Consider the following 72,089-nt stretch of genomic DNA (forward strand, 5'->3'; position numbering starts at 1 on the left):
GCACAACACTTAATGATAGTCACAGGGTACAAATAAGCAATCAAATCTAGGAAACTATCAATATAAATCGTAAGGATACAAGCAACAAAGTTACAGTCATACAGTCATAAGTGGGAGGAGATGGATGATAGGAATAATGAGAAGATTAATAGTAGTAAAAAGGCAGACTTAGTAAATAGTTTGACAGTATTGAGGGAATTATTATCAATAGAATGCACTACATATCTTAAATACATTAATATCTTGAGTATCTGTACTCAGATATCTATTTTACAACTCATATTTTTTTTTACTCTTGCTACTACAAATAATGCAAACTTATTATGCAAGCTTTAATTAGTTCAGGTTCATTCAGGTCTGTACCTAAAGAACCGTATGTCATAATAAATATATCATGTTTAAAATAACTACAAAAAATATTAACAGTTGTTTTTTAAAGAAAATATTTGTAGAATTATGAGGGTTGGAAAAACCTTGAAGATAACCTAGCATAACTTCCATAATTAAGCTAAATTAAAATGTGGTTTAGATAGAATGTTGAAGTAAACTAATATTACATATTGACTTAAGCTATCCCAGCTTTTTTTAAGCTATGGTAGCATGGAAAGGGTCACACATTAATAGTTCTTCATTATAGAAAGATTGTGGTTATTTCATCAATGAAATGAAATGCGCTTTTATATGAGGATGATCTCCAAGGCCACTGAGCCCACAATGCTTTGTGCTTAGGGGGGGAAAAAAGCTAATGTCAGGCGCTGTCTTATTCCCTCGGGAGAAGATTGGTCACATTTAGAGTGGAGTTAGATAGAACCTCATATGCTTCTTTATATTTAAATAGAAAATTGGAAAGTAATGTCAGGGGGCAGGATGATAATAACCAGGTTTGCAGCAGAAATGAAGAGGATTTAATTTTCTTTCTTTGTTGCAATTCAGCTTTCCCATGCAGTTAATTTTTAGAGAGAAGCTTTTCTCCTAATGCAAATACTCGCTTCGAGGAAAAATGAGTTGAATTGCTGCAGCCAAACCTGCTGGAGACATGTTAGGGTTCAGAACCTCTATTCCATAGCTAACACTGGCTGCATTTTTGAAAACATGTCATTTGGTGGGTCTGCCAGCATTTGCATGTGGCATAGGGCCTGGATATTTGAGGGACTGCTTGTCTCCAATCATTTTTATCTATCAAGTGTATTGCAGTCAGTGGGTAATGATCCAGGTCCCTTTATTAAATGTTGCCATCTTGCTACTCCAAGGAAACGTGTCTTCTCTGTTTGGCCCCCTGGGACAGTATCTCCCAGAGATGTGGAGAGCCTGCTCTCTCCTAGACTTCCAGAAAGCTCTAGAAGCCTGGCTTTGGTTCCATGGACCCCTGTTTGGTTTGATTATTGTTGCTATTGGTTTGGTTGTTTTATCCTGGACTTTCTTGTAGTTTTATGTTTGATCTATTTTCATATATTTTCCAGTTTTTCACCCTGTCCAGTGTCAATTGGAACTGGGAAGGAAGGAAGGAAGGAAGGAAAATGAATGAATGAATGAATGAATGGATTAGGATTAGGATTACTTTATTTATATGCCGCCCTTTTCCCTGGGGGGACTCAGGGCGGCTCACAATCCAAGGGGGAGGGGAGTACAAGACAAAAATACACACATAAAACAGTACATCGTTAAAAAAAACGCAACAGTCATACTATTCGGGTGGGGTTGAGATCTTAGCCCCAGGCTTGTCGGGACAGCCAGGAATGAATGAATGAATGAATGCATCTGGTGCACTAGCCATAGCTAAGCAAAGATTTTCTGGCTATGTCTTCTACCTACTTTTCTAGCAAGACTACACCAGCGCAAATTCAGATCCTAGCTCCTTCAGCTCTTGCTGGAGAAGGGTGATCCAGTCAGGAGCTAGAGATGTTTTTGCAAGGATTATTTCTCTGGGGATGATTCTTTGCTGGATCTCTTCACTGATTGGAGAGGCTTTTATTTTTGATTCCAAAATAAAGAGATCCAGCAAAGAATCTTCCCCAGAGAGAAATCTTCCAGATGCCCCAAACTCTATGGCCTCTGCAAGATACACAAAGGAACACTACTCGGACCTATAGTCAGCTCCATAGGCTCACCTCTACAGAATCTTGCCAAATTCCTCGCCAAACAACTCCAATCCTACACAGAATCCATCACCTCACACCTACATAAAAGAAGCCTTGACAGCTATCCAGAACAAACACAACCCACCCTAAACACATCCTGGACCTGATCAACCACTGCTTAACCAACATATACTTCATCCATAATGAACAAAGATACAAACAGATAGAAGGAGTACCCATGGAATCACCCATCTCACCCATCATCGCAAACATATACGTGGAACATTTTGAAACTAGCACCTTAGATAAATCTGAACACAAACCCAAACTCTGACTTAGATATGTTGGTGACACTTTCGTGATTTGGCTACACGGGAGACAAAAACTGGACAACTTCCTCACACATCTCAACAGCCTACACTCCAAAATACAAACACACACCAACCGCTACTTAAACACACAATGCCATCACCACCCTGCACAGATCAACTCTGTAGCTAAGACCCTCATCTCCAGAACCAAACGCCTAGCTGACAAATACCACCTGCAAACTGAATTACACACTCTCATGAAGGTATTAATCCCCAAAGGATTCCAAAGAAAAGCAATTACCAACCTAATCCAAAGGGAGACTCCCCGCAAAAACCGAGGCACAGAACAGGACAACGGCATCTCCCTCCTCCCTTACATCAAAGGGTCCACAGACAAAATCACCTAAATTCTCCACAAACACAATATCAAGACAGCCTTCAACATTGACCAAAAAATAGAAATCCCAAAGACAAAATCCAGCTATAAAAAATCATGATACAACCACACAACCAATCATTCCACTTACTGAAACAGAGCCAGCACCCCACACACCCCCACCAAGATTTATAGAAAGACGGCAGCTCTGACCACGCTTTAAGACCAAAACCCAACCTGAAGATGGCAAGTGTGTGGCAACACATATATATATATATATGGCAACACATATATATGTTGTATTTGTGCTGATATATATATATATATATATATATATATATATATATATATATATATATATATATATATATATATATATATACACATATATATATATATACATACATACATACATACATACATACATACATACATACATACATACATACATACATACATACATACATACATACATATATATATATATATATATATATATATATATATATATATATATATCTCACACAAAAGTAAATACCTGGCCTTGCTGTTTTCTCTAGCAGCTTAAATTAAGTGTACAGTACTTTGGATCCTGAGGGCAAGGTCTGTTCAGCTAGCTAAAGAGTTTTAGGTCCTCATTTATCTTCCCACAATGGTTGTAAGAAAATGGGATAGCAGAAAGGAAGGACACTCAGAAATGCAGACTGGCGGGGGGCGGGGGAATTATCTACTAGGAAATTACTTAGAAAATAATATAGCAACCGAGCTGGAAGGACACTTAAGAGTAAGGCAGTAGAAACAATCTGGTGTAAATAACCAATTTGTCTTTTCTAAAACTCCTTTCTGGTTTTTAGATTGTACCAAATGCTACTTGAAAGAACAATAACTCTTGCTACCAACTGCCAGTTCCAAATCTAAAGTAAATTCTTGCATATTTTCCCACAACTCCTTGTTTAGTTTTCCATTATTAGTGCTTTTACTGCCTATTTAAAATCTGATGGATAGGCTGAAAATATAAACGGGATTTATTTCAGTGTGCTAGCAATGTGTTTCTTTGCTCAAAATGAGATTGGTGACTTTGGGGAAACATTGATCCAGGCATATAGCAAAATTGTAATAGAACATTAATGGATCCTATTTTGCTGCTTCTTATGACAGAATATTAGATACATGCACTCATACCATAATGTTCCTTTGTTTATTATACAGTAGTGCTATTCCACATTTTCATTATTCCAAATTATAATTGATTTGTTTTGTTCTCCTATCACCCTACTCACCCATCCCTGTTCCATGGCAATTAGTCCATTAATATGGCTGCACCTTCAGCTAAAAGCTTTTTAATTTATCCACATTGATGAAGGTGTTTTTAATTTGAACCCTCTTTGAAAGAGTGTTTCTGAATGAGGTAGAAGTCTTATTAATTATGTTTACAAGACCCATCCCTGCATGAAGGGCATGTGTCTGTTGCTCTATTTACATGTATAGTACGATAGAAATGAATGCCAAAAGAGAACTTTTCCTTGGCTTTGGGGAAATTAGGTTTTGCTAAGCTAGATATTGACTTAATATATATGCACCCCAGGTCATATACTCTTATTACAGCTCAATTCCATGGTGTTACACACAAATATCCAATGCGCTGGACATAGTTGCTGAAGCTACATGCAAACACACATTCATCATTTATGTACCACATTATTTTTTTAAAAAATATATCCAAAACCTGGTATTTTTTTTATTACTCAATTGGCTAACGCACAAGTCTAGAAACCAGAAGACTTTGAGTTCCAGTCCTATTTAGGCTTCAAAGATGGCTGAGTGACTATGGGCCATTCACTCACTCTGAACTCACAACATGATAAGGTTTGGACCGGTTTGTCTGAACCAATAGCTCTGATGATCAGCTGGGAATGAACTGGTTTATTCTGACAATCAGGTGGGCCCATCCACCCGCCCCTGTGCTTTACTGACCTATATCTTCTCAGCTGATTCACATGGCAGAGCAGATTGTCATGCTTCAGCTGTGTTACTCCCCGGCAGTAACACATAAGGTAAGTTTTCTTAAAACTGTGCTCACACCCACAAATTCCTCTCAAACAATACTTCTATGAAAGGATCAGACTTTTTAAAACCTTTACAGACCAAATGGAGGATCCCTCCCCCCCCCCCAAAAAAAAAAAACCTAAGTACAAATGATCCATTTTTTGAAGGGATTCTTTGGAGAGAAGGCTGATTATGGAATGAAAGGGTGCTTAGTCTTCGCACCTCAGCAGTGATTTTCCCAAAATGTCCCCATTCAGTAGACAAGTTTTTAAAAGCATTCACTGATGATACTAGATGCTTTTCTTTCCATATCAAGACTGCGAGAAGCTTTCTTTTCAATCAGTTACTACATGCAGTTGAGAGTGTTATTTGTTCCTGCTTCTGAGATCTAGATAGGTCAAAGCTCAGGTCTGGAGAAGAAGGTGAGTAGGACCAGGGTTTTTTTCCCATTACTATTTTAGAGTATATAAGATCTGCTAGCATGGCTCTTCATATGCTCATTTGCATCCAAATGAATGAGTAAATAAAGCTACAAATTTCGATATTCACTAATTTAGCAGCAAAGTCACACAACAGCTCCAACTCCGTCTTTAAAGACCAGAAACAAATCATCTTCATTATCTTCAGACCTAACCATTTCAGTCACAAAATGAAATTCTTTGACAAACTATTCTCCCCATCCTCAGTATGATTTCCCCAAGCCCCTTTAGGTTATATATTACCTCACTTTGTCTTTGTACTATGGAACAATTCCCTCAGTGAATGAAGCATACAATCTGTGTAATCTTACTCTTTGATTGTTCAAAGCTGTTCTCAACTCATAGAAGATTTGATTAAAGATACTAGTGAAATTTGCTCATACCAGTCTCAAAAAAAAAAAGAAAGAAAGAAAGAAAAGAAAGTTAAGGGGAATGATTGGCAAGTCTTTCTCAAAATGAAAGCTCCCTAAATTTTATATGGTTCTTATCCTCTCCATCTCAGCTATCATATTTTTCCAAGAAGAATTAACAACCATGCCCACATTTGCTTTCTCATATCTATAAATTATCCCCCCAGTCCACTACCATACTATGTAGCAATGCTGATTGCCTATTTGCTGCCCACTTGGAAAAGTATCAGATGTCAACTCCCAATGTTGTCATAGTGAGAGAAGGGTGGGGGAGTGCATTCCACACATACTGTCGGCTGAAGTCAGATCTCAGATTACTGCAGCAGGCTTGGGAGTGGTGCACCTCATTGGGGAATGTGATTTATGACACAGACTGTGTGGAGGGAAGGAACAGAGTTAAAGTTCAGCTATAACTCAAACAAAGCTTAGACCTGACTGCAAAAAGATCTTGCCTATGATGCTCTTAATAAATGACTAGTTTTGAATTGAAACTTGACTCGATACTCATGAATCAATTAGGGCATTTTTAGGAAACCTGACATCTTAGACAGGCTGAAAGCCTGAGAACTGTGTCACATGGCAAAGATATTTCAGACTTCACCAAAATTTTGGTTTTCACTTCTTTTCTACTCCTGAACATGGTGTCTACTCCACAGCACTTGTAGAGTTTTCAATACATAGAGGAGGTTTCAGTTTGGATACCTTCAGGGTATGCTGCAAGATAGCTTAATCTTGAAAATTTTAAGTACATTTCTAGCGGGATCCATGTTCTCCTCATCCAGAATTGTCCATAGTGGTATCATATCTGCCCAGCTTTGGTAACAAGGTTGTAAATCAACTTCATTTCTCTCTACAAAGGAGAGAGGGGGAAATGACATTGCCTTGTGAAACAACTCCAAAGAGGTGCTTTGGTTACAGCTTGATCAAAGCAAAGCATGACTTTAGAACTGTGCACATAGACCTAAATGTCATATAAATACAGCAAGTGTCCAGCAAAACTGACTGCTCTAAGGAATGTACATAGCCAAATAAACTACAATGTTTTTCCAAGAAAAAATATCTATGTTGCTTCTTCATGTTATTTGCTTCAGTGGAATAAAGCACGCAAGGTGACTTAGCTGTCACTGTACTTTGTGATGAACTAGATAAATGAATCACTGACCCATTACCTGAGACTGAACCCTCAGGATACAACCAAAATGATATTGCAACTCCCAAGAGGAATGGAGGGTTGGAGAGAGGGAGGGAACGAAGGAAGAGGAGGAACAAATTTGCAGAAATTGGATGCTTTGTGTGGTGGGTATGATGTAAACATAAATGAATTCCTTTATCAAGCAAGAAGAAAACTTTGTTACAATGTAGTTATTTGTTTCAATGTGAGGACCAGCAGGAATTTCAATAGGAATTTTGGAATAGGCTCAGCAACAAAGCATTTTGAATTTTTAGATTCCAGAATCATAATATAATAGAAATGGAAGGGATCTCAGGGATCACTTAAACTAACCCTCTATAATATACAGGAAAACCAATTTAAGTATATATGAGAAGTGACTGTTCTTAAAAAAAAAACCAGAGATGGAGAACTCATAGCGTCCATAGATAGACCGTTCCATTTCTATATCAATCATACCTATAAATGGCAATGTTTCAGATTAACCTACTTTGCAAATTATTATAGCAGATTCATTTGTGATAGTGTCAGGCTTGTCCTGACTTGATCCCTTAGCAAAGAAAGACCCTCAATTCCGTTTGTAGGGAAAGGTATACTTTTATTAAAAGCCAAATGGATCACAGTATAGCAAACCAAGACCTAAAGATTGGTGTGGAAATTTTTCCCAGTTAACTTTCCCTGTCCAGCTCCTTCCTGGTTTCTCCCCCTTGATAGTCTCTATTATGCAACTATATTTGAATAGATTGTTTTGGTAATAGTCTCTTCACAGTGGGCTGACTGGTTAGACATTGCATTACATTCCTAGGTCTTTGACCTTGAGATGGTGTTCTTGGAAGGCACAATGAATAGTTACTTCCCCCCTTGTATTTGAATCCCTTCCCCCATAGTCTATGGAAGACTGGCAACTAACAAATGTGAAGCTCAGCTTATGATGGTAGTTTTAACAGTTAGATCATTGAATGGGCACGCAACATTGTAGATATAGAAACTATTTTACCGCCTTTCAGTCATATTTTGAGCAAGATGATCAGTAAGAGCAGTAGGATATATATATATATATATATGTATGTATGTATGTATGTATGTATGTATGTATGTATGTATGTATGTATTTATTTATTTATTTATTTATTTATTTATTTATTTATTTATTTAGTGTCACAACCCCTGGTATGCCCAAATATGGGAGGAAGCTTACTACTTCCTATCTTCTGTCTATTGGCTCATCACAAGAGAACATCCAGACAGAAACCCAATATTTTTACTGTTGCCTTTGTTACATTTGTGTTGTATTTGTGCTGATAAATAAATAAAGGGAGACTAGTATAGATCTATTTCAAGCTATTTAGCTCTCATCAGCTAGCCATACCCTTACACAGGTTCTAATCCCAGTAAGGGTATGGCTAGCTGATGAGAGCTAAATAGCTTGAAATAGATCTATACTAGTCTCCCTTTATTTATTTATCAGCACAAATACAACACACACACACACACACACAGAGAGACAGACACATAGATCAGTAATCTAGTCCTGTTAGAAATCAAACAAGGACAATATATTTGATCATAGCCATCAAGACTTGTTGAAATAGCTTCAGAGAAAGAGAAATCATCACCTCTCCAGGTAGCATGATGAATGTTGCTACTCTTTAAAAGTTTCCAGAATGACTTTTCCAGAATCTATAATTTCCACCTCTGAGTTCCACATCTGTGTTTTCCAGAGTAATGAAAAATAAACATGTTCTATTTTCTACATATTAAATTAAAATGACATACATATGAAAGCCTGGTGGAAGTAAAATTGGGCATTTTGCTGATGCTAGAACTTCAGGTGGAACTGCTACTAGCCAAGATAAATTCCAAGTGTCTATTTTACACAAAAATGTAGGATGAAGCAAGAAGGTGATATATTAATACTTTAGAAGTTGTCAGAGATATGCCTCCACCTCATCCTCCCCCCTTCTCATTATCATGGAATCATCAGGAATTATCATATAACAACTGGAACTGCCAATTTAGGGGAACATCAGGAAAACAAGAATGGATTCTTTAAAAAGCTAAGCGAGTGGAAGAAGGAACATCTCAGTCACCTCTTAACATTTCAGATGTAGGTCAGTGACTTTCTCAACCTGATCCAAACAAGTAAAAATTTAGTTCAATAAAAATCAAACTGTAGAGAAATCAGTCCTTCAAATAGGAGAGTACAGAAAGCAAGTAACTTATTCAAGCATTGAATTCCTATATTACAGTCCTTCATAAGTTATTTTGTTTAAAAAATACAAGTTTCCTGTTTTCTTCTTATGCACTGCACTCAGAATTGTATGGCTGACTAATGTTATATAAATATTTCAGTCAAGCAATCAAATCTCATTATCATATATCTTCCCCATCTCACTATCTTTAGATTAATCATACCTAGGCCCTTTACTGGGGCTAGTTTCATCACCCCTGACTTCTCTGGAAAACAAACTAATTTGTCAATGTCCACTGTAAAATGAAATCAGCCATCACTGAGACTATTCCCAGAGATACATTCTAATCTGTACAGAATACAATGGAATTATTATTTATGGTGATATTGAGATTTCTGGTTTTGCTATGGCACCCTTAGGTATCAGAATGGCCGACTGTTCATAGATAGAATTCATGTTTCATATGAAAAATGTTCCAGTATAATTGACTATTTCTACAGTATCGTTTCCACACTACCAATTGATGCTGTTAATGATATTACGTCTGTCTACCTTAGTGAAATATTGCTTCAGTAATAGCTGCATAAGGTTATAAAGTGCTAATTGAGAAATGTTGGGATTAGAAAATTCTTTGGTCAGAAGCTTTAGAGACTTACTGTCAGATCCTGACTCAGAGGAATCTAGCTTTTTTAGTTCCCATACATTCATTTGTTCAACATATTGATGCTCCTCTATTCAATATGATATATTTCTAAGTCATCTTATGGACTTTCAATAAGAGCAGCAAAGTATCTGAGAAAATAAGTTTTGTTTGTTTGCTTTATTTTTTGCAAAACCATTTTGCTTCTAGGAGTATTCCTCTAATCTGTTTTCACACACACCTTTATATTTTTTTACCAGCTTATGGTATTTTATTTGTGTGTGTGTGTGTGTGTGTGTGTGTATGTATGTGTATGTGTATGTGTATGTGTATGTGTATGTATATGTATATGTATGTATGTATGTATGTATATGTGTGTGTGTGTGTGTGTGTGTTGCATTTGTGTTGCCTAACAAAGGCAACAGTAAAAATAATGGCTTTCTATCGTGATGGTCTCTTGTGACGAGCCGATAGACAGAGAAAGTAAGCAGTCTGCTTCCTCCCATAGTTGGGCATACATAAATACATACATACACATACATACATACATACACATACATACATACATACATACATACATACATACATGTTTGTTTTCGTAGATTTTCACAGGTGTAGGCATGCTGGTCTTGTTGTATTTGGGTCTTTTCCCATGTAAGATTGAGATTGTCTTGACAACATTTCAGTGAGGTCTCAGTCACCATCTTCAGGCTAGGTTTTGGGCTTAAAGTGTGATTGGAGCTGCCATCTTTCTATAAATCTTGGTGGGGGGGTATGGAGTGCTGGCTTTGTTTTACAAACGTATTAATCTCCAATGGATTCCAAAGAAAAACAATTACCAATCTAATCCAAAGGGAGACTCTCCCCAAAATCCAAGACACAGAACAGGACGACGCCATCGCCCTCCTCCCTTACATCAAAGACACCACAGATAAAATCAGCAAAATTCTTCACAAACACAATATCAACACAGCCTTCAAAACTGACCAAAAAATAGCTAACACCTTAAGAAACCCCAAAGACAAAATCTAGCTAGAAAACCAAGGAGTCTACGAAATACCATGCAAAATCTGCCCTGCAACCTACATAGGACAAATGAACAGGAGAATAAATGCACGCATCGCAGAACACAAGAACGCAGTAAGAAAAAAAGAAAGAAAGAACTTCCTCAATTTTCCAGCACCTTAAAGCTACAGGACATGAAATTAATTTTGAAGGAACCAGGTTAATCTCCAAAACTGAACACTTCAACAAGAGAATAATTATGGAAGCTATCGAAATAGAGAAACACCCCCACAACATGAATAAACATGACAATACCTCCCGCCTACCAGACATTTGGAAAACAGCCGTAGTCAATAAACGAGCACCACCCACCACCCAGGCCATTACAACACGAAACAACATTGTACACACAGCCAGCACCAATCAACACCAATCTCCCAATCATGATACAAGCACACAACCAATCACTCCACTTACTGAAACAAAGCCAGCACTCCATACCTCACCACCAAGATTTATAGAAAGATGGCAGCTTTGACCATGCTTTAAGCCCAAAACCCAGCCTGAAGATGGTGAGTAAGACCTCGCTGAAACATTGCCAAGGTAATCTCAATCTTACACAGGAAAAGACCTCAATACAACAAGACTATATATATATATATATATATATATATATATATATATATATATATATATATATATATATATATATATATATATATATATATATATATATATATATATATATATATATATATATATATATATATATATATATATTGAATAAAGTTGGAACAAAATTAAGCACTGTGGATGTAGATAGTGACTTTCTAAATTGAATAGCAAAAATACCTTAGTGCTTTCTTTCCCCATTGCCCCTTTCCAAGGCACATAGCACATTGAAGTTATCAGACCATATCAAGCTTTAGGGACATTAAATGTCAAGAGAGCAGACATACTATAGAAAGCTGATGGGAGCTCTGGGAACCTTTAGTATCAAATGTTCTCGTCTATAATAATGGGCGGCAACATCAATCTTGGGAATGCTGCTACAAATGTCAGAGAAAGCCTTACACTGGATACTGATTAAAGTTGCAGATAAAAGTGAAGGCCCAAATCAAAGCCTTAGCATTCGTTCCCCAAGAAATCTCACTGCAACAATTGCAATTTCTTCGTTATCAAAAAATACAATCAGGAACACAGAACTCATAAAGTTTCACATGTTGGCATTATCAAGACGCTTATGTTGGGGTGGGAAAAGTTATTTTTCGTCCCTGAAAAATACAATTGAATCTTATTTTAAAGAAAAGAGATTGGGGGAAGAGGGCAAAAGGAGAAGGGGAGGGGGAAGAGAAAGGAGAAGAAATAATTTCTTCAACCAATTGACAAGCTTGAAAAAATTATTTTAATTTCTGTGTAAATGTTACATTTGGGACTTTGTTTGAGAGTCTATTCAGTGAGGCCTGAATTTCAAGCAATTTATAAAGGAATATGCCCTTCTCATCTCATTTAACTGCTCATGGATTAAGAATATCTCCAAAAAATTAAATGTGTTATGAAGAAAAACTTTTAAAAATGTAAATAATAAGAAAGCCTTAAATCATATCATAAAATTCTAGGATGCTTCACTCAGTGACCCTAAAATATTCCATGCTCTGAAGTCACACAAATAGAGAGTGAGAAGGGCTACTCACAATAATTTTCACTCAGCCTCCAGTGCCTGTTCTTCAGTGTTCCCAAATCTAGAAGGAAATTTGCTACAATGGGATAAGGGAATATCCACATGGAATCAATCCTGGGCACCATCAAGAAGAGACAAAAATGGGAGTGGTGCTTAAATATAAGCTAAGTCATATTTATCCAGATATGTTCCCATATATGACTGGAAACGCAGTGTGCTAGGGAAATTTAGCACTTTCCTTTTTATGATCTTGTGGAAAATCACTCCTTTGAAGATGCTATCTGAACAAGGAGGATATTTCCTATTGACATTTGGCTGGATCTAGTTTAATACTTTTTATGTTTGTTTGTTTATTTATATCCTGCCTTTAATATATTTACAGACAATTCAAGGTGGATAATGTATCCAACACATCTTCCTCATCCTATTTTCCCCACAACAACTCCATGAGGTGTGTTGGCCTCAGAGAGTGACTGTCATCCAGCTGGCTTTCATAGCTAAGACAGGACTTGAACTCACAGTCTCTTGCTTTCTAGCCTGGTGCCTTAAATGCTAGACCAAGCTGACTCTTTGTAAAGTTCTTTGTCTATATGCCCAACTTTTCCATTATGAAGTAAATAGAACAAAATTCAAAATAATGACACATTACTTCTCCCAAAATGGCACTCAGTATAACAGAAACCTTCCTTTAAAAATGGCTGATAAGTGTACATCAGGAAAGCCTTTTTTTCTATAATGTCTAATTCATGAAAAAAGGAAGTTTGTGTGACCCTCCAGTCAAAACATAAATACATGAATCATTTCTCATTGTATATGGGGTATTATTGGAAATAATATTTATTAACCATATTTGTAAAACCTCTCATAATTTTTAAACAGTTCTTGTAGAATTATTAACCCATAAAAATAAATATTTTTGCTTAAAACTGAAGCTTGTTTGCTCCTTGCTCCTCCTAACCGCATGATTAATGGAAGGTATTTTCCCCTCACTTAAAAGTCTAGTCGTGATATCTCTATTGAAAAAGCCCTCCTTTGACCTGAATGATTTCTGTAATTATAGGCCAATTTCCAATATAATATTCTTGTATAAGACAAATGAAAATGGTAGCTTTCCAACGCCAGATGCATCTGGATAAAATTGATTATATGAACTGAGTTCACTTGGGAATTCATTTAGAATACAGTACTGAGATGGATGAACAATATTGAGATGGACTTGTGAATGTGACACTTTTATTTCTCCTTCTCAGAAGCTTTTAATACCATTGGCTATGTTTTGTTCAGTCTGGCAGAATTGACTATTAAGGATTCTGTCTTGTGCTTATTTGGTACCTTTATCTTCCTTTTTTTAAAACCGCTCCCAAAAGCTAAGTTCAATTAATGATACCAATGTTTTATACCCATGGTATGGAGATACTACCATCTTCCTTTAATACAGTGTTTCCCAAAAAATAAGACAGGGTCTTATTTTCTTTTGCCCCTCCCCCAAAAAAGCACTTGGTTTTATTTTTGGGGAGGTCTTATTATTTTTGAAGTACAGGAGGTGGAGAGTGTGGTCACCTCATGGCTACTCCTGTGTTGTAATATTTTCAGGGAGGGCTTATTTTTAGGGAGGGCTTATTTTAGCTCATGCACTCAAAAGCCTGATTGGCCTTATTATCTGGGGAGGTCTTATTTTGGGGAAAACAGGGTAGTTCATTCAGAATTTTGAGAAAGGACATCATTAGTATATAATATGAGCATTCTCACTTCAACCTTTGAAGGCTGAGACTGCTATTTTGAATTAATCTGAGAAATGAACAAAAGCCTGTCCAAGGGAGACAGCATGTGTGTTCATAGACAATTTTTAAAAAAATGTTGTCCCACCTTTAATATTTTTTCAAACAACTCAAGGTGGTAAATATCTAATACTATTTCCTCTTCTCCACAATAATATCCCTGTCAAGTGAGTTGGGCTGAATGAGAATGACAGAACAAAAGTCACTCAACCAGCTTTCAATTTGATCCAGTGATTGAGTTGAGTTGAGTTGAGTTGAGTAATTTATTTACATGCCGCCCTTTTCCCTGGGGGGACTCAGGGCGGCTTACAACTCGAAAAGGGGGGGAAACAAACAATTAACACATAAGACAGTACATCATTAAAAGCACAACATTCATACTATTCGGGTGGGTTACAGTCTTTAACCCCAGGCCTGACGGGATAGCCAGATTTTAAGGGCTGTGCGGAAGGTCTGGAGGGTGGTGATTGCAAATCTTTCCATCCAATTTGGTTCATTTGTAAAGTGTTAATGTATGCACATTCATGCACATACACACCTACCCCTGTTAAGACAGATATAGCAAATTCTTGAATCATATCTGAATTTACGTACATAGTGACTCACCCTTGGATAAGGCCACCATGTTAACAGACAATCCTCCAGAACTCCTGAAAAATTCATTACCTCTATCACTTCTTGGCATCTTGGGCCTGAAGGGTGTATTTGGATGTGTCCATTTGCCTGAGATCCCAAGAGGAAAATTATGTGAATAACCATACAGAAAATCAACTTTAGGAGAGACCATTCTAAACACCAGCAGTAAATGATTTCACTATCTCCTTGGCTATTCAATAATGGCAGACCTAGGCTTCCCACCACATGAGATGTAATGGCCAAAAACAATTTCCATCACTCAATTTTTTTTGTTCAAAGGGGCCTTCCTTAGAGTAATATATCTCATTACTTCCTTCTAAGCATTGTTATTTTTAGGGAGGGCTTATTTTAGTTCATGCACTCAAAAGCCCGATTGGCCTTATTATCTGGGGAGGTGCCTCAAGAGACAGAGAGAGAAATGAGAGCAAATGGTTTTTGTGCTGAAAACCCAACTTCAATTAAAATATAATACTCACAGATGTGATGGGACTTCCCCATTACAAGACCTACTGACCATAAGAAGCCCTTATAAGTAGAAGAACACTGACATCCCCTAAATTCTGCTGAAGATGTTACCTAGCCTACTATTGAAATGTTGAGAAACCAACCCACAATCTCAGAGAAAGAACCTCCACTCTCAGAATATTCACTCCTTTGGTTTTCATTCCATTCTATCCATATCAAGAATGTAAAAGGTGAGTGCTATTTTTATTATGCTTTCTTCTTTTCCAGATTTGATTAATTTTAGCTGAGAAAGACCCTGGTGCCTAAAAGGCATGTTACTTTTGGTTGTTTGTCTTAGCAAACGAACAACTTTTGTGCTCTAGTACTCATAGGAATATTGATGTAAACAAATGAACATCTTTGCCACATTTTCTGATTAATGTCAACCATCAGGTGTTGTGAATAAAATCTCATTAGTGTTTGATTTCTTTCAAAGAATCATTCATTACCATGCAAATAGAATAGGAATCCTGTTTCTAGTCTGGCTAATTGCCACCAAATATAAAATAGTAAGAATTGAATGTTTTGTGCTACAAGTACTCCATGCAGATTTATCAAAGAGATTTTAATGCAATTGAATAAAGTATTTCTTAGATTTTAAAGAAAATATCAGCTATAATAAGCATGGACTTATTAATTTTTACTTTATGTTTTATTTTTTTCTATAATTGTATTAAGTTTTCTAATTCCCTATTTTTCTGTGCCAAGTATTGATCCAACATTTAAAGTTTGAGCTACACTCAAATGTAAGCAAAAATATTCTAGCAGCAATATGAGGGATGCATTATTCAAGAGAATTATCTGAGATTCATAGGCATCCAGGGGGGAGCAAAGAAGGCAAATGTTAAAATCAGTATTGTTCATTGGGATGTTACATTCCTGATGCTGGTGCTTTCATTGCATCATCATGACATTAATTTCATAATTTTGATGAAATCATCTGATTCTGTTGACCTGTTACATGTATCATAATCCCTTTGCAGTGTTTTTTAAGTGCACCTGGAACATGTTTTATTGATCTGACCAGTGAAACTGTAGTCTAAAATGTCATTTGTTCTGAATTCTGAAAAAGTTCCATCCATTACTAATTAACCTGTAGCCATCTCTTTTCATAAACCAATAAACTTCAATCTCAATGTTCTAATATGGATAAATCAACCACCTTTTGTTTCTCCCTGTTTCTCAGTTTTCAGGTATAAATGTGATATTCTAATTTTGTATTAAATTTCAGTGCAGTTGAGTTTATTTTTTTTGTGTGTATTTTTGTAAGCAATATTACTTGATATATTATTGTATGAGAGAGAAATACACACACATATGAAATACACCCACAAAAACACACACACACACAAAAACATACAAACACACACACACACACACACACGTATGTATATATTACAGAAAACTTTGAAGTTTGCTCTCCACAGAGGGGAACAACTATTCTTCTATCAATTCCCCACTATGGTGCCTTCAGAAAATCAAAGACCTAATAATAGAAAAAGATGAGATTATTGTTTCATTTGATGTCATAGCACCCTTCACAGATCCAGAATTAGCAAAAACATTACTAAACTATACACATGACCTAACCAAACACTAAGATTGAAGTACCCCAAATCATGGGCCTCCTCAACCATTGACATTTTCAGTTTGACAGGCAAATATATCAACAAATCAGAGGAACACCCCAGGTATTTCCACTTTCAGGAATTATAGGACTGTAAGGCAATGCCTAGAAATTGCAGCACTCCCACACATGCAACCCAAGCTATATATCTGGTGTGTAGTTGATGCCTTTGTCATAATAAAAAAGTGAACAACTAGAAAAGACACCAGAAACAATCAGCAACATCTTCAATGGAATAAAAATTACCAGAACACATTATCCTTCCTGGCTATCCTCATCAGCAGAGGTAATGGTGGCAAATTAGAAACAAATCTACCTCATGACTACCCACACTAACCAAGTGTTCCACTACTAAAGTAATAACACAACTTCCAACAAGAGATAGTAAGAATAATAGTAACAATAGTAAGAATACTATTCAGAAAAGCACAAACACACTGCATCAAAAGATCAAGAAAAGGAAATGAACCATCTATACAACTTTTTCCTACAAAGTGAATAAGTCTCTGACCACTGAAGGCACTACAGCACAATCAATACATGCTATGAAAAATATAAGACTGCCATACATCAAAAATATCTAGCCACATGGCAACTACCTAGCACACAAACCAACTAAAGGCATCAAAAACATCTTAAGTTAAACAAAAGACCTATTAGTTCTATAAGTGGGATAAGGGGGCAGGAGTAATCTATGGCATACAGTGTAAGGACTGTAAGACAAACAGGTGGAAGACTAGCAGATCAGATTCATGAACACCAACTAGTAGTTAGAATAAATTTAACTAACTCCTTAATTGCACAACACATGGACAGATTTAACCATAGGTTCCAAGTGGGAAACTCTGAGCATACTAGAAAAAGCTAAGTCTAAAAATGCTACACAATTCTTGGAAGGCTGGCACTCATACAGAATTCTTGGAAGCCTGGCCGTTCACAGACCCATAGAGATAAACAACTTCAATATACCATTCAAAAGAGACAAACAACAAGTCAAAAAGAGGACAAAAAGAGCAAAATATAGTACCTTCTCACCAGGCATCAACACTGAGATAAGTAGAGATTAAAACTAATAGCAGACCAATAATCAAGCAAGAAACAATACCCAGATCAAACAATTACAAACACAGAAAAATAATCAACAACAGCCTAATCAAAGAACTATCAAGATCACTTCCAACAAGATTCACAGGATAAGCCACTTGTATATAAACAGAGTGCAAACCCCACTGTTTTCTAGCACTGATAATTTCACGTAGTTTGGTCATGAAATGTCTGCAAGAAAACAATCAGAGAACACCAAGAACACTATGTCCTAAAGATGCCTTTTCAAGAGGCAGCTTGACTTTCTGCTTTTTCTTTCTTTCATCCAGCTTCTTGGATGTGAATCAAAATCTCTTCAAAGAAAAAGCAGAAAGTCCAGCTGCCTTGAAAAAGCACTTTTGGGACAACCATGACCTGGGTGATTGAGAATCTCCATAGACAAGAACTCTATGGTTCAGTATGATCTACAAATATTGCCTTCTATTGGCACTTCGGAGTGTTTTGAAGTGGCAGGTCATTCCTCTAACTAGGTCCATCCCTACTGGGTAGACAATGTAGCAGAGCAACCTTCACACAGGTTGTGTGAAGGAGAGTCTATTAGTAATATCCCAACATATGTGATCATGGTTTATTAAATGATTAGATGTCCAACTTGGCAAAAGAGATTTTCTGCAGAACTATCATGTGACAGTCACTATCTAAAACTATTATTTGTGTAAAAAACTGCCCATTTCAAGTCAAAATAAAAATAAGTATTTGATATTGAACTATCATGTGACAGTCACTATCTAAAACTATTATTTGTGTAAAAAACTGCCCATTTCAAGTCAAAATAAAAATAAGTATTTGATTCTTGATTTTTTTACATCCTCAGATTCTGAATGCAAGATTCTGAAGGTTTCTCAAGCTTTTCTATATCCTGAATTTTGCTTTTATTTAAATTATGGCAATTGATTTTAAACAATATTATAAATATATATTCTTTTTTAAGATAATGTGGTTCATTTGTGGGGCCTATAGTGCATATTTGCTCATTGGTAATAATTACATTATTTCAAAAGGAACAACATACAAAGCAAGAATAGTCCAACACTGATGTAACATATATATTTATTTGTAATATTCAAAGAGAAAGAAAGGATAGGAAAGATGAAGGGAAAGAAGTACAAGTGGGAGAGTGGAAGAGGATATATCTGTGTGTGTGTGTGTGTGTGTGAGAGAGAGAGAGAGAGAGAGAGAGAGGGAGGGAGAGAGAGAGAGGGAGAGAGAGAGAGAAAGAGAAGGAGGGAGGGAGGGAGGGAGAGAGAGAATGGTAGCATGTATAGATTTTATGATTATTAGAATTTCAGCTCCAAATGCATAAACTATATTTGATTTTTTTTACATTATCAACACCACTGGGAGGCCTTCAGTAATAATCTCTCCAGCTAGCAGAACTTGTTTTTCTTCTGCTATCGTCAACCAGTGCAGCTGTCATCCATAATCTTTCTGATAATATGAGCTGCTGCAATACCCCAGGACTCGATTGTTTTGTGCAAAGTTTGTTGAAATCTGGCCAGAAGAACCAGTCAACAGATCTGGATTCTCAAGTGACATTGCAGCTTTAATTAACTTAAGACTGAACAATTTCACTGGCATTTTCCTATTTAGATAAGGTGGTAAGAACGTTATTTGGTGGGGGCAAAATTAGAACCACCATTCAGAGAAATAATCAAACAAACAAATACAACTGCTGTCCCCAACTGTATTCATACAATCCCCCAAATCAAATATTCTGTGCCTGCTTCTCATCATGAGTTCACCCCAGGGATCCTTTTTCCCAAGCCATTTTCCAGAATTATATTTGCATTAAAAACATCTTCTGGGATAAGAAATGATAAATTGAAATGCTAAGCAGGGTATCATAAAATAAAAGAATACATAAGCAAATAAATGAAGCAGAATCGGTTGAAGAAAGCAGTTGGATATAAGGAGAAAATACATCCAATAAGAACAAAGTCCTAGTCATCTCTGAATAAATTTCTAGACAGGATCATAAGATTAACCACTTTTATTTGGATAGAAGCCTAATAGAATGAAGTAGGATATTCCAATACATTCATAGGACTGGGATATTAAACATTTAAATTAATATCTTACGTTTGGTCTTTAGAAAGTCTTTTCTGTTGGGGACAGCATTATATTACAAATTCAGCCAATTTGAAACACAACCTACAACTTTTGGTGTTATTGCAGTGTGTTTTATCTACTAAACATTTTTTAAAAAAATCCTTGTCATTGATTTAATTTGAAAAATCAATCAATTAATTCTACTAAATTTGGGCACTCAAATTAAATTGTCAGATTTGATTGATTCAGTTCAGGTTGATGAATAAATTCAGAATAATCTGTGCTATATACTATAAGACAGAAGGTTTATTCCTGTGTAGCACAGCAGGATTCTAGTCACTCAAATCATTTCAGAGTTATCCAAATCTGTTTCACAGGTCAACTTTCCAATTAGATTCAGAAAGATGATTTGATTCAATGTTTTGATTGACTAGCTATTAAATCTCTGAATTGAATTTTTGTGCAGTCCTAATATCTATCATCCATTATATATGGCATGCAGCTCATCATGAATTCAAGTAATCCATTCAGATGGTCTGGCTTTCAGATTTGACTCGGTCATGTATCGTCACTGAAACTTCACAAAAGTTCATAGTTGCTCCTTTTTAGGTGGAATGGTGGATTAATTTGGGACCATGTCTTACATTCAATTTTCCTATTTTTAACTTGAGTCATGAACATCTTGTGACAATTTCTGACTAAGTGTGGAAGATGATACACAATATAAATCTAGTTCAGATCTTCATATCTTAATACAAAACTCTTCATCTTTCCTAATTGTCTGAGATATGCTTTATCCAGAACAATAGAGAAGAGGTAATAAATAAACACGTTTTAAACATCAAATATTACATCTACAATAAATCAGATATTTTTTACAAGACAGTTGCACCATTAGATAGATTAACCTCAGGCATGCTGGTTGTTATGAAAAGATTTGGTTCTTATGACATTTAATTTTTTGGTATTAAAAAGGATACTGAAATTTTCTGCTCTACAGGCTAAAATAATTTGAACTCAGGCAGCAAACTGTCTTGACCCAGTATCCTATCTAACCCATAATGGTATAATAATAAGATTTTTTTTTGTTGAGACCATAAAGTGACAGTAGATTTTATAACTGAACAACTGAACAAAACATTTTCAGATTCACTATTTAGTTTCTTAAGCAAATCAAAGCAATTGTCATGTTTCTAGGTGAACAGATTTACCAATTATTCCAAAACAACCTTCTTTCTTTTTCAAAAAAGGTCATGTTTCAACTTAGAAGAGAAACCCAAATCTTTCAACTTTCTTGTGGAAGGTGGGGGAATTTGTCATGCATTATTTTAGTTTGCATAAGCAATGAATCATTTGATTTGAGCAATTCTATATCCTGAGGGATTTCTTTTTAAAACCATTTTCCTAGCTACCTTCATAGAAAATCTACAGAGAGGTGAACTGGAAAAATAAACTATAAACTAGGGCTCCAAGAGAGATGAACTATAAGTAGGAAACATGAAAGTAACATTAAAAAAAAAATAGTATTTTCACGATGATGAGAAGATGGCACAAACACCTCCAGGCTATCAGCATTCTTACAGCCAACTCCCTGGGTTGAAGATAAATTTGAGATCAAACTAGCATTTGGGAGGGAAAAGAAGCAGGAACACTAGTATAAATTAATAATGAGAAAATACTGCAGATACTTAAAATATATAATATCAAAAGTTTTCTTCAATATCATACAGGCGTTATTATTTCCTTACAAAAAAGATTCTGTGCCTGCTTCTCATCATGAGTTCACCCCAGGGATCCTGGGGTGGTTCAGCAATGCACTAATGTTCTGTTTTTCTCCTAGCTTTTAATTGTATTCATTGGCTGATCCCTATCATCCCAGACAAAGGGATGTGGTGACTCAGTGGGTAAGACACTAGCTTGTCAATCAGAAAGATCGGCAATTTGGTGGTTTGAATCCCTACCCACATGTAACAGAGTGAGCTTCTGTTACTTGTCCCAGCTTCTGCCAACCTAGCAGTTCAAAAGCACATAAAAATGCAAGTAGAAAAATAGGGACCACATTTGTGGAAGGTAACAGCATTCTGTGTGCCTTCAGCATTTAGACATGCCAGTCACATGACCACAGAGACATCTTTGGACAGCGCTGACTCTTCAGCTTTGAAACAGAGATGAGCACCGCCCCCTAGAGTCAGGAATGACTAGCACATATGTGCGAGGGGAACCTTTACCTTTATCAACGCAGAACCAAATCTGGTTTGGCGACATAAAAGCTAGTTGTGTAACTTCACTTAAGAACTTTTATTGGATTGAATATCATACTTTCTGCATCTTATCAGGCAGATATATCTATGACAAAACAAAAGTATCCTGAATCTTGACTTTCTTCTATATGACAATCTTTTAGCTATAATCTTTTCCCCATGCTGTACAACTTGGTATTTGCTTTCATTTTTAGACTCTTCCTTCAAGTGTCTGCATTATTTTACATGTGGCTGATGTTGATTCAAAGGATGCCTTCTCAGTGGATAGTGATACTTAGTGGATAGAGATCCTTTTCTAGAGAGTATTGCCTTTCCTGAAACTATTATTCATTAAATAAAAAATGACAAACAATATTTATCAGGACTTTTAGGCATGATATTTTAATCCATGATTATTTTAAGTAGCAATTTTTATTTTTTCTCCCTCATTTATTAGGCTTTTAAAAAAATATGTGCACCATTCTTTTAAAAAATAATGAGACATAAATATATCTAAAACAAATGAAGAAATGAACCCTGCACTATCATAATAACAGTGTGCATATTATATAAAAACTCCTTAAATAGGAGTCTTCCTTAAAATAGTTTAAAATAGGAGTATTCATAATTCCTAGTTACTCTTGTGAATAAATGGGAATATGAGGCTTGCAACCAGTTTGGAAAGATTGGATCATGCAAAGCCAGCTTCAAGTCATGAAGTGTAATAGAATAGCAAAATCATAGAAATGCAGAATTTTACACAAAGCTTCTGTGTAGTTTAGGTAAAGGTGTCTCCTGTATAGTTGTGAACAATTCAAGACAATGATATTCATCTCTGTTTTTTTAGCTGAGGGAGCCAGTGTTGTCTAAAGAATATCTGTGGTCATATAGCAAGCCTGACTATATGGCAAAGTGCACAAGTGCTGTTACTTTCCCACCAAAGTAGTACCTATTTATCTACTTGCAATTGCATGCTTTCAAACTACTAAGTGGACAGGACCTGGGCAAGTAAGAGGAACTCACCCCGCATGCAGTATATGGGTCTCAAATTGTCAACCTTCTGGTCAACAAGTCCAGCATCTTAACTGCTGGGCCACTGTACCAATGGTGGGTTTCAATTTATTTTTCTACTGGTTTGCTCAATATCAAAATAATGTCCCTAATGAGGACTCTGAGAATACATTAATGCAATTTCCACTACTCTGCATGTATTATGTTTAAGTTCTGCAAGTAGTAAGAACTGTCTTTTCTATTGAAGAAGTGGAAATTCTGCATTAGCCGCTGTCCTTAAAAAATAAAAAATGTTTAAAAAGGCTCAATGTAAGTAGCTATTGTTGTTACCTTATGACAATAAAATTAAGGATGAAAATGGTCCATAATTTTGATTGACTTCACTATTTTAGAGGTCACTGCAAAGGTCAATTGTCAGGGTTCCAAGTAATAAATCCACAGCAAGCAAGACTCTGAGGCATGTAGATTCCTCAAAGAATAATTTTATTTGGAATTATCCCATTGGCACATATCTGGTGAAAACCTTCTCTGAGATCTCCCGTGGTTTTCACCTAATTAAAAGTAAAAGTTTTCCTACTTTATCAAAACAATCAGTCACATGGTCCAATCATAGAATGGGCTGACAGCCAGGTGGCATCACTCTGCCTTTTTCTGACCAAGTGTGAGAACGTCCTTGGTTCTCAAGAGAAAGTATGTTGTTTTGGCTATAGGTGCACCTCTATCTCAATTCCCCCCTCCCTATTCCTCAGCTCCAGTGTGACAACACTGAAGCGGTCAAACTGGCTTCAGTCAGGTCCTCACTATTGTAAAGATCATTCAGAACTTCAATGCAAACATTCTCATGAATATAATGATAATTATGAAGTTATCCATTCAGACATGTGGTGATTCCATAGGGGCAGGTCGTTCCACATCTTCTGATCTTGCACTATTTCTTTGAGTTGTTCTATGCTCTGGCTGGTATCAGCTTTGAGGATGTCCAGAAACTGTATTCTTGGGTGGCCTGGTTTCCTTTTCTCACTAATTATTCCAAACATAATTGCCTTCTCCAGTGAATTCCCCCATATGACATAGCCAAAATAAGTGAGACAGTTTGTGATTTTGGCTTGCAGTGACATATCTGGTGTTATGCACTCCAGTTTCAACCAGTGATAAAGTAATCTTGTTAGTCTCATGCACAAATTCTATGTCACCACTTTGTTTTTAGTTCCTTACATACTGAGAATGCACGTTTGAAAACTTTTATAATGAGATTTTCTTATTCTAGAAAGATTTGTAAGCATATAGACCATGTTGTTCTTAGAAATTATATTGAAATTTCCCAAGTAATATAGAACTATTTTAAGAACTTATATTGACAGAGATAATGGAATGATACTTCTATGCATGACCATCCGATCATTTATTTTAGTGCTCATGTATTTAATTTTTTTTTAATAACAGCAAATTGTAAATGTGAACTGTTCCATATTGCAACATCCTTGGGAACTCTCACATTTCCTCTTTCTGCTATGTATTCAAAATGAACAATGATAAATATTAAATGTATGTGTGTGTATGTGTTATTTGTTTGCATATGTATATAGCATGTGTATATATGTGTTATGTATCTGTATAGGTAGATATATACTTTCTTTTGAGAGCAGGCAACAGAATTGCATTTTTAATGTGGACCAGTGTGCTCACAGTAAAATATTACAATAAAGATTATCTTGCCTTGCCTTGCCTTAACTTCTTGTCTTGTCCCATTCTGTCCTGTCCTATGCTATGCTATGCTATGCTATGCTATGCTATGCTATGCTATGCTATGCTATGCTATGCTATGCTATGCTATGCTATGCTATGCTATACTATCTTACCTTGCCATCTTCTCTTCTCTTCCTCTTCTTCTTCATCTTCCTCTTCCCTTCGTCTTCCCTTCTCACCTCACCTCACTTTACCTTATCTTGACATCTTCTCTTATCTTAACATCTTATCTTAGCATCTTATCTTGTCTTAATTTTATCTAACTCGTATAAAAGCTCTACTAATTGTTTCATAGTCCAGCTTCATAGTGATTCTAAAATGCAGTGAAAAGAGCAACTTTCTGTTTATTACTTCTTTTGGAGTTTTTCTTTTGTGTGGCTTTCCTGATAACAAAATCTAGCAATTTGAGGGCCAATGCTGCAGATAGGAAAGAGAATGCAAACATATTCATATGTAAGGAAGAGATCAGGATAAAATAACTGTAAGGTAAAACTGAACTTATGCTCAGTGTAGGGTGACAAATATTTCTCATGGGACCCATTGAGCATTATTTATAAGTAAAAAACTAAAAAATTCAAACAAGAACCCATAAAGAGGTAATTCTTTCAAAAATTGTGGGTGTTGCATTTCTTTGTAATCATGATTAAATAGTAGGACTGTTTCCAAGCTAAGTTTAATATGAATGCTGGATTCAATAATATATTAGGCAAAATACTTCTTTTGTTTGATGTAACCTATGTTATCACCATTAAGAACAAGAACTGAGATGGCATGTAGACAATAGGTAGTCCTAACTCTCCAATAATTTGTCAGGACCTGTAAACATCATACTGGTACATACATACCAAGAGTAAGAAATAGTGGGCCTAAGAAATAAAAGGCATGAAAAAAGTGCCTAAATGAGTAGTCACCAGCACTTTTTAGTATATTCCTCATACCTTTCTATCTTTGCAAAGTGTCCTTATTTCTACCAGCTCTATATACTGATTTATACATAATTTTTTAAAAAATAATTAAGTTCTTATCTCTGTCTTTGAAGATCTAATCAACTCCAATCAAGCACAACTTTCTTGGTCTTTCAAACCATCCACTCTCTCAACATATTTTGCAATTGGACTCTCATTTATTCTTTCTATATGACCTTCCACACTTCAGTTACCTGAAATTATCAGCATATACCAGAGCTCAGAACCTTTCATATCCAGTTTTGCTTTTTGGTAGACCTAATGGTAATAACCTATCCCAGCTGCAACAAAGAAAAGGAAATCAGAGCTAAGATCATTAGCCACAGAATGCAATTTTATTACTAACATGACTTAGGTTCTGTAGAGGTTGTTCAGTCCAAATTTGAGACCTTTCTTATGAGTGCCCCACTGAGTACTGAACTCTCTGCTGAGTTCAGACTCTAATGTCCATGGAGACCTGTATATAGCTTTGCTTGTTGAAATAGTGGGTTTTTGGCCTCTTACTTTGGCTTCTTTGACCTTGCAAGACAATGTTATATACTCCTCATAAATATTCACAGTTTTAACATATTGTGGGATATTTATTTCACTGTTTAACTTTGTACTAGGAAACCCAGATCTGAGTTGAAACAAAAGACATATTATATTCAGTGTGACTAAGCAAAGTCCAATTTCTATAAACAGGTTTGTTTACGAAAACATTATCTCATTACTTATATTCAGCAACTGTAGGAACCATTGTCTTAGAGATGAACTATGCTTCACTAGTGTTATGAAAACAAAATGTAAATCTTATAAACAGATAACAAAGGGTCAAAATTCAAACTCCAAGGTGCAATGAAAGGGAATTAAAATAGATAATGAAAAGCAGACTGACATTTCCTAGGAAAGTGTTAAAAAGGTCAACAGATGAGCATAATAAAGTATTGATATTTATTGTGCTATACTATAAATACCAGAGAAATGGAAAGAAAGCACATAAATGGAAATTTGAAAGTACTGAATGGGTCAGTATGACCTAGCACTATATAGTAGAATCATTTCTTTCACACCTCACAAGTGTCATACTTTAGGGGTGTATATTAACTCAGTTGACTTTGTAATTTGTCACATATTCTTCTCTTTGGGGTATATAATATTTATCCTTTGACACCCTTGGGACTTTTCAACCTGTTTACTGTAGTTTGCCCCCAAGTATTTAAACTTTGCTACATCTATCTCCAGAATAGTTGGTTCTTTATTTAATGACTATTTTTCCTTTCCCCCACCAAATTACTTGCCTGTCCTAGTGAAGATCTTGCCCAGTCAGTACAAGGTTTTGCTACCTTCATGGTTAGAGGGTTAGTTCAACCATATTCCTGTGTAAGAGAAATTCTATCTCTGTTCAAAGAAATAGAAAAGACCCTCATGTTCTCCTCTGCCATCTCTTCTATGTAACATGGCAAGACAGCCTAACAATCCTTTTCTTAATGCACTTCTAAACATTTTCTTCTTTCTCTCTTTCTCTCTCCCCTTCCTCTACTTCCCCCTCCCTTCTCCCCCTCATCACTCACTTACTCAGTCTGCCTGTCTATTTGTCTACCTATTTATGACCCATCTATGATCTATCTAGCTAGAAAACCTCCAAGTTCCCTTCCAACTCTGTTGTTATTCTTATTCTTTCTTTCTATCACCTATCATGTATGTCTGTCTGTCTGTCTGTCTGTCTGTCTGTCTGTCTGTCTGTCTGTCTATCTATCTATCTATCTATCTATCTATCTATCTATCTATCTATCTATCTATCTATCTAATCTATCTATCTACCTATCTCTATCCTGTCTCCCCTTATGTCTATTCCAACCATTGGTCTTTCAATTGAAGTTCTTATGTTCCTGTCTTCCCTCTTCCCTATGAGTTGCTATCTGTCTTTCACAGTTCCATTGCTTTTTCTATGTATTTTAACTCTGAATTTCATTTCTGCTATGGAATGTGAGGATGATCTTGGAAGAGTGAGAAAAAGCTGCTCTCTAGAGAAAGACAAAAGAGCGGAGGAAACCCACAACTGAATAATGGGCAGAGAAAGAAACTCAGGAAGGATTTGCTCTAATTATTCATCTGGCAAAAAAAGATGGCAAGAAATTTGTGCTTTCAGACTTGCAAGATTTATTAATATATCCTTACAATAAAGTAGAATCCGCTCATTTGGTCATATTTCCTGTCTGGTCTACTTAGGAGGCTGACAGTTTCTACCCTCTTTATTCTCTGGACTGACTCCTCCCTTTGAGAACTTTCCTAATTCCTGAGTTCCTTATTGACTTCAGGCAGTCTTACAAGAAATCACTCATCACTATCTTAATCTCTACCTATATTTGCCTTAGCATCTGTGAGAATCCTACTTTATCTGATTAGGACTTCTTCCAATTACAGAACTGTGCAATCAAATCTTCAACAACCAATTTAACTTTCTTATTTTTCCTCGCAAACTCTTGACAGATTGCGCCAAACACATTTCTCATTGTATGTTGCTCTTATAATGAAGAAAATGATGTCATGTTACATTTCTGGACATTTAGAAAAGATTCCACAAGAGCAGTTACAAATGCTGGCTACACTAAACATATTTTGAGGAAGCTACCTTTAAAATATTCTTCATTAAACATACTTTAGTCCCTAAAATGCCACAGAATTCTTCCTTTCTTCTTTTCTTTTTTAGCTTTCCTTTTTTTCTTTTCATTTCTTCTTTTTTCCTTCTTTTCTTCCCTTTTTCTTTTCTTCAGTGGAATTTCTAGGCAAACTTAATATCAAGAGAGGAATGGTGTGTGTTTGTGTTTGTGCATGTGTGTGTGTTTAAATCACTAATTACAAGCTCTCTTGGGAAATATTTTCTTTCACTGTACAAGATTATCCAGATGGCTGGAATTGGAGCCCACAAAACATGGTTATGACTGGCAGTTAAAAAAAAAGCTCAGTAATTTTAAACAAAAGATTTATACTTTGTAGTCATGCTGCACACTGAAGGTACAATTCTCAGCTGAGCTCATTTGTTGCTGGGCATAGTGAGATTTGAGCTGGCAGTGGTTGAACATAACGAAACTGGCATATTTGGCCTTCTGCCAGGCTGTTTCTCTTTTCTCATTTCATCTTGTATCAATATACTTCAACAAAACCCATTGCTCATGCATCTCCCATAAACAAACACGTGCAACTGATTTAGGGCAAAAAATTAAGGGATGTCTATATTCCTTGGATATTGCAGTGATGCCACACAGTTCAGAAAACATTTATTTCGTGAGTCTGTCACATCAACATTAATAAATATTTTGCTGATTCCATGAAAACAAATAGCTAAAGAAATTCTCTCTTCAGCTTGAATCAGGAGCACTTCTAATAAATGATTGATGTAGACAGATGTAATCCTAATTACAGAATGATGACTGGCCACCCCTTTAAGGTGTCTCTTGCAACTACAAGGCATATTATTTTGAACTTATAAAATCTCATTCTGATTCACATTTGCTACCCTTACAAAGTAATGGATTATGATTTGCATAAATAGGCTGATCGTATGTCTTTGCAGTTTATATCTTTATTCAACGATTGTACTGTTAAGGCTAAAGTGCCTAATTCATTTCCAGATGAGATGTAGAATTGATCTCAGATTTTATAATCTAAACTAGAGATGGACAACCAGTAGCAAAGAAGGGTTTGAATAGTCTTCTTCTTTGAAGCCCTTTCTCTTCTACTCACTGTGTTGCTTCCAATATGGAAGTTGGTTCAAGACTGACTTTCACTCCAGAAAAGGAAGATCAGAAAGTAGCATAGGTGTAACAGGCACCAGCCAATCATTCAACATTTCTTGGTCTTACTTCACAGACACTCTGCTTTCTTACCCCAGAGAACAAGCATAACATTTCTTTGAGTAGGTAGCATAAAATGATCTGAGCCTATATTTAGCATCCAAGACACAAGGAAACATATTAATATTAGTGAAATGATTTCAAATAAAAATATCAGTTTCTGTTAATAATTTCTTATTTAATTTATATTGTACATATCTAAAATATTTTTTAAAATCCTTTATTTTAATGCATTTGTGTATTAATTTTAATATAATTAAATCAAAATCATGTGTATCTCTTAAGTTAGCTCTCCTTGGATATTTAACTGTGTACTGCACATTTCTTACAAACCACTCAGAAGAGAACCTATAGGAGAACTAAAGATAAATGATTATTGCAAGCTTATTTGTTGACAACAGAGATTACAAGTGCTATTAAAGATTTAGTAGATGCAGGGAGCAATGATAAAACATCAATGCTATTTTTTCTGGATGCCTTAGGTTATGTGAGCACAACTATTGTTACATTAGGGTACTACTATGAATTTATTACTGGGGGCACAAATATTTCGTTTATGCTTCTAAGATTTAGATATATTATCACCTAATTTCTTTTTCTTTTATACAAGTTTCAAATACTGTATTAAGAAAGAAGTAGGAAGCAATAGAGAAGCACTGCAAAGAAAGAACAAAGAGCATATCAAAACAAGTGTCAGTTTAACAAAAATGTTTAGAATGCTGACTTTCAATCAAGTATGAAAATGCTGACAAAACTATATTTGTTGGAATTCTTTGATTTTAGAGTTAGGAATTACCTGGTCTTATTTTCAAAGTAAAATACTGGAATTTTGCATGGTTTCATTTTTAGTTTTTGAACTTTTAGGCACAACTCTTAAAGTTTTGAGAACTTTTCCAATCTTCATATTTATCTCACTCTTCCATTCTTTTCCAATCCACATGAGATAAACTCTGTTCAGAATATTATTGTTGTGATTGTACATATGGTTGTATTAAACACTTTGTGTGTGTGTGTGTGTGTGTGTGTGTGTGTGTATGTGTGTGCTTGATGTGATGGATCTTTATGCTTTTTAATTCTTATTGTTCTAAGGATTGAAACTGTAATTCCACCCTCCCCCCTCCCCCCTATAATCCCCCCTCCCTAACCCCCTTACGGCTTCGCAGGTCCCATGCCCGGCATAATTCTTTAACAAGCATTTAAGTATAATAAGGCCAGCTAACTTTAAAATTTAAAAGAAAGTAAGATAAAGGTAAAGCCAAAAAGAAAAAGGAAAAATAATAGAAAATAAAAAATAAAAAAATAAAAACACCCACACTCACACACAAAAAAAAAGGGAAAGAAACAAAAAGGGTCATAAACCCACTACATTACCACAGCTTCCCGTTATCTATAAATCTTAATCAATGTGACTCATTCCAAATTTCGATTATTTTGCTACTTGCAGGGTTTCAAACTGTATTAGAGCCAGGTAAGTTGATCAATTAGAATTCCCCAACTAAAAATCTCCTTGCTTTGTCTATCTATTCAAACCTTTAATTTATCTCTTTTTTATCCAAGTATCCAAACCTTTCTATAACACCATTAACTCAAATACTTCTTTCATTTTTCATTTCCAACACCTCCCTTTCTATCCTTACCCACCTCCACATATAAATTTTTTACCTTCCACCCTGCCTTTATCCATATCCACATATATATTTTATCCACATTCATTGCTCCTCCTATATTTACTCCACTTTCCTGAAGATTCTCCGACCAAACTTTCTTAACCTTATATTAATATAGCAACTCAAACAAACATCAGCTTGCGTTCTAGCCCCATGTAATCTAATTAAACTTTCGCTGCCCTTCCCTCTCCCACGCACCTCCCAACTCCGTTTGTCCCAAACCGCAGCTCAAAAAGATCACAATTTCCGCTCTCTTCGCCTGAAAGAATAGTTCATGCGCAATTAAAGTTAGAGTTCAGACAAAATTTCTGTACAATATATGTCCCCAATCAGCAACGCTTCTTTCAGTCTCCATGTCTCATCATCAATATGCCACTTTTCCATTTTATCCCAGACGGAAATCATAAAGCTTTAAAAACATCGCTTAGTCTTTATTCTTTAGTCTTCTGCCCTTCCGGAAGAGAAAAGCAACACGCTCCACCTTGTAGCCACGTGTCTCGCTGTTTGTCTTCTCCTTCTTCCTGTCTCTCCCCAGATCCGGATGAATCAGGAAGTCCCGCCTTCAGGGTCTCGTAGTAAAATTTTCGGGCTTCACAGACAGAGTTAATGCGGTGTTTTTGGTTGCCAAATGTAACTGTAATACCAGCTGGGACTTCCCATCTATATGAAATCTGAGAGTTTCTGAGTTCTTCGGTTAAGAAAGCATACTGTCTCCTTGTTCTTAACATTTGAAATGGTATCTCCTTAAAAACAACCAAGTCGTCCCCGTCAATTCTCAACCTCTTTCCGTAGAGCCTCTGTGTTATCTCATTTCTAGATTCCCTTGTAGTAAAGTATATTATTATATCCCTCGGAAGCTGTCGCTGTTTTGCTACCCAGGAATTCTGGCGGTAAATTCTTTGAATCTGCCAATCAAAGTTGAGTCCCGGACTTCCCACCAAGCGGCTGAAAGCCTCAAAGAATGTCTGTTTCAAATTCTCCTGTTGGTTTTCACGCAGTCCTCTAACACGTATGGCAAAGGCAGTCTTGTTATAATTTAATTTGACAAGTTCTTTTTGTGCAGATTCAATTTCCTGTTCTAACGATTGAATTTTTGATATCAGATTAAGGTTAGTTTCTTCCAAAAGTTCCAATTTGTCCTCCGTTTCAGCAATATAATCTGTCATGACTGTCATTACTCCGATCATATCCTGCTTTGCCTGAGCAATTTTAGCATCAAATTGATCAGATAAATCCGAAATCAGTTGATTAATCTCCTGTCTGAAATCATTAAGCGTTTTGAAAAGGAATTCTTGTGTTAGCAATTCTCCCGTGGAGGGTGTAGGAGACAAGGGTAGCGGCTTCATGGCAGTTTTTAGAGATATATTATTAAGAAGGCGCTTCTGTTTAAGTTTGGGAGCCATTCCAGAATAAAATTAAAAGACAAGCAATCCAGCGAGCCAAAAATCAAAGTCTGTGCTCCCCTCAGATAATCTTTTAGCAATTAGTACGGAGAAGCCTTCAGGAGGGTAGAGTCAGCTAGCTGCGTCAGATCAAACACAAAAGCTACGAGATCGCCATCTTGTGACGCAGTTAAAAAAGAAAGGGAGCCTTTTGCGAAATTGAAGCTGGTATTTTAGATAGTAATAGAGAAAGTTCCTCGGGAATGTTCCCCGCCCGGATTGGCTTTTAAATAGCTTAGCTTTGTCCTGGGGGGGGAGGCAATCTGCCTAGGCTGCAAAAAAAAAAAGCAGCGCGGAAAACTGGCCGGAGTAAAGGCTCAGCTAATGTTGAACCTCTTCTCCATTCACAGCAAAAAAAAGCTATGAATTACAAAGAGATCCTAACGACTGACCTTCTCCCTGCCCCTTTCTGCCAGAAGGGGGAGATATCTATAGATCTTATAAGATATACGAACCAGAGTCCTGGCAGGAGCTTTATTGAGCTCCCGACGGCGGCAGCCCCTCCCCTCGAAGCCGTGATGGATCTTTATGGTTGTATTAAAGTGCTTTTGTGATGCACCTTAATAATGAAAACACTAAAACAATAGAAAGCTATGTTGACATACAATCATGTATCTCGTTACATCAATATTTATGCAATAGCAATATAGCAGTGGACTTATATACCGCTTCATAGGCCTTTCAGGCCTCTCTAAGCGGTTTACAGAGAGTCAGCATATTGCCCCCAACAATCTGGGTCCTCATTTTACCCACCTCGGAAGGATGGAAGGCTGAGTCAACCCTGAGCCGGTGAGATTTGAACCGCTGACCTGCTGATCTAGCAGTAGCCTGCAGTGCTGCATTTAACCACTGCGCCACCTTGGCTCTGCAGTATTTTATTAATTCTTACAACTGGCTTCCTTGAAATTTTTTAGAGAAGTTATATTGGTTCATCTTGGCTGTATTGAGAAGGATGAGACAGAAGGATGAAAAGAGTCCAAATCAGTGCGTGAGTTCTCCATCAAGCTGTACATTTCCTAAAATCTAGGAGGGAGAAATCAACAGTGTTTGACTTCTGTAATAGAAAGGGAGAAAAACAAGGGAGAAAAACAAGAGAAATAACCTGGCTAGGTATGCCATTTTAACAAAATCTCTAAGCAATAAAATTAGAAGAGAATCCATAGCTGAGCATTTAGAGTCTCTCATAGTTGTATCTGACTGCCCACATGCAGGTATAAGCCTCGGGCTTTGTCATGCAACTTGGTGATAGAACTGCTGGGAATAAATACTGTGAGGAGACAACTAAAATAGATTTTGTTCTTCCCTCCCTCGCAGTCTTCTCTCTGCAATTTTATCATTCCAGTCTTTAGTGCTCTTCTAAGATAAGCTTTCCTATTTAACCCAAAGATGGGCAATACTAGTCGGTGTATCTAAAATAGGTTAGAGGGAATAGTCTACATCAGGGGTGTCAAACTTGATTTCATTGAGGGTCATATCAGGGTTGTGTTTGACCTTGAGGGGTGAGTGTGACCAGGGTGATGTGGTGGCCCGATTGCTCTGCCAGTGAAAACAGGCTTCCAAACTCCATTTTCAGCTGTGATGGCCTCCTGCAGCCCTCTGCCAGCAAAAACAGAGCTTGAGAGGGTCATGTACAACACTCCCAAGGTCCATTTTTACTGGCAGAGGCACTGTGGGCGGGTCCTTCACTATTTTCAGTGCAGTCCCATAGGCTAGATCTAAACACCCCATGGTTTACACAAAAGCTATATGTTATGTTATTGTAATTAAAACTACATACAATTAATATTAATGATTGCTAGTCCAGAATTTTACAATTTTTCCCTCTAGCATATTAATTATAAAAAAAAATTGTAATTATTTTTGGAGCCCTGTATCACTCTCTCAGTCTTTTTATGCAGTGAAGGACCAGTTTTCTAGAGTTATCCTAGTCATAATCATCCTGGGCAGAAAAAGACAGGAACTGCTTTTTCCACTGGTTGTTCATCATTTAATAGCAAGAGAGTTTATTTCTATACAGCAGGCTCTGTCTTCTCCCAAGATATGGACAGAAAAAGGGATTCAATGTTTAGATGGGACCAGTTGGGGGAGGAAACATCTCCCTTTTTCTTCTACCAACTCACATATATTAAATTGATAAAGATTGCTTTAAAAATAAAATCACGGTACCGATAGAGCTGAAGTGGGTGTAACTCCTTGCAAACTTTGGGCAAATCCTGATCCTTTTTTTACCAAAAAAGCATCAGAAACAGTCAAGCTGAAAGCCCTTCTCAGTAAATCAGCAAGAATCTATGGACAAAAATAATCTCTGAACAGATTATTCCAAAATGGTTTGAGGCAATATGAATGTTTAAAATTTCTTTTATTATTAAATTTATTTGCCACCATCTCGTTTTGAAATGATTCTGGGCAGCTTGCAGCATAAAAACATTAAAATCTGTTTCATTGGGGCAAACTGAGTGGCCCCCTTCACCCAATCTGATGAAGCAATAATCACAATAAAATCACTGACTAGTGTCTTCACACAGGTCTAATCCTAAATTACATCCTGGATTACATTCTTAGTTCTTTAGATGCATATTTATAAAAGAATCACAATACAAAATACAAAATACAAAATATTCTTTTATACCACTCCCTATTGCAGAAATAATTATTATATCAGTCCCAGATGATAAATGTGGTGGAGATAATCTCATATAGCTTTATCCACAGACTATTTGGTCTAACACCAAGCTAGGCTGGAAGACCAAGAAGATTGGAGGAGTATTGTTGTGATCTATTTTTGTTTGAGTTTGAGATGTGGAACATGGCATAAGTAGTTAAGAATTTCTATTGTATATGAGAATGGAACCACTTAAAACAATAGGCTGATGGCTAGAGAGAAGTTCCCTTAAAATGGACTTCAGCATGAATCCAAAAGCTCAGAAGACAAAACCTCTGATCATTGGACTGACCCAGATTGATCTGCAACATTATTCTGGGACCAGTGGTGGGTTTCTACCAGTTGGGACCAATATGGCCGAACTGATAGTAGCTTGGCGACCTAGATCACTAGAACCGACAGCGATCCAGGCCTGCCACGTCCCCAAACTGGTTCTCCCAGTGTCATCATCTTGTTTTTTGCTTCTGCGCACAGAGAAAATTTAATTGTTTTGTGCATGCACATCAAGTGCACAGTGCACATCAAGTGTGCACAGCGTGCATCAAGCGTGCAAGGCGCATCTCTGAGCAACCAACAATAGTCTCTGCCAGAACCCACCTCTACCTGGGACACATATATTCGTCTTAATTCATGAGATTGTCATCTGTCAATATAAAGGGGAAGTTCAGGGGTGGGATCCTACCAGTTTAAGAATCTGTTGGCTGAGCGTGCACGCACCTGACATGCCTGATGCACACTCTGTGCATGCATGAAAAGTACACAAGAAAACAACTAAGGTGCAGCCATCCACTCTGCCACACTGATCAGCTGGGCTAAAAAACAAGGAAACATAGATTATAACTCAGGGTCAGGCAGGCAGGCCTAACTGAAGATTGGTGCAAACCGGTACACCCTCAGCTGATCTTCAGAGCTACCAGTTCACACGAACCAGCTGGAATTGGTATAATCCCACTCCTGGGGAAGTTTCCTTTTACAGTTGCTGTAAGCTAATTCCACTGTTTGCTTTTTTCTTATTCTTCCCTAAATTTAACAGATTTTTTTTTGACTGGTACTTTTCAGCCTTGAAGTTAGATGATCATTGCTTGTTGATTTTTTTAAAACACAAATAATATAAACAGTACATATACAACTGAATACAAAAAAAAAGAAAGAAAGGAAAAAGGGAAAGGGAAAAAAACACATGTTACAGTGCGCCCCCCCCCCACATCCTGGGGATCTTTTTCCCTCCTTATATTTATTAGACATACAATATATTCCAATTGTGCACTTATACCCTCCAAATCAACATATATTCTTGAGTAAGTTTATTCCCTTTGCCTTTCATCAACACTGATTTTATAAAATCCCCTAATATTTCATTATAATTATTTACTTTAATCACCCCTTTTTAAAGTTTAATTTCTGTTGTTAATTAATCATCTGTGCCATACTCCAACTTTTATTATACCACTCATTTCTTTGAATATCCCAATTTTGTCTCTGATATTTAGCCATCACTAATCTAGCTGCCATTATAAAATTTACATCAAATCCTTTTTTTGTTTCATTTATATCCCGTTTTTACACCAGCAACAATAATGAATTCAGTGACATCTCTAGATTTACATTCAACCGTGTTCTGATTTCTCTAAACACCATGTCCCATATTTTTGTATACTATCATAATCCCACCACATATGTTGATATGTTCCAACCTCTTTCTTGCACCTCCAACAAATATTTTTTTATATTTACCATCTATTTGATTTACTTTACATGGTGTTAGGTACCACCTCCATATCATTTTATATCCATTTTCATTAACTCTAACTGACATATTCTTATATACTCTTCTATTCGAAATATTTTTCCAATAATTATCATTTATTTCTCCCCAATCTGTTTCCCAAATTAATTTTAAACCTTTTACCAGCTCTTCCAATTCAGCTAATATTCTATATATTTTTTCTTATTCTTCCTTTCCCTATATATTTTTCATTCATTTCACATTCTTTTAGAATCATTTCAAATTTTGTTAACCATCTATCTTTCTCCTTGAATCTTTCTTCCACTTTTATCCATTTCTCTAATTCAACCAATTTAATTTAACATCTGCTAAAACATTTTTTAGTTGTGTTATATTCTTTATCTTGTTCCTCCAGTCTTCCCATTTATATATCTGCTTTTCTTTTAATTTACTAATGCATTCTTTCAATTCAATCTTAGGGAATTTCTCCATTTCCACCTCTGTTAAAGTAGAGGTTCCTGGCATTAGCCTATATCTCCATTTATTCCATAATTCCATGAAGTTTTTTAAAAAGCTATTTTGTATCCTCCTAACATTTTTTTAAATATCCTTTTTAAACCAATATGTTTCTATAGGATTGTTGCTTGTTAATGTAACTTATTTCTCTGCTCCTAGTAACTGTAGCTGTCAATTCTATACAGAGTCCATTACTGGTGTCCTAGCACCTATTTAGTGTGTCCACCTTGAACATTCAGAATAGTTATGAACTTTCCATGACCTAACTACAATTTTATTAGAGATGAGTAACAAGAAAAAAGCAAAGGTCTTTATTATATGCAAATGTAAATGCTTAGGATTGATCTGTCCATCATTACAAATCATCTGGTTATAATAGTAGTGTGTCTCAGTATTAGAAATAAGAATCTCTATTTTTGACCATATTGATCCCTATAGCAACTAGTGACCTTTAGATAGATTTATTTAGAATAGCTACTCTTTTGTGTACCACCTAAACTATCATTATATTTTTATCATTCCATTTCTGCTCCCTCAATTTGCAGCTGCTAGCAACTGTCTTTACCAGCATTATATTTTTCAGAATTTCATCAAAGATATTGAATGTCTGGGTATATGCTTCTGATCCTTCTAATTCTAGGCCTGATGCTGTCAATTTAATAACAATTCTAGTAATGTATATTCTTGTTGCCTAATAATAGCCAAGGGCAGTCTCAGCTTTTTCAGAGACATATTTGCAATTCAATATATTCTTTAGTCTTCCTGGTTTTCACTGAGAAAGTGCAGCGTAATGTAGTAATGAGAATATAGATCTAGAACTGGTGTTCAAGTCAATCATGAAGTTTATAGGGGTACTTAGGTCTATTGCAAAGTATATATTTTGGGCCTATCTCAAAATCTTGTAGACTGGGATGTCTCCAGAGGAATAGTGAAAGTTAAGATGGCAGCTGAAACCACATAACTGAAGCCCACAACAGACATTCAATTGTGTAATCACAGCTGCCATCTTAACTTTTTCTGGATCCTTCTGCAAATGCCTTTGTTAACAAAGTTGCTGTGAAAATACAGTGGGAGCTGGAACTATGCACATGGTTCTGAATCCATTGGAAGGAGGACAAGGAACCTATATATTACCATGCTGTTGCATGTACATATTCTCCAAGCACATACATAATATATTTGATCTTTATCATATTAAATTTGAAAGCCATTTCAACCATGGGACCTCATATTGTGCATCTCTCTGTTAAAAGACAACACTTAAAAAAATCTTGTCAACTAACAGGGAGAAGAGGAAGGATGTGAGTTTTCTACTTACCCAGTTCTAAATTAGTAGCATTTACTTGTTTTTGATCCCTGAAATATCAATGGTTTCACATTGTTCTGTATTTTTGTTGGCTCTAGTAAATATTTTACTGATCCGTGGATTCTCTGTATGTTTGGGGAAGAGATTGTCTTTGAGAGTAAATTGTTGGAAGTGCATTGCTGTTTTGTAATATACATTTACTTAGCAATATATATATTGACATCAATTAGGTTATGAATGCAACAGATTAATGGGCAAATATCATGAAGTCTCCACTTCAGCCTAACTCCACTTCTCCAATCTCAGATCTCAAGAAAACAGCTAGCCTAACCCACCCTTCAACCTTCAAGTATACCTTAGAACATAAAATTATAGCCTAATGTTTGCATAAATTCCTGGATTAGTTTATCCTTGGTTATAGGTAGAAAAGGTATGTTTCTTCTCTGCCTGAAGTTTCTCATTCAATATCAGTGATATGATTTCCCATGATAAGATATCAATACACTATTAACATTCCTTTATCAAGTATAGCAACTGCCTCAGGGCATCTCATATAAATTAGAATGTATTTGCAAATTTCCTTTCATCTTTGAAGTACTCTTTCCAAAGGTGAGGTTTTAAATGTAAATTAATTTCAGGACAATGGCCTTACTATAGAGAAATCATTCAATCTTTCTTATTTTCTCTTAATCCAAAGAGGATCAACTAATGGCCCCAGAGCCACAAGTGAGCCCTTCGGAATCCATTCCAACCATAGTGCTGAATTTTGACCACGTGCTTGTAAAGCCAAAACTGCGATTTTTGTCTTAGAAAACATAAAAAAAATCTATAGAAGTAATGTTAGAAACCTAAGAACCATCTCCCAAAGGACTTCAGAAAATCTGGTTCCAATTGTGGAAATGTCCACCTACTTCGCATTGTTGTCTTTCCTATTGCAGCTTTTATCCCATCCCTAATATTATGTCTGGTCCCGGTTAACCAAAAGTTGCTTCTCACATAACTCTATTGTTAAATTACACACACACACACACACACAAAACCAGGCTAAAAAGAACCTTCTTCAAAAGGGCACACTGTCAACATACTGTGTCCAGATTCACACATTTCATTTCCCTGAATCTATCACTGCATCCAATAAGCACTTACCTTGATGAACCAGCAGGAGATGACAGTGAAGATCAGGATTGCACTAGTCAAACATGAAGCAATCACTACGACAAGAAACACATTCTCCTATTGGTAGAAAGTGGTTGGGTGGCTGTTAAATCTTGTTTGGAATTTAGGGAGAAAAATGCCAATAGAATGCCAATAACAGACCAGGTTTCATATTAACATTGCTTTTATTCTAATAGCAGGAAATTGAGTGTTAAGACCTCCAATTTTTCCATGGCATAACTGACAGGGAAAAGTAAGTATAAAACGATCTAAGATTATTTTTTGGTTGACAAGTTAACCTCTTTAACCACAGAGTCATTTGGGAGAGTGGCATGATGACATTGTTTCCTTCACCTCACTCAAGTTGGATTAGTAAAGCCAGCGAATAACCCTCTGGAGTTTTGTGTTTGTTTTGTTTTTTAGATTTACTGTTACCAGGACCCTGCATGTCATTAGATATTTGTTGTTGTTAGTTGTGAAGCTGTGTCTGACCCATCACAACCCCAACATTAGATATATTAATGTTGTATATATTATATTATCTTAATCATTAGATATGTAGATAACCAATTGAAGACCTTGAAGAATTGTAGGATTGTTCCTATAAAGATTTCTCTCAGTTTAAGATGCGAAATACTCTGACTCAGAAGGAGTTTGCTATGTAAGTTATACAGTCTAGTATTTGCTGAAACCACATTAACATCTTTCAGCAAGCCCAAATTAGTCTCTTTAGCAGAGAAAATTCTTTGACTATTACCTGGGTTGTACGTCTTTCTAGTTTCACTGGCTCACTAATTTGACACTTTCCCAGTGATGAAAAAAAGCAATGGCTCCTCCTCTTTGAACAGATGGAATTAAAATCTCACTCAACTTTCCCTTTTGATCACGGTCAAAAGCAAAAGCAATTGCAGGTGGCAAACACCTGTTTTATTTAAGCATCCGCTTGCTGACAGGCATTCTATGGATTTGTTAGAGCCAAACAAATTGGAGAAAGTGTGGACTAAGTGGAAGCTATTTCTCAACTTTGTGCCTTCTATTTCTTTCATCAATTTCATACTGAAGATTTGTGCCAGACAAGCCATTCTATGTTCCAGCTGCTTCCTATCTGCATCCACTATTCTACCCAGTCTGCCCTGGACTGGGTAGAATGGAGGATGTAGATAGGAAGCAGCTGGAAAATAGAATGGCGGGAGAGGGGGGCAAAGTAGCTATATATATATCTATTTCATACAGCAACAGCAATTCCATATGCAAAGTACACTTAAATCTGATTAAACTAAGTTGCATTCTTATCTTCAATTGCCAGAGAGGAAGTTCACCAAACTTGATTATCCACTTCCTCCTCATGGCTAGCTATTTTGTCTGTCTGTCTGTCTGTCTGTCTGTCTGTCGTCTTCTTCTTCTTCTTCTTCTTCTTCTTCTTCTTCTTCTTCTTCTTCTTCTTCTTCTTCTTCTTCTTCTTCTTCTTCTTCTTCTCTCTCTCTCTCTCTCTCTCTCTCTCTCTGTTGAAAATCTACGAAATCTACAAAAACAAATACCTCTACAGGGAGGAAACTTCCTGCTCACCAGAGCCTATGAGAAACTTGAAGTCCGAAGAGCCACCATCTTATGTGACCTCACATTCCTACACAACTGCCGAGACAAAAACCTGATCCCCGCATGCTTCCAACTAAATTTTCATTCAAAAACCTCAGCCACAAAAAGGATCCTCAAAAGAATTGAATTAGCCCTAATCAGAAATGAAGTCCACAAGAAAAGATTCCTACTAGACCAAACCAACAGGGATCTACTCACTCTTCACCTCAAACTCAGCAACAAAATCCACCCAGCACTCTGGGACAAATCCAAACAACTAGCCCTCTGGAGAGCTGAAACAGAAACCTCCCACAAGACAGACACACACACCAACAAACTCCACAGACTAGAAAAACAACAGAAGCTCAACCCCACCTCCAAAGCAGCTCATGAAGCAAACAGTACACAACATATAAGACAGAACCCTCACCACAGCTGAAACCAATGTTCTTTCCAGAAGATTCAACTTTGCAGTTGCCCTAACGCATCCCCACTGAAACATCATATGCTGAGTTGAAGCTACACTCACCAAAATCAACCCAGATGAAGCCAATAAAATCAGACTTGCAGTCACCAACATCCTTTGCTCTAGTAATCCACCCAGAAGCAACTTACAACAACAACAAGAAAAAGCACTCACCAACCTGAGGAAAGACAACATAATCATTCTACCAACAGACAAAGGTAACACCACAGTGGTGATGAACACACCTGACTACCAAGCCAAACTCTCCAACCTACTCCTAGACCCCGCCTACAAACCTCTAAACACAGACTCCACTACCTACCTGGAAAAAACCACCAAATCCAAAATAAAAGCCTCTCCCATCAGTGAAGAGATCCAGCAAAGAATCATCCCCAGAGAGAAATCTTCCAGATGCCCCAAACTCTATGGCCTGCCAAAGATACACAAAGAAGGAACACTACTCAGACCCATAGTCAGCTCCATAGGCTCACCTCTACAGAATTTTGCCAAATTCCTCGCTACACAACTCCAAGCCTATGCAGAATCCATCACCTCACATGTACAAAACTCACTTCACTTCATAGAAACAATAAAGAAACAAAACCTACAACCCAGCGACCTACTCATGAGTTTTGATGTCATATCCCTCTTCACCCAAGTGCCTATAAAAGAAGCCTTGACAGTTATCCAGAACAAACACAACACCCCTCTCACCCATCATCGCAAACCTATACATGGAACATTTTAAAACTAATGCCTTAGATAAATCTGAACACAAAACCAAATTCTGGCTTAGATATGTTGATGATACTTTTGTGATTTGGCCACACAGGAAAGAAAAACTGGACAACTTCCTCACACATCTCAACAGCCTACACCCCAAAATACAATTAACCATGGAAATAGAAGCAAATAACCAACTTCCCTTTCTGGACATCCTAATGTACAAAAAACCCAATGGCTTCCTAGGACACACCATCTATCAGAAAAAAACACACACCAACCACTACTTAAAGACACAATCCCATCACCACCCTGCACAGATCAACTCTGTAGCCAGGACTCTCATCTCCAGAACCAAACGCCTAGCCGACAAAGACCACCTGAAAACTGAATTACACACTCTCACAAACGTATTAATCTCCAACAGATTCCAAAGAAAAACAATTACCAACCTAATCCAAAGGGAGACTCCCCCCAAAAACCAAGACACAGAACAGGACAACAGCATTGCCCTCCTCCCTTACACCAAAGGCACCACAGATAAAATCAACACCCAAACACAATATCAAGACAGCCTTCAACACTGACCAAAAAATAGCCAACATCTTAAGAAACCCCAAAGACAAGGTCCAGCTAGAAAACCAAGGAGTCCATGAAATACCATGCAAAATCTGCTCTACAACATAAATAGGAAAAATGAACTGGAGAATAAATGCACATATCACAGAACACAAGAATGCAGTAAGAAAAAAAAAGAAAAAACTTCCTCCCTTTTCCAGCACCTTAAAGCTACAGGACATGAAATTAATTTTGAAGGAACCAAATTAATCTCCAAAACAGAACACTTCAACAAGAGAATAATTATGGGAGCTATATAAATAGAGAAACTCCCCCATAACATGAATAAACGTGACGATATCTCCCATCTACCAGACATCTGGAAACCAGCCCTAGTCAACAAATGAGCCCTACCCACCACCCAGGCCGTTACAACACGAAACAACAATACATACATAGCCAACACCAATCAGCACCAATCTACCAATCATGATACAACCACACAACCAATCATTCCACTTACTAAAACAAGCCAGCAGCCTACACACACACACCGCCAAGATTTATAGAAGGACGGCAGCTCTGATCACACTTTAAGCCCAAAACCCAGCCTGAAGATGGTGAGTGAGACCTCGCTGAAACATTGCCAATACAATCTCAATCTTACATGGGAAAAGACCCAAATACAACAAGACCAGCATACATACACCCATAAAAATCTACGAATATATATGTCCGTGCGCGCACACACACTCTTTTCCCTGTGTTATGGTGGCACAACACAGAGGATTTGGTTGGTTAAACCCAGGCAATTCAGGTAAAGATATAACAGCATGAGAAGACTGCTCTATCCATAATCAGTTGTTTTTTTTTTGCTTCATCAACCAAAGAGAAGAAGAATAAGTCAACTGAACAAGTGGAGGTTGGTGTTTTCCATTAAATTTCTTGAGTCATATGCAGCTACCTCTTCTGCTTTGACAGTTCTGTCCATGTTGCTTCGCAAGTGCCTTGCACAGATTTGGAAAAAAAAGAACAGAGGTAAGGTTTTTAGTCTTTTCTTTCTTTCTTTCTTTCTTTCTTTCTTTCTTTCTTTCTTTCTTTCTTTCTTTCTTTCTTTCTTTCGTTTTACTTACTTACTTACTTACTTACTTACTTACTTACTTACTTACTTACTTACTTCATCAAATTTGTATAGCCAACCATTTCTAAAAAAAAATGATTCTGGACAGTGTAGAGCAATCAAATAAACCAACAGATACAAAGATATAAAATCCATCTTAGAAGATTAAATATTATAAAAAACAAATATACAAACTCTAGATAAAGAGAACATATGAATGGCCACCTTAACAATGGAATTAGTGAAGCATGTCTCTTGTTCTCTGAGTTCCCCACCCCCAGGCCTCATAACACAATCAAGTCTTGAGACAACTTCTGGATTATCAAAAGAGATGGAACTAATCATATCATGGGGAAAAGAATGTTCCATAAGGCAGGTGGAATGGAAGAGAAGGCCCGTCTCCTGGAACCAACCAAATTGTTAGGTAGGGACCAACCCTAGCTCATGGTATCCACAGCATGCCTTCTCTGCCAAATCTAATTGCATGGGCTGATAATCAGGAATAGGTTATGGATATGTTTAAACGTCAACATCTAGAATTCACAGATACAGAATCCTGGTTGTGTCGTACCCTTCATACAACCAGAGGGCTCTGGGTTTTCAAAAGCTGCTTTGCTCTTTTCTTTTGGGGTAACTCCATTGTAAACCTTAAAACTTCTACATGGAGAAAGTGAGACAGATACACTCCACCACAATGGAAATCTGTTGGACTGCATTGCTTCTTGGGTAAATTAATATTTTTTTCCCAATTGAAGTTGGAAATAAAAGCTAAAAACTAGTGATTTGTATCTTTGCACTTTTATCTCAAGCATGTGTCAAATAATAGGATAAGCAATAAAGATAAATCAGAGCAAAAATTTCAGGGCTATGGATACATTTTGTGTAGGAGACTCTCAGAAGTAGTCAAATTGCTTTTATTAATGTTAATCTGAGTTAAACTAGTATGTAGGCTGACTCAGTAGGAACATTACCACATCCATTATCCTGTAAGAAATTTTTGCACAGCCTTGGGAACTAAACCACAAATCAGCTCTTGATTTTCCTAATACTCAACCAACAAACATGTCCACCTTTTTTCTTTTTAATTTAGAAAGTAGTTCCATATTTTTAGCAAAGTAAAATAAATCTCAAAATTAAGTCAGATTGATATCAAACAGTAGCAGAGACTTTGCTTTCCCTCAAACTGCAATTTATCATCATCTTCCATTCAAGTTAATTTTTCATCATTTCCATCATCTTCATTTCACAGATTGAATCTGGCTTTTTACTAAACAATTCAGAATGCATCATTTGTATAGCGGCACTTGTTCAGTTTGCTTGGTTATTCCATCAGTCTTCCATGCTTCATAATCTTGAAATGAGTTTGAAGTACAGCTCTCAAAAACCCAGCAAAATTTTAGGAACTGTAGTTCCTATTCATCTGGAAGACATAACATTGCAGAAAGGCCATTCTGATAAAACATGGTCTTTATTGGTCAGATTGATAAAATTTGTCAAAAGGGTTCAATCTTTCCTAAAGACTAATGTTTCTGCATTTTTGCACCTCATTTCATCATTCATCTTACTTGAGATAATTTCTGCTCAGTAGGATAAGATACTTTAATTTTGTTTCACAAAAATTTTGAAAATTCAGAAATTTGCTTATTTTCTTGCGACTGTTTTTATCTTACCCATCATCTTCTGTCAATCCTGACATCACAATCTTTCTTGAGGAGGGCATACAAGTTGAACAGACCCAGCAGGCATAGATTTAATGCTCATTTTCCCCAGCTGTCTGGGTGCATGGCATGCATAGTTGCCTGGAGCTGGTAGAACCCAGGAATCACACTATTGATTCAGTATTAACACCTTTGAAGTGTCTTAAAAATGGATGGCTTTTGAAACAATAAAAACTGAGCTTTTCCTCCAGATACAAAGTCTTCTGCATGAGCTGACACCCTAATAAAGGAGGGTTGCAACTCTCCTTCATGGGTTGGTGAGTATTCCCAATTGCAGGCAATCATTAATTAATTATTGATGTTATTTTTATTATTGATACTGCAGTAGGGAATTTTCCCCTTCCTACCTAATTTTCATTTCATTGATTAATGCAATTTAGCAGTTGCCTGACATCTCCAGACACCTTATATTTTAACAATAGGAAGAACATAATTATAGTTTTTTAAAAAACACAGACATCCAGAAAAGGACAACCCAAAAGAAAACCAACAGAAACTTTAAAATCTCCCTAGTCCCAAGTCACCCTTCTCACACCCCTGGGTGCTCGGGATTACAGGACCCTGGTCTCTGGCTGGTGTCGCTTAACACCAGGTCCTTGGTACATAAGGCTCCCCTCATTTACGACCTCATACAAGAGGGTAGAGCGGACCTGGTGTGCATTATGAAGACCTGGTTGGGCCAAGAGGGGGTGTTCTCCTTAGTGAATTATGCCCACCAGGCTTCCGGGCGTTTCACCAGCCGAGAGCCCAGGGCAGGGGTGGGGGGGGTGGCAGTGGTCATTAGGGAAAGTCTCAGACCTCAGGAGGTCACTGTGCCTCAGATAGGCGGGTGTGAGTCCCTTTTTGTGAAATGGGGCCTTGGAGTTCAGGTGGGCCTTTTTGTTACGTACCTGTCTCCCTGCTACGTTTCATCAGCCTTGCCGGAGCTGCTGCATGTGTTAGCTGGATTGGCGGTGGATTTTCCCAGGCTTATGATCATGGGGGATTTCAATCTGCCTTCCATTGGCGAGACATCTGAGTCAGGTAGGGAATTCATGGCTTCCATGATGGCTATGGACCTAACTCAGTTAATTCAAGATCCCGCTCATAATGGAGGACACACGCTCAACCTGATTTTTGTCTCTGGGCAGTGGATGAATGATCTAGATTTAGGGGATATTTCTATCCAACCCTTGTCATGGTCGGATCATTTCCTCATCAGGCTTGACTTCCATACTGCTACTCCTCACTGCAGGGAGGTGGAACCGACTAGATGGTTCCGCCCCAGGTGCCTGATGGACGCTGAAAGGTTCCTGATGGAGCTTGGGACTTTTCCTGAATCCCTTTCTCACAACTCAACCGAAGCCCTAGTGGAAGCCTGGGATAGGGCGGCCACTGGGGCTTTGGATCGTGTTGTGCCTTTGCGGCCTCTGACCTGGTGTTGATCCCGGGTAGCTCCCTGGTTTACCGAGGAGTTCCAGGAAATGAAATGCTGGAAAAGACGCCTAGAGAGTGGTTGGAGGGCCAGCCAGTCCGAATCTGATCGAACACTAGTAAGAATTCATATTAAATCCTACTTAGTGGCGATAAAAGTGGCAAAACGGCAACATTTTTCCGCTCTTATCACGTCCGCAGATAACTGTCCAGCCGCTCTGTTTAGGGTGACCTGCTCCTTACTTAACCAAGGAGCTGGGAAAGACCCCTTGCAGGGTAGGGCTGAAGAATTTGTTAGTATCTGCAGGATAAAATCGCTCAGATCCGGACAGGCTTGGACTCTGACTGGGTAGATTTGGCGAGTCAACAGGGATGAATCTTGTGGAGACCATCTGGGATGAGTTTGATCCTGTGACCCCTTAGGGCATGGACAGGATTATAGGAGAGTCAGTGCTGCCACTTGTGTGCTGGACCCGTGTCCCTCTTGGTTAGTCTTGGCTTCCCGGGAGGTGACTCAAGGCTGGCTCCAGGCAATTATTAATGCTTCATTGAGAGAGGGGTTCTTTCCCACTGCCTTGAAGGAGGCGGTGGTGAGGCCCCTCCTTAAGAAGCCTTCCCTAGACCCAGCTTCTTTAGCCAACTATCGTCCGGTCTCCAACCTTCGCTTTGTAGTGAAGGTTGCTGAGAATGCGGTAGCATGTCAGCTTCCCCAGTCCCTGGATGAAGCTGTCTACCTGGATCCGTTTCAGTTGGGTTTCAGGCCCAGATACAGCACAGAGATGGCATTGGTCATGTTGGTCGATGATCTCTGGTGGGCCCGGGACAGGGGCTGTTCCTCTGTCATGGTCCTATTAGACCTCTCAGTGGCTTTCAATACCATCGACCATGGTATCCTACTGCGACAACTCGAGGGGTTGGGAGTGGGGGCACCGTTTTACGGTGGTTCTCCTCCTACCTGTTAGATCAGTCGCAGTTTGTGTTGACTGGAGGGCAGGGATCGACCCCGAGGCGCGTCACTTGTGGGGTGCCCCAGGGGTCGGTTCTCTCACCCCTCCTGTTCAACATATATATGAAACCACTGGATGAGATCCATGGTTTTGGGGTATGGTATCATCAATATGTTGATGATACCCAACTTTTCATCTCTACCCCAAATCACCCAAACAATGCCCTCGACGTGATGTCGTGATGCCTGGAGGCTGTGCTGATCTGGATGGGGAGGAACAGGCTCAAGCTCAATCCCTCCAAGACGAAGTGGCTGTGGTTTCCGTCATCCCTATTTGTGCGTCTTGTTCCATCTTTGATGATAGGGGGAGAAATTTTAGCCCCCTCAGAGAGGGCCCGCATTCTGGGCATCCTCCTGGTTAGGCAGCTTAGTTTAGAAGAACACCTGATGGCCGTGACCAGGGGGAGGGGGGGCTTTTACTAGGTTTGCCTGGTACGTCAGTTGCGCCCTTTCCTGGATCGGGATGCTCTGTGCACTCATGCCCTCGTCCTTTTTCGCCTGGACTACTGTAACACTCTCTACATGGGGCTGCCCTTGAAGAGCACCCAGAGGCTTCAACTGCTCCAGAAAGCGGCTGCACGGGTTGTCATGGGGGCACCCAGGTACTCCCATGTTACACCCCTTTTAGGTGGCCTGCACTGGTTGCCGATTGTCTTCCGGGTGCGATTCAAGGTACTAATTATGACCTTTAAAGTGCTCCATGGCTTAGGCCCAGGGTACCTGTGAGACCACCTACTGCCACCGGTAGCCTCCCTTCGTCCAGTGCTATCCCACAGAGTCGGCCTCCTCAGGGTGCCGTCGGCCAGACAGTGTCGGCTAGTGACCCCCAGGGGAGACCCTTTCCTCTGGAATGAGCTGCCCCAGGAGCTTCGGATTATCTGGATCCCTTTCAGTCGGGTTTCAGGCCTCGTTACAGCACGGAAACTGCTTTGGTCTCACTGATCGATGATCTCTGGCGAGCCAGGGATGGGGGTCACTCCTCTATCCTTGTGCTTCTTGACCTCTCAGCGGCCTTCGATACCATCAACCATGGTATCCTTCTGCGACAGTTGCAAGAGGTGGGAGTGGGATGCACCGTCCTATGGTGGTTCTCCTCCTACCTCTCGGACAGGTCGCAGTCGGTGTTGGTTGGAGGGCAGAGATCGACCCCTAGGCCCCTCAATTATGGGGTGCTGCAGGGCTCGGTCCTGTCCTCCCCTCCTATTTAACATATACATGAAGCCGCTGGGTGAGATCATACGCCGGCACGGGGTTAAATACCACCAATACGCGGATGATACACAATTGTATCTGTCCGCCCCGTGCCAACTCAGCGAAGCAGTAGAAGTGATGTGCCGGTGCCTGGAGGCTGTCAGGGTCTGGATGGGAGCGAACAAGCTTGCACTCAATCCCGACAAGACCGAGTGGCTATTGATGCTCCCTCCCAAGAATGGTCCAGCTATTCCATCTTTTAGCCTGGGGGGTGAAACTATACACCCCTCAGAGAGGGTTTGCAATTTGGGGGTCCTCCTGGATTTGCAGCTGACGTTGGAACATCACTTGTCGGCTGTGACCAGGGGGGCCTTTGCCCAGGTTCGCCTGGTGCACCAGTTGTGACCCTATCTGGACCGGGAGGCCCTTTGGATGGTCACTCACACCCTTATCACCTCAAGACTGGTTTATTGTAACACGCTCTACATGGTTGAAGAGTGTTCGAAGACTTCAGTTAGTCCAGAATGCAGCCGCATGAGCGATTGTGGGCGTACCTAGGTACACCCACATTACACCTGTCCTCCGCGAGCTGCACTGGCTTCCTATTGGTCTCCGGACACGTTTCAAGGTGCTAGTCGTTACTTTTAAAGCCCTTCATTGTTTAGGACCTGGTTACCTGAGAGACCGCCTCCTGCCATTTACCTCCCAGAGACCTATAAGATCGCACAGATTAGGCCTCCTCCAGATTCCATCTGCCGGCCTATGTTGGCTGGCGACTCCCCGGGGAAGGGCCTTCTCTGTAGCTGCCCCGGCCCTATGGAATGATCTCCCCATGGAGATCCGGACCCTTACTACTCTCCCAGCCTTCCGCAAATCGATTAAGACCTGGCTCTTCCAGCAGGCCTGGGGCTGTTGATTTATCCAGCCCCATTTTATGTTATGAATGTTGTGCGATTTTAATGTCTGTACTTTTTTAATTTTTATGTGTTCCCCCTCCCTACTTTATCTGTAAGCCACCCTGAGTCTCTCGAGAGTGGGCGGCATAGAAGTCATAATAAACGTAAATGTAAACATATAATCCCCGACCTCCGGTCCTTCCGACGCGCCCTAAAAAGTTGGCTTTTCCAGCAAGTCAGCCTGGCCTGAACAAAACAAAACAAATTATTGATTACTGTTAAATTTAATTTGAATTCTTTTTAAAAAATGTCATTGTCAATTTTAATTGGGTTTGGGATATCCTATTTAATTTCTTTTTAACTTTTGTATTATGTGTTTCTTTTAATGTTGTATGCCTCCCTGAGTCCTTGGGAGAAGGGCGGCATATAAATCGAATAAACCTAAACCTAAACCAAGTCTGAGAGAAAAATCAGGTTTTCAGAGATGTTCAGAAGTGTGGGAGCCTTGGAAGTCTCAAGTGGGATCCTATTCCAGAGGGCAGCATTGCGATAGAAAAGGCACACTTTCTAGGTCCTGATAGATGATATTGTATGGTTGAAGGAATCTTGAGTTGGCCTATTCTGCATAGGTGGGCAAAAACTATAGAGTTGCCTAAATAATAAGGCCTATGCTAGGACAGTTTTATAAATGATTACCAATACCATAAATTTCACTGAGAAGCCAACTGATAACCAGTGCAGATCATGAAGCAGCAAAGACACAACGGTCTATTATAGCATTCCCATCATTGCCTGTGCTGCTGCATTTTGGACCAGTTATAACTACCAAATTATCTTCTAGGAGAGCCACATGTGGAGTTTATTGGGGAAGTCCATTTCTAATATGACTTAGGCAGTGGTGGGATTCGATTCTTTTACTACTGGTTATGTGGGCGTGGCTTGGGCATGACTGTAAAATCTCCATTCCCACCACACTCCAGGGGAAGGTTTCTGCAAAATCCCCATTTCCTCCCGATCAGCTGGGACTCAGGAGGTAGAGAATAGATGGTGCCAGTCAGAGGTGGTATTTACTGGTTCTCTGAATTACTCAAAATTTCCACTACCGATTCTCCAAAATTGGTCAGAACCTGCTGAATACCACCTCTGGACTTAGGTAGAAGAAAAGGATATAACTTCCACATTAGATGGACTGTGTGAAAGTTCTCCAGGTTTCAGTTACCACCAGCTTTTTAAGCAGGAGCTATGAGTCCAGAACCAACCCCAGATTGGGTTCCAATCTCAAAAAATCAAATCTTAAAACTGTATGTATTTATTTAAGCAATGTAAATTTTGAGCAATCATGCTCATCAAGAAAACTCCTGACACCTTTCATCATTCCATCAAGTAAGTTATGATGTTTGTGACCTCTACAAACAAGAATTTCATGTGCCAGTTTCCATATGTCTCATATATAACCAGTAACTCAAGATGACTGTGCATATAGCAGCTAGACTAGGTTTTTTTCATTTATTGATGTTAAGCTTATAAAGTAATATTCTATTTTGTGCTCTCCAGAGTGACTTGATATTTTGGCCATCCATAAATTGGCTGTCTATCATTTCTTTCCTTTCATTGCTTTATTCCCATAGTACCTTTTGTCTTTGCAGTCAGTTATCCATTCAAAGGTTGAAGTTTAGAACTGAAGTCTATTTAGGAAGTTTTATGGTAAGATGGGGCACAGCATTTCTAATAAAAACAAAAACAAAAAGAAAAGAAAAGCAGGCAGATTTCATTTTATTCCATAAATATTTAAGCTCAGAGGCCATACCAAACTCACTGTGCTTTTTGCATCCTGATAGCTGACACAGATTTACATAATTACATTGTCGGGCGTTAGTTTTTTCTTCCACCTCATGGATACACAAGGCAATGGACATCCCTCATCCCCTGTCTTTTGCACCTAATAAATTTAAATTGTATCTTAAGTAATTTGCTAAATTTAGATGCTTCTGTATATCTAACAATGCGATTCAAACATTTGACAATCATAAGTGTCCATTTTTTGTTGTTTTGGCTCCTATTTAACTAAGAGGTAGAAAGATGTGGTGTGGTTGCAATCTCTTTCAATTTCTTTGTCAATTATCAAATCAGGTTGATCTACCTTTCTTGTGGAAATTATCACACTTCCAGGGATAGAGTGTGCCTTACATTCATTTACACATGTTAAAATTGAGCAGATTTGCTTCTTCAGGCTATTGTCCTGGTCTTCACAGAGATCCATTAGCATCAATAATATCAAAGCTCTTAGGAGCACAATAAGCATGTGGATTCTGTTTATCTAACAATATTGCACAAAGATGCTACCTTCTTTAAGAACTGTCACTGATTTCCTCTTATTATTATTACATAAATACATACACCAATTAGGTTAATTGAAACTTGCATATGAGCAATCCATTACCTATTCAACATTCAGCTACTGGACATAATGTTTATCATAATTGAACTCTTCTATTTCCTATTATCAATAAAATTGTCAGTTTTATTTATATGCTTCATCGGATGATGTCCAAATCTATGTTATTTGGGTTGTTTGTAAAATTGTGTTAGTAATGAATAAATCATTAGATTGGCAAAACAGATTCCATTTGTTTCTGAGGTCATACTTCAAAAATATCCTTAAATTTTCTCAGTAGCAAGGTAAACGCCATATGACCTAAGAGGGCCATCAAACACTATAATCAATCATTTTATCCTAGCTATCCATATAGTTTCCTAGGTAGAATGTAGGACTGGTTTCTTGGGAAGAACAAGATTAATACCATGAAAACAGATGCCCTGCCAGTCATCAGATACTCTGTCAGTGTAGTGAGTTGGCCAAATGAGGACATGGAAGTTGCTGGTTTAAGACCCAAAAGCTCCTCACAATGAGTGGAGATTTCTACTCCAAGTCAACTATCCAGAGACTATACACCAGGCAGAAAGAAAGCGGGTTGGGTCTGGTGAGTATCAAAGCTATTGATCTGGATTAAAACCAGAAACCACAGGAGATGGCCCTCAAAAATGACCTGCTGAGAGAATGCTGACATAGTAGCAGACATGGAAGGAAGATCAGGCAGAGGAAGTACCATGGCAAGACAAAACACTGCATGGGAAGTACCAGCAACAGATAGTTGATGTAGCAAACATTGGAAAATCCCACCAGTGGCTGGAAAGGAGTGCACTAAAAGGGGCACTGATTTTGAGGCACTGATTGTAGCAGCAAAAGAATAGGCTCTAAGCAATAGATCCATAAAACAGAGGTTTGCTATACTAAATAGGACCTGAGATGCAGAATATGCAGACAGGCCTCAGGGACAGCCCAACACATAGCATCATGGTATAAAATGGAGGCAGGAACAGCATATGCTGAACAGCACAACCAAATAGTTGATATTGTATACCAAAGCATCTGTGCAGTATTTCAGCTATGGTCATGGAGAATGGGCAAAGAACCTTCCAGATCCAGACAGACATACAGTTTCTGCCAATCAATCAGACACCAGAGTGTTAGATCAAGACCAGTATTCAATAGTAGTGATATATGTAGAGGTGCCTAGTGACACCAGGAAGAAAGACTCTGAGAAGGTAGAAAAGCCTAATCGTAACCCTAACCCTAAAAAGGGAAGATGGAAGACTGGACAAATATTGTCCAGGATGGTGGGGTCCCAAAATGGCTTTTTAAGGAGAGGATGAAACAGCACATTTTTAAATGATACCAGGAATACCCCCTTCCTGAAACATGAGTCAACCATTGTCAGCAGCCATATGCACATGTCACCTCCAGGGTGGCCTTGACAAGCCAGGAGGACATGGGTTTAATTCACAAGTGGCCATGCTTACAGCCTCAAGGATCCTATTTCCTCAGATCCAACAGGATCAAAAGGATAAGTTCATTCCCTAGGCCTGGACTATGCTTGGCTTCCAATTGAAAATGAACCCAAGTGATTTTATCCACCAAATGCACAACAAATTCCTCTGGGCAGATCTGAAAATGCAACCCCCCCCCAACCCCTCTGGCTAACCTTAAGTAAGGGTCTTGGTAACCTTAAATAGGATTATCTTAAATAAGGGGACAGAGGTAACTTCCCCCTTCAATCAAAGTGCCTCTGCTCAGGCAAGAAAATCATGTTTGGTGTCTGGCCAATATTTTGAATTTGGCCATCAATGACCTGGGATAGACCTTGAAAACAACTTCTGAGTTGTTTTCAAGCCCAACCCAATTAATGGCAAATTGAAATCCCTACAATCATAAAGGGAACTTCACTGCCAGCCCTGAAATAGCCTCAGACAGTTCAGGTAGCGAGGATGTACACAGCAGGGAGGCTGGTATAGTAGCAACAATCTCAAATGATCCTGATAATCTATACTTAATAATATGTGTAATATGCACTCCCTTTTTACATTCATCATTATCCTGTCTTACCTTTCCTGGAACCTGAGCATTACAAATCTCATAATACTTCTCCAAAGGGGGAAAAACATAAAAGCTTACTTTGCAGCCTAATTTGAGGTGTTCTTAACTCCACCTCAAGAGCTTTCTTTACAAGTTAAGGAAATAGATTTGCAGAGCTATGAAACATTGTCCTGAAATCACTAAAATTGTCTAGTGTAGTCATAGATTGCATCCCTAAAGTTAAATTGTCAACTTCATCTTATCCAACCTTTGTAACCCATCACATGTTGTAGTGCTTCTGTACAGCACTGGGCTATTCGTGACACCTCCTGGAATGAGGAAGTCAATAATGCAATATGTTGATTGTGTGAAGAAAAGTAAAAACTCCGAATGAATACAAGAGTCTTCTATTATTCACAGCATTATTATGGAAAGATGCCTAGTACTCATAAAAGATAAATGAGGTATGAAGCATAAAGGGTGGGAGGTGAGCAAAAAACTAGCAAGAGAAGCAGAGAAAAAAGGAATGAGAGAAGTGGTGTTAAATGCAATAGAAGTTCCTTCTTTAACTGGCAAGGGAATGCAAAAGACATCAAAGCAGTTTTCCCATAAATCTATATGAAAATGAACTTCAGAGACTACTTTCCTTCTTTTATTGCTTTAAGTTCTCTTGCAGGCTGAAAAGGAATATACTTCAGAAGCTTTTCAAATTGCTTTGAGATATATAATAAACCAAGCCTATGTGGAGTTAAAGTTTATAGCTGCTTCTTCCTTACCCTCGTCCTCGCATCCTCTTCTTTCCAACAAAAACTCTTCTCATCCTTTTTTGTTTTTCTGGGTATAGATTTAAACCCATACAAAGTCCTTTTTTCCCCTTTTTTGTAAACTTTATTACAGACAGAAGCCCCTGAAGACAATTTTTCTAGCCCTGCCACTATATTTCACTTGACAGGGCGATCATTAATAACTTCTCATCTGAGGACAGATATTCTATATTAATGCAGATAAATCAGATGCTGGGCTTTTAGAAAACATAGAGGCATATTTTTTTTTGGTACAGTGATGATTATGCCTCAAATTTCTCATTGTTCATAGAGTTTCAGAATAAAACCAACAAAGGAACCTCGATCCAAATGAAAGTTGAAAGTGCTGCATGGAATACACTACATTGCATTTAATTGAGATCACATGCTCCCTAAGTGGATTTGATCAATTCCAAATGGACAGTCAGATGTCAGACATATACAATTGTGCTTGACTGACTTCCTTCTGCTCACCCATTTCCATTTAATCTACAAGGGCGATTCTAGGTGTCAGGCTTATTTGCACAAGGGCTTAATACACACTAGGGGGTCAGGTTTCCAAAAGATGCCCTGATCCATCAGTTCCCCCTCCTCCTGTTTATGGCACCTTGAAAGCAGTCCTGGAATGCTTTTACAAGTTGACATAGGGCCTGATTATTTTTTACATGTTTTGTATATATAGCATATTGTCAAATGGTGTGAGGCTTCCATGTCAAGGCTGCCATCTTTATTTTTTATTTTTTTTTGACACAGTCCCATTGCAAACATCCATACCGGGAAGGTTTAGTTAGGCTTAAAAGGTTACAACAAATGCTGCAACTTCCCTCCATTTCCATCTCCACTCCATTTCTTAGCACTGGTATTTCTTCTCAATGGTAATTGTGAATTATTGTAATTTTTAATTCCAGTCTTGTTTGATATAGAAAGAATTGGCAAATCCATCAGTGTCAAGTACTGACAAAAAGGATAATTTTCTATTCCAAAAATGGCATAATTTCACCAACTTTCCGAGGCTACAAGGAATTTTTTCTCCAGAAAGATTCACATCAGAGTTCAGCCTTAAGGGTTTGAATCAATGTTTTAAGAATTAGCCACTTAATGCAGTGAGAAACACATTTAAGTAACTGATACAAGAGTGCAAAACAGCTCTTTTTAGCAGATATTTTGCAAACCTGTAGGGTATATCTGACAACTGTTCAAAGCATTATAAGCAGTGATAACATTATAAATGCAGTGAACCGGTCACTACTATGTCTCTCTGGGGATTTAATTTTTTTTAACAACCCCTTTGAAAGATCATGTGAATATTCTGATAGTTTCCAGTTAAAGGGGAGGGGATCATTTCTTAAAATGCAAAAGACTTATGCAAATATTTGTTGGGGATAGGAGGAATGTAATATAGGTCCCCTGAGTTAAACTGTTTACTGGGAAAAGCTAGCATTTAATTCATTCCTTTGTTAAAACAGAAATATATTCTGAGAACAATAGCAGAGTTCAGTACTCCAAAGAAAATGCCAGCGAGAGTAGAATTTGCTGAAGGACAGGTTTGTAAGTAAGAGTTCACACTTGTCTTAAGCAATGATGTTTTCTTCCTATTTTAATGCCTTCTGATGAGGTCAGCTCAGTGGTTAAGATGTTGGGCTTGTCAGCTGGAAAACCAGCAGTCTGGGTTCAAGACCCAAGTGGCACATGATGGGGTGAGCTCCCATCCTCGTCCTAGCTCCTACCCACCTAGCCGTTCAAAAACATGCAAATGCAAGTAGATAAATAGATACCACTTCAGTGGGAAGGTAACAGTGCTCCATGACATCATGCTGGCCACATGGCCATGGATATGTCTTCAGACAGCAGTGGCTCAATGGCCTTGAAATGGAGATGAGCACTGCCCCTAAAGTCGGCAATGACTAGTGGAGTAAAGTCCACAGAGAGTCCTTCTGTTGAGATCAGTGCTCATTTTATAACATTGCATCCAGCCAAAACTAGACACTCATCATTTTAACAAGAACAGCATTCTTTACCTCTCCACCCATTAAATCAAATATACCACCTTACAAGGCATTGTTTGCTTTCAGTAAATTGATTTGGATTAAATAAGTTTGGGTTGATGGGAGAAGGCGAAAGTACCAAAAGACACTACTAGAAGGAGCTTCCACTTTACAGGAATTACTCACACTTTTATAAATTTTTCAAGGAAGATACTTGGGAAATGTTCTTATATTTGTCTCAAAATAGTGTACAAAATTGCATTAGGAAAACTGCAATATTGCAGTGCAATGTTCAATTACATTTTTGAAAAAAAATGCACACGTTCAGTGATGTACAGTGAGATTTATGGCTGGTGAGGCACTGACACAGTGGTGGTTTTCAAATTTTTTTAACTTGTGGACTTCAACTCCCAGAATTCCACAGCCAGGCATGCTCAGTTCTGATTTAAAGCGACAGCATTTGTTTTTCTCCTTTGTGAAAAAATTTCCTTCATTCTTTTTCTTCTCCCTCCCCCTCCTCCCTCCCTCCCTCATCCCCTCTCTCAAACAGACACACGCACACAGAGAAGTTGGATTGGACTATCTCTCCTACCCCCTTCCCTCTCTCATTCACTCTCTCTCAAACAAACCCAAACAGTGAAGTTGGATTGGATATATTTTCCAATGGCTTGAAAGCAGCTCCTCTGCCATACCTCCCCCATTCCCCTGCTGCCTTCCGATCCGAGCCTTTGATTGCAGGCGGAGCCACGTTGCCTTTTCAAACTTGTAATCAGTGAAGCTGGACTTATATACTTTTATCCAGCTCTCTCTTTCTCTCTCTCTGTGTGTGTGTGTGTGTGTGTGTGCTTGAAAAGGCAACATGGCTGTGCCTGCAATCAAACTACACTTGGGGAGGGATCTACACTTGAGGATGAAGTTTGAATTCCTCCCCCTCCCTCCGACCCACACATACCTTTTCCAGCTGTTTCAGAGAGGATTTCAATTCTGCTCTTGCTGGTCATCATGAAAAGAAAAAAAATGTAAAAGGAAAAAGGCAAGAGCTGAGGTCAGACTGAGCTAGTTGCTGCCAGAGTCACTGTGGATGACTCTGCTTAATTGTTTAAAAAAGCTTCTTAAAAAGTGCCCTCTACAGGAGGAGGCAGGAGAACAATGTGCCTCACCTACGTCAGGATTTTTTAGGCTTTTAACCCTTGCTTAACTCTGCTTGAGTGATCATAAAACGCCTAAAGCCAGACTAGATGAGGCACGTCGTTCTCCTGCCTCCTCCTGTAGAAGGCGCTTTTTTAGAGGCTTTTTTAAACAGTTAAGCAGAGTCATCCACAGTGACTCTGGCAGCAACTAGCTCAGCCTGACCTCAGCTCTTGCCTTTTTCCTTTTACATTTTTTTCTTTTCATGATGACAGTGCTGAGGCTCTGCCTCCCCTGCCTCCCCTGCCTGTACATCCCTGCACACGTTGTAGTGTAATTTTGAAAAAAAAAAATTGTGATACTGTTGTCCATCCTTAGAGTCAATGGGGGCCCTTGTATCAGGAAAACTATATGCAGTATACTGTTTTTCCCATATCCAAAATGAAGAAAGCAATTTTGACCATTTACTTAAAGAGAAGGGGAGCTCCTGCTTACTCATTATAAGTTTGGGGAAGTAATGTTCTACCTTCAACTGAACCATTGGTTGATTTTGGTCATGATGAGGAACTAGCAGGAGTGATTCCCCCCTCATCTGTTCCAGCTTCTCTATAAATTCCATTTTACAGTACAAGAGGACCATCACCGTACCTTTGAAAGAGATGGTCATTAAATCAATCATTCCAAGAATTGTTGCTATTCTCAAATAATATGAACACGTATAGACTGAGTCTAACCACCCCTTCCCTGTTTAAGTAGGTATTGACTAATCAAATAGGACTTTTTTCATGAAACAAATTTTCTAGGTTCACAACAGTGAATAGATTTACAACAGTGAATAGAAACACCAGGCAGTAATAGATGGCTAACCTATCTCAAAAAAGAGTACAGGAAATATAGGACAGTCAGGGTAAGGGATTTTTTTTTTTCATATTTTTACCAGAATTTGAAATTGCAAACTGGCATTTGTGAGTTAAGAATTATAGCCATTAGATCAAGGTATTTCTAAAAGATAACAGAAAATAACAAGGGAATAAAAACTTGTAGCAGAGCGATGTTAATCTATGGCAGAAAAAACAGTCAGAAGTGATTTCATAGCACCTTTTCTCACTAACAAATGTTAGTATTTGTAAATTGGTAACCTGCAGCTCACTCATCAGAGGCAACTGAAAGCATTTTAAGTTGCTTTGTGTGTATGTGTGCGTTTGACATATGTGTGGATATGTGTTTGACATATGTGCTAGTCGTTCCCAACTCTAGGGGGAAGTGCTCATCTCCGTTTCGAAGCCCAAGAACCAGCGCTGTCCAAAGACATCTTTGTAGTCATGTGGCCAGCATGATTAAATGCCGAAGGCACACAGAATGCTGTTCCAGGTGGTTCCTATTTTTCTACTTGCATTTTTACATGCTTTTGAACTACTAGGTTGGCAGAAGCTGGGACAAGTAATGGGAACTCATTTCATTATACGGCACTAGGAACTCGAACTGCCGACCTTTCTGATCGACAAGCTCAGTGTCTTAGCCACTGAGCCACCGCATCCCATATGTGTGTACATACATATATTTATCCATCCTTCCATGCATCCAGGAAGTTCCAGCCACAGGAAGGAATGAAACTAGCATTTGCTTTCCTGCAACACAAGGTGGAAGACCACAATCTGCAGACCAGACTGAATGTTTTGCAGTTTAGACTCAAGTCAGCATAGAACAGAAAAGGCCCATCTTAAACAGCAAATACAAATATGTCTTAGTAGTATGATAGAATGTACTATTTCTTTATCTATTCACCCCACAACATAGTTTATGAATCTTAATGTTGAAACTGAGAACAATACCCTGCAGTTAGAAAAGGCAGTGGATGTATAACTTGTGAAACAAATTAAAAGACAAATCTGCACACTGACAGGTACATATAGGCAGAATATATTTGCTGAATAGCTTGCATGATAATATAGACCTAGCAGCTTTGGGATGTTAGAAAATTAGTTTTCCAGTGATTTCATGACATTTATATTTTTAAAGACCTTTAGCAGTTTGAGGTTGAACTGAAGAGAATGACAGCAATCAGTTGTTTTTGGTATCTACTTAAGTTTGGACTTCTAATAATATCTATCAATTCAATTTTATTTGAAGTTTGCTTCTCTTTCTTTTGTCATATAAATCTATCATATGGTTATTTTGATTGTACAAGACAAGATAGGTTTTTAAAGGTCTTTGGCCATTGCATACACAGATGCAATTATAATGTGAAGAAATGGTGATTTTATTGACTCTACTTTTTGAATTTTAGATAGAATTTGATAGTGAATGACAATAGCAGTATAAAAATAACAGAAGTAGAATAGAAGTAATGGTAACATTTTCTGCTTGTATTATATATTTAGAATGTGAGGGTGAACGACTGAGATTATTATAGATTTATGTAATAAATACATCCTGCAGGTAGGAGTGGAGAGTAAGAACTTGCTTTCCTAGTCATATATACTTAATATGAAAATTGGAAATAAAGCTAACTTTTTAAATCTAAAGTCTATCAGATTTCATAAGATGGTCCAGGGATAGAGTCTTCAAGATGTGGCAATTAAAATTAAAAGCTCATTCCTTAGAGCATTGTCTTAGAATTTGAATTGGTTTTAAAATGCTATGTATGCATTCTTGTAAACGGCCCAGATCTGTTGGAATGGGTAGCATATAAATCTCTAAATAAATGAAATGAATCAATCAATAAAAATAAACCAGAGATACATATTAAGGATTTTGTCTTGCACTGGTGTGAGGGGGTTTATATATGAGCTTGTCAGCATATCTGGTACCGTGATTTTCTGATTCCTATTTCCAATATTCTATAAAATGTAAGACAACATTAATATGTATTCATTCATATGAACAGCATGAAAGTCATGTCTCTGTCAGCTTTTTCTATTCCACATCATGATTGAAAGTGTGAAGAGATTTTCAAAAGATCAGCAAGGCATTTGCTGCTCACTTTCATTATTTAAGTGAACAGAATTACATTAGCTCAATATAATTAGCATTGTGTATGTGAAATGAAGGAGCACCCTTACAAAGTTGGGGTTTACTTTTGATGTCTTTCATTTAAAGATGCTTCTTTAAAAGAAGACTTGTCATATTTTCTGATTCTTCGGTTAATTAAAATTGAATCCCTACAGTTGCATGTCAACAGAATGAAATCCCCTGCTAGGTTGTTTACATTTTCTGATGTAATACACTTTGGTTTGATTAGAGAGTCAAATAAGTGGTGATGGAGGATGTGGAAGTTACATTTCTGAAACAACTTTGAAAACCGAAATAAAGCCATGGACAGATGCAAGAATACCACGGGTGAAAGACATCAGAGGGGCAAATGCTTAAGCTTCTGTTTTGCATATTAAAATTATAATCCCTTATATCTGAATGTGAACTGGGCAGAATATAAATTTGATAAATAAATAAAAATGAAAATAATGCTTTGAGGTAAACCTAATGAGATCTACTCTAAAGTAAGAATGTATTGAGCCAATTCACGTCACATTCTCAACATAAATGCTTGTGTGGGAAGACCCCACCCGCTCCTAGAAGAATGAAATATTTTGAAGAATATTAAAAAGGCAGGATATTATGTTTCCCCAAAGGGAGAAATGGAGAACTGTGCTCTTAAGGGAGACAGAAACCAGCCCCAGTCTTCCTGCCCCCAAGCAGAAACGGAGGAGGCCAGCTTTTAGAAATACAGATTTGGTCATCCATTCCAGACAGGATATTTCAAAACTCCTTGGCAGAATGGTAGGATTAGAAATAAGCCCCTCACCCAAGTTCCAACATAGGACAAAAGCCATAAGACACAATAGGAATTGCCCAACACTCTTTCAGAACACAAGCCCCTTCATTGCACCACCCCCAGAGCAGTCCAAACTTCAAAGTTATAAAAACCTGGGAGCTCAGATAAACAATAAACCAGAAGTTGACCAGATTAGCTCAGACAAACACCAAGGATTTGCATTTCCTATTTTACCTATAGAGACAGATATTACCCCTGCATAACCCCTACATGACTCCATAGGAATCTGACAACAGCCAATAGAATATTTTAGGACATGTTCTTGCACAGGAACAGGAAGGTCAAATACAAAGCCCAAATAAGGTATAAAAACTCAACCACTCTCAACTCCATTTTGTCAGCTGCCCATAATCACATGTGGTTCTGCTTTATCAATATACCTTTCTTTCCATGTTTCCCATGTCTTTCTCCCAGCTTGGAACTGAACCAGATGGAATTTCCTCCAAACACTTGCATGGTGAAGGAGTTAGGTTTAACATCAAAAAATCTCTGTTTAGGATTAAACCAGAGGTGTCCAACCTCAGAAACTTTAAGATTTGTGGACTTCAATGCCCTGAATTCCCCCACCAGCCATGAAGTCCACAAGTCTTAATATTTCCAAGATTGGACCACTCTAGGTTAATTCAACTGAAATTGAACAGTTTACTTGGGCTGTATTATTTCTGTAATTTCAAGCCTTCTATGTTTGCTCTGTTTAATTCTTGTTTACTACAATCAGCAATATAGTTTCTTATATGTCAACCCATTGACTTGGGACTTGAAACAAGAGCAGACAGCCCACCATCAGTGGGGGTACTAAACCCATTTTTGCTTCTCCTCCAATCTCGGGGATACAATAGTGCTGCCAAAATATGACAACAAAATGGTATTTCTGTAGGAAAAGTTTTTTCCCCTCTTAACAACAATTTAAAGTGATATGTTAAGGCTCTGAGAAGCTTAGCAAAAACAGAATTCCCTCTGCTCCAAAGTACTTAAGTCATTGAATTTGGACCAGAGAGACTTATGTACAGTCCTGACCCAAACAAGCCTTCACTACTAACTTGGGGGCAATCTGTTTTGTTATGTGAGATATAAAGAAAAGAAGGAAAGGTGGCAATGTTTTTGGATTGTAGTCGTTGTAGTAATGTTACTGAGCACATCTTCCTCCTACAGCTTTTGGGACTCCCCCTCCAAAAATTTGATTTAAAGAGGTCAATGTTCCTGCCACAGTAATGAAGGCTTTCCACATCCACTTTGCCATCTTAATTTGTTTGTATTTAATTTTGCTTGACTTTCTTTCTTCAGTTTCCTTGCTTCTTCCTCAGAAGCTTCTTATATTTTTAAGGCTCTCTAATAAATATCCTGTTTGAATCTAATGTCACATTTCTAAGTAAATATAAATAGCCTGCTTGTTTCCCTACTCAGGCAGAAATATTTTGCTTGCAAATATATTGCTCATGCTTGAATATTGCTTCTACTTAGAGAAATTCTAATTATCCTTGCATTATGAATAAGCCTAGAATATGCATAGAGTTAGGAAGAGCCTTACAGATAATGAAGTCCACTTTTCCTCTCCTGGAATAATTTCAGCATCCTCTCATATCATTCCTGCTTTAAAAAGTATCTAACAAAGGAAGGGTTCAGCCTTTCAAGGCTAGTTGGCTAATTTCCTTTTCTAGCAGTTTGAATCTTTTATTTTGGATCTTACCAATAGAAATAAATTTGGCCTTTTGCTCACTTGTGAATTGTTCCCAATAGTAAGGGTCAGAGTAAAGAATCCTGTTCATTTTGTTTTGCTTTGTTGTTTTTCCATGCCATACATCCTTTAATGCTTCAAATCTGTAATGCTGAAATGTAAGGATACTACCTCTCCTCTCCTCTCCCCTCTCTTTTCCTCTTCCCTACTCATTAGAAGAAAGAGGTGGGGATGTTAAGTTTCTCCTTGACTTGACTCTGCTATTCTATCTACACACAACCAAAGCAGTGGTGGGATTCATTTTTTTTACTACCAGTTCTATGGGCATGACTTGATGGGTGTGACATGGCATGGCATGGCTTGGGCATGGCAGGAGAACGATATTGTAAAATCTCAATTCCCTCCCCACTTCAGGGGAAGGTTACTGCAAAATCCCCATTCCCTCCCAATCAGCTGGGACTCGGGAGGTAGAGAATAGATGGGGACAGGGCCAGTCAGAGGTGGTATTTACCAGTTCTCTGAACTACTCAAAATTTCTGCCACCGGTTCTCCAGAACTGTTCCGAATCTGCTGAACATCACCTCTGAACCAAAGGTTCCCAAATGGCCACCTACTTCCTCCAGGGACATTTCATCACCAACACTTCCCTTAAAGATTGGTTTTGAAAGTGACATCAGATTCTCCCTAGCTATTTTTCCTAGCCCTACCTTCCACATGATCAAGCATTCTTAACCCTTTGATATGAGCCGTTGAAATTCAAACACTGCTATTCCATTTTCCAGGCATCCTTGGCTACTACCCTAACCCACCCTGAGAAACAAGGAGAAATATTGTGAAACTGGAAAGATGAGAGGGCCTTTGTCTGGCTTTTGGAACAGGTAATTCAGGGATATTAGATCTCAAACATATGTGCCAATACTTCAGTGGCTTATGAGTCATCACAGCTGGGAGCATTTTGAAATAGTTATGTGTAAGATACATTTATTAAAAGGTCAACCATTTTTTTCCTTACTCCTACAGGAGAATTTTAGACATTTGTTTCAAATGCCAGGGATTATAGTCTTCCATTCTGCTTCTCACACCTAAGCAACACCATCCATTTCAGCACCATGACCAGAGGCAATTTGTTCTGAATTTATGAACAAACGACAAATTAAAAAGGAAGAATGAAAACAAAACACCAAACCATATGCCAGATGTCCAATAAACTACGTGCTTGGAAAGGGCATAGAATTGTGAGATAATGAACATTTATTATTTTGTAGCTCCAAGCTCTACAATAAGTTTTTCACAGAGCACTCCTATACCTTTCTATTCAGAATTCCACTGAGATTAATAAAACTTATTCCTAGGTAAGCAATTATAGGACTAAATCCTAAAATTGAATCTTTTAATCAATTAAGATCCATTCAGAATTTTAATTAGTAAAGTTAATAGCAATAAACAGAGAAGAAATGGAAAAGGACCTGCAATTGAATACTATACCAAACACTATTTGTGGATTCGTCTGTGTTTTTCTTTTTCTACATTTTTCTCTATTTCATTCTCTGTTTGTTTGAGAAGTTCCTTTAGATGTTCCTCAACACTTCCAATTTAGGTGTTCTTGGACTAATATTGTTGCAAGAGAATGGTCAGCCCATATTTCCATATTTTCAGATCTGAAAAAGTTCTCTGGGAAGCGTTGCTATCACATCTTTGAGAAAGGAAAACATAGGGAGTCAAGAAAGCTGCAGAAAGCTATGGAAGTTTACAATAAAAGACATAATTCTTACATATACCCCTTTAACACTCCATATCTAAGATAAATGCAAAAAGCAAGCATTCCACTGCAACAGGATTCTCCAAAGTCTTTCAATATTGACTGAAAGGGGGTCAATATTCCTATTGAATATATTTCTATTGGGGTCAAGGAGTCAATGATGTTATTGTTAATTAATGTCTAATCGTAGCTAATATCAAATTAGATAACAAATTTTAATTTTATTTAATTTTATATAACAAATATTTGGGAGTTGATAAACAATCTAAACTTCACAAAGGGATCATTAGCTTATTTTTTTTTTACCTCTATACTATATGGATAATGTTCACAGAGAACATTTGTATCTTGAGGAAAATACAGACTGGACTAACATGGTAGTTAACATGGGGATTGTCTGAAGCTATCTATAACCATGATGACAAACCTGTGGCATGTGTGCCAGAGATGGCATGCAGAGCTCTCCCTGTGGGCACACTTGCTATCACCAGATGCTCTTCTGGTTTCCAGCACACCAGCCAGCTGATCTTCATGGGCACTGGATTGCCAGAAAATGGCAAAAAACAGGTAGTTTTTCAGGCTGTTTTTCAGGCTGCTTTCAGGCCTTTTTTCAGGCCAAAAACAGCTTGAAAATGTCCTGAAAAACAACCTGAAAATAGGCATGCACACACTGGCCAGCTGGTCTTCGGGTTTCTGGTGACTCAGCATGCCCACATGCATATACATGCACACGTGTTCTGTTTTTGGCCCTCAGTGCAAAAAAGGTTCACCATCACTGATCTATAATAACAATTATTTTCTCTACTTTCTTAACTTGTTTAATGACTGCAACCTAGGAATGAATTTTACCAAACTAGGTTCCTCTAGTTTGCTTTGAACCTTGCAACAGACTGACAAGCTGGTTGATGGGATAATTACTCTACATTCCAACAGGATACCCCATAGCAGGAAAAAAAATAAGCTTATATCTTTCCAGTTCCTGATTCAATCAAATAGAATGAGAGTAGTTCAAAACATGGTGAGTAATTGGGGGGGGGGGAGGAAACATCTTACTGGCAGGAAAAATGATAACACTGATTTGGAGATCTAGATGTGTCGGAATAGCTTGCAAATGTACAGCTATGGATTTGAACAATCCTGCAAGGAAGGAGTTCAAATGGTGAACATTTCCTGTCTCTTCCGCTACTTCCCAATTTCTTTTGAAAAGACTCTCTAGAACACCTTGAATTTTGAAATCAGGTCTTTCTGTGTCCAGTAGAATTCATTCTATTTTATCCATCAAAAAAGACTTCACCAATTTTGAATAAAAAGCTTCACTTTATTTGTGAGAAACAAGATCTATATTTCATAATGGGGAAAAAAATCAGATCCTATCAAATGGAAATTTTGCTGCATTTTCCTACCTGTCACACAACTTCAACAACAAAACCCAGCAGTAATGTGCTCCAGAGTCCCAAAACGTCACTTCTTCTCTTACCATTTAAAAGTAAAGTGCCCCCCCTCCTCCTGATTCTCACTAAGCATAACACCTTACAACAAATTTGTTCTTTGTATTATAGCAATTTCTTTCTCATTGGACAGCCTGCTGCCATAATCCTCAATCTCCCTGTTCTATTTCACTCAGCTAGCTCAGTGAGAAACCTTCAAAAAGAGCTTTGTTGCCTTGATAGCTTGCTACACTACAAAGAATTGGTGTGGTCACACTTTTCACAAGGCTAGTCAGATCAGCACTATGGTGAACTTAAGATTTCTGTGCTTCTCTTTTCATTATAATGAGGTTGGACAGTTGAGACCAGTACTTCTGAGACAGAGAGAGTAAGTGTCGATAGGCTGGTGTTCTCAAGGTTAATTGGCTAAGTGAGGTTGACTTATGCTTGGGATCTGGGGGGATTGTGGACAAACTGGGAGTAACATGGGTTAGAAAATATAGTACGAATGATTTGCAAGTGAAAGGTTTGAGGATAGCAGAATTGGATGCTATTCCAATGCAAAAATTGTTTTCATCAGTTAATTGATGAAATGGGCAATTTTAATCAAATCCTTTCTATTTGTACCAGAGGTGGGATTCCATTTTTTTTTAAATATCAGTTCTGTGGGCATGGTGTGTTGTGGCTTTGTGGGCATGGTTTTTTGGGCATGGCTTTGTGGGCATGGCAGGGGAAGGATACTGCAAAATCCACATTCCCTCCCTTCTCCTGGGAAAAGGTTACTGCAAACTCCCTATTCCCTCCCCACCCCACTAACCTGCTTTCCAGATCTGGTTTCCTATTCAGGGAAACAAAAGAAGATCAGCTGGAAGGCTGGAAGGCATCAGGAGTGGGGCCAGTCGATTTGCCGGTTCTCTGAACTACTCAAAATTTCGGCTACCGGTTCTCTAGAACCTGTCAGAAGTGGCTGAATACCACCACTTATTTGTACATCAATTATTAAGAAACTGATTTATTGGTTTCCATTAGAATAAGCTTTTCTATTTTTTCTTTCATGTGAAGTAGGTAAACAAATATTTGCTTCATGCTTTAACCAAATACTGTTGGTAAATGTGAAAAATGCAGCTTCTGAAAGAAATGAAAATGCTGCCCACTGATCGGCTTCCTAAAAGCAGAACTTCCTAGACCTGAATATGAATTAGTCTCCCTAATGTGACAGCACATTCCAAGGCGTACCTCTTAATATTCAAAGTATTTGCATTTTTGTGCAGTAGGTATTTCTGAGTGTAAATCAGATGGTTTTGATTAAGTGCATATGGGAGAGAGGCTCAAGAAATATGCTGGTGGAAATCAGAGCACATTCTGAAATGTGGAGCCTTTTGAAGCACAGAGAGCAAATATCTAAATATTGGGAAACATTGCAATATTCTTGGCACGCCTGCCTTCTGAAAGAACATTTTATTTTCTTGTCAGTGACTTTGGAATTTGCACCACAGTTGTTCAATGACTAAGGAAAGTCATGCCAAGAGAGATAAAGTTTTGTTTTAAGGGCAAAGACATAAAATAAGGACCAAGCAGAACAATTGTACACCTGTTTCCCATAGTAAAAAGGTATCTCAAATCTGCTTTTCCTTGAAAAATTTGGCCAGGGAATGTATTTCAAAAGCTCAATGGCCCACAACATTATCCCCAGTGCTCTGTGCTGTGTGCCTAATTGGGCTTTTTCACATTTGCATAAGCATGATGCTTCATGATTAATGCATGAGGCACAGCATGGAGCCCTGTACCAATTCATCTGTATATTCATCCCTGCATTATGCCGAACGTGTAATCCATCATATCTGTAGCTATGGTTATGTTATTGAAAATCAAACTCTATAAATTTAATTTAAAAATGCCATCTGCAACTTAAAGCTCTTTTGTCTGAAGAAGAGGAAGAGGAAGATTTAAGTGTTCTGCTGCCTATAATACATATACCCATGTTGTAATGACAGATATTTTTTTCTCTCTCTCTCTCCTTTATTATTATTTTCAAAATGAAGTGTCAAGCGTGTCATTATACTGCTGGGAAGTTTACAAGATCAGATAAAACATGAAGATATTGTTGTATTAACCTAATTAGTATTTCTTCTCTTTCCTCTTGGGTCTGTTTTAACCTGATCTAAACGGCAAATGACTCCTCTAAAAGAGCAACAGGGTGTTAATAATTCAACACCACATCCTATCATAGATGGACAGTGAACCCCAAAGTGAAAAACTGATGACAAAATAGAAAGTGAGTAAAACAGAAAATGGAAGGGAATTTTAATCTAGCTCAAATTACATATGTACAAAATAATCCATGTTACACTGGTTTTGCTCCATCTAAACTTGGTTTGCAGATGCAAAAGCAAACAGATATTGAAGTGTCATAATCAGCTTATTGTTCTCAAACCTTTTATGGGTTAAAGCCTCCTGTGTCAGAAGCACGAGACAGACTCTCTGCTGCATTAATTCTCTACTTGCTTTTTTATTTTTTTTGCTTGTTTCTGCTTTTCATAGCAAAGTGTTACAGCTTTTGGTCTGTATTCTAAAGTCATACAGTATTTTACAATCACAGGATTATGGGATTGTAGGAATTTTCCTTACATGACTAAAGCAGACAGAGGTAAATGACAATGTAATGAGGTGTCCAAAGGACCCAGTATTGAATTCCATTGAACTTGGATTTTCCAATCCTGGGGTGAGACAGAATGAAGTCAAGCAATGGTTTATTCTTCACTCCCCAAAACTCACTCCTGAATTTTATGGATTCTGGGGAGCAGCCACAGAACAGTTATCCCCTCAAGTAAGTTGAAATGCCTTCCAGCTGGTTTTCATTCTACAAAATATAGTTATAAGCCATGGAATGGATGTCTATGGAGATAAATGTCATCAGTTATCCAGGTCATAGTTGTCCCAAATGGTTTTTTCCCTTCGAAATGCAGTTGGACTGTTTTATATTTTAGAAGAAGAAGGAGAAAGAGAAGGAGAAAGAGAGGAGAAGGAGGAGGAAGAGGAGATGAAGAAGATGAAGGAGGAGGAGGAGATGAAGAAGATGAAGAAGATGAAGAAGGAGGAGGAGGAAGAGGAGGAGGAGGAGGAGGAGGAGGAGGAGGATAAATAATTTCACTTCTCATCCAAGAAACTTCATCAGTTCTAACGGTGGAGTAGAAGGATACATATCCATCCCCATTTTGTGGATGAGAAGCAAAATGTTTTCTTCTTCAAGGAAAAAATAGACCTATTGCCTTTTGAAGGAAAAAAAAACACCTTTGAGGCAAGTCATGGAATGTTTAAAAAATATTTTTCTTTTAATAAATGGAAAAGGCAATTGACTAAAAATATTGGAGAAGATGAAATACTGATGGCTAATCTAGCATTGGTAGACTTATCTGTCAAGCAACTTCAAGAGGAGAATTATGAATTATGCAAACGATAATATTCTTGGAAAGGCAGAAATGTATTACATGAAAAAAGGATTGCTGGGAAAAATCATATTTCTAGACTCATTCCTGAATTGTTTCACTTAAAATACTGTTGCTCCATTCCTTATGATTATTTAACAAATGGAAAAACAATTGCAAATAATCTAAACTGGATACAAATTTTTCCACTAGAATTTATCTTTACCTTGCCATCTGAGGATGCCAATACCAATAAGACCAAGGTACTTCTCTTCTGTGATTGTTGCTTCTTAGGACTTTTATTGATGCCTAGTTCTTGAAAATGGAAAATGGAAGTAGTTTGAGTAGTTTGGAGAACTGGCAAATAGACTGGCCCCATCCCTGCTGCCTCCCTTTTGTTGCCCTGAACAGGAGACCTGAGCTGGAAAGTAGGTTAGTGGGGAGGGGAGGGAATGGGAATTTTGCAGTATCCTTCCCCTGCCATGCCCACAAAGCCACACCCACAATGCCATATACACAGAACCAGTAGTAAAAAAATTGAATCCTACCACTGCATCTATCTATCCATATCTATCTATCTATCTATCTATCTATCTATCTATCTATCTATCTATCT

Source organism: Thamnophis sirtalis, unplaced genomic scaffold, assembly GCF_051295495.1.
Source record: "Thamnophis sirtalis isolate CommonGarterSnake01/CBP01778 unplaced genomic scaffold, rThaSir2_p1.2 scaffold_1, whole genome shotgun sequence".
NCBI classification, from domain to species: domain Eukaryota; kingdom Metazoa; phylum Chordata; class Lepidosauria; order Squamata; family Natricidae; genus Thamnophis; species Thamnophis sirtalis.